This window comes from Ipomoea nil, unplaced genomic scaffold, assembly GCF_001879475.1.
Source record: "Ipomoea nil cultivar Tokyo-kokei standard unplaced genomic scaffold, Asagao_1.1 scaffold3169, whole genome shotgun sequence".
Classification (NCBI taxonomy): domain Eukaryota; kingdom Viridiplantae; phylum Streptophyta; class Magnoliopsida; order Solanales; family Convolvulaceae; genus Ipomoea; species Ipomoea nil.
The window spans coordinates 2,290,728-2,359,379 of record NW_017619597.1 but is presented as its reverse complement, the minus strand read 5'-3'; the positions used below and the strand labels follow the sequence as shown (position 1 = coordinate 2,359,379).

At 36.0% G+C, this 68,652-nt stretch overlaps 9 protein-coding genes and 2 non-coding genes across 18 annotated transcripts; 7 read left to right on the top strand and 4 right to left on the bottom strand.

Moving 5' to 3' along the window:
* Window positions 1-788: 788 nt before the first annotated feature.
* On the top strand, window positions 789-4,438 carry LOC109167717 (26S proteasome non-ATPase regulatory subunit 4 homolog). The gene is made up of 11 exons (XM_019316811.1): window positions 789-912; window positions 1,012-1,125; window positions 1,257-1,362; window positions 1,900-2,014; window positions 2,118-2,327; window positions 2,455-2,764; window positions 2,885-3,002; window positions 3,390-3,493; window positions 3,582-3,650; window positions 4,160-4,224; window positions 4,321-4,438. Exons 1-10 carry the CDS (start codon window positions 901-903, stop codon window positions 4,208-4,210), a joined length of 1,209 nt encoding a protein of 402 aa, XP_019172356.1. The 5' UTR covers window positions 789-900; the 3' UTR covers window positions 4,211-4,224; window positions 4,321-4,438.
* A 13,654-nt stretch (window positions 4,439-18,092) lies between these two features.
* Window positions 18,093-23,936, top strand: LOC109167732 (histidine kinase 1-like). Of its 3 annotated transcripts, XM_019316847.1 has the most exons (14): window positions 18,093-18,514; window positions 18,732-18,974; window positions 19,076-19,870; window positions 19,945-20,192; window positions 20,689-20,848; window positions 20,923-21,049; window positions 21,148-21,237; window positions 21,333-21,530; window positions 21,621-21,690; window positions 21,791-21,833; window positions 22,046-22,186; window positions 22,351-23,261; window positions 23,298-23,382; window positions 23,471-23,936. In XM_019316847.1, exons 1-14 carry the CDS (start codon window positions 18,254-18,256, stop codon window positions 23,687-23,689), a joined length of 3,591 nt encoding a protein of 1,196 aa, XP_019172392.1. In that variant the 5' UTR covers window positions 18,093-18,253; the 3' UTR covers window positions 23,690-23,936. The 3 variants fall into 3 exon arrangements, with proteins under 3 accessions (XP_019172392.1, XP_019172391.1, XP_019172390.1); XM_019316846.1 differs by having other exon boundaries at window positions 19,079-19,870; window positions 22,351-23,382; XM_019316845.1 differs by having other exon boundaries at window positions 22,351-23,382.
* A 113-nt stretch (window positions 23,937-24,049) lies between these two features.
* Window positions 24,050-24,123, bottom strand: TRNAI-AAU. The gene has a single exon. It is a non-coding gene; the product is annotated as a tRNA-Ile (tRNA).
* A 600-nt stretch (window positions 24,124-24,723) lies between these two features.
* Window positions 24,724-27,580, bottom strand: LOC109167540 (zinc finger BED domain-containing protein RICESLEEPER 2-like). Its single transcript, XM_019316563.1, has 7 exons — window positions 27,364-27,580; window positions 27,190-27,255; window positions 26,253-27,104; window positions 25,671-26,172; window positions 25,421-25,569; window positions 25,284-25,348; window positions 24,724-24,741 (listed from the first exon to the last, which is right to left on the bottom strand). Exons 1-7 carry the CDS (start codon window positions 27,578-27,580, stop codon window positions 24,724-24,726), a joined length of 1,869 nt encoding a protein of 622 aa, XP_019172108.1.
* Window positions 27,581-36,893: 9,313 nt separating this feature from the next.
* On the top strand, window positions 36,894-38,866 carry LOC109167493 (protein POLLENLESS 3-LIKE 2). Its single transcript, XM_019316514.1, has 4 exons — window positions 36,894-37,157; window positions 37,267-37,479; window positions 37,695-37,850; window positions 37,943-38,866. Exons 1-4 carry the CDS (start codon window positions 36,987-36,989, stop codon window positions 38,714-38,716), a joined length of 1,314 nt encoding a protein of 437 aa, XP_019172059.1. The 5' UTR covers window positions 36,894-36,986; the 3' UTR covers window positions 38,717-38,866.
* A 4,090-nt stretch (window positions 38,867-42,956) lies between these two features.
* LOC109167680 lies at window positions 42,957-46,743 on the top strand. Its single transcript, XM_019316767.1, has 4 exons — window positions 42,957-44,075; window positions 44,685-44,875; window positions 45,171-45,394; window positions 45,663-46,743. The coding sequence occupies exons 1-4, from the start codon at window positions 43,373-43,375 to the stop codon at window positions 46,444-46,446; spliced, it is 1,902 nt and encodes a 633-aa protein (XP_019172312.1). The 5' UTR covers window positions 42,957-43,372; the 3' UTR covers window positions 46,447-46,743.
* Window positions 46,744-46,785: 42 nt separating this feature from the next.
* LOC109167682 (L10-interacting MYB domain-containing protein-like) lies at window positions 46,786-49,068 on the bottom strand. 5 transcript variants are annotated; one of them, XM_019316769.1, is made up of 3 exons: window positions 48,973-49,068; window positions 48,120-48,497; window positions 46,786-47,686 (listed from the first exon to the last, which is right to left on the bottom strand). In XM_019316769.1, exons 1-3 carry the CDS (start codon window positions 49,051-49,053, stop codon window positions 47,153-47,155), a joined length of 993 nt encoding a protein of 330 aa, XP_019172314.1. In that variant the 5' UTR covers window positions 49,054-49,068; the 3' UTR covers window positions 46,786-47,152. The 5 variants fall into 5 exon arrangements, with proteins under 5 accessions (XP_019172314.1, XP_019172315.1, XP_019172316.1 ...); XM_019316770.1 differs by having other exon boundaries at window positions 48,120-48,479; XM_019316771.1 differs by having other exon boundaries at window positions 48,120-48,502; window positions 48,973-49,058.
* Window positions 49,069-53,302: 4,234 nt separating this feature from the next.
* Window positions 53,303-53,383, top strand: TRNAL-AAG. Its single transcript has one exon. It is a non-coding gene; the product is annotated as a tRNA-Leu (tRNA).
* Window positions 53,384-54,465: 1,082 nt separating this feature from the next.
* On the bottom strand, window positions 54,466-59,964 carry LOC109167681 (cell cycle checkpoint protein RAD17). Its single transcript, XM_019316768.1, has 12 exons — window positions 59,582-59,964; window positions 59,139-59,196; window positions 58,777-58,856; window positions 58,632-58,679; window positions 58,221-58,277; window positions 58,018-58,120; window positions 57,358-57,668; window positions 56,922-57,276; window positions 56,081-56,206; window positions 55,291-55,483; window positions 55,154-55,214; window positions 54,466-55,013 (listed from the first exon to the last, which is right to left on the bottom strand). The coding sequence occupies exons 1-12, from the start codon at window positions 59,801-59,803 to the stop codon at window positions 54,786-54,788; spliced, it is 1,842 nt and encodes a 613-aa protein (XP_019172313.1). The 5' UTR covers window positions 59,804-59,964; the 3' UTR covers window positions 54,466-54,785.
* Window positions 59,965-61,438: 1,474 nt separating this feature from the next.
* LOC109167479 (3-dehydroquinate synthase, chloroplastic) lies at window positions 61,439-65,305 on the top strand. Its single transcript, XM_019316488.1, has 9 exons — window positions 61,439-61,473; window positions 62,100-62,445; window positions 62,711-62,861; window positions 62,956-63,123; window positions 63,236-63,462; window positions 63,858-63,981; window positions 64,298-64,360; window positions 64,621-64,764; window positions 64,931-65,305. The coding sequence occupies exons 2-9, from the start codon at window positions 62,150-62,152 to the stop codon at window positions 65,060-65,062; spliced, it is 1,305 nt and encodes a 434-aa protein (XP_019172033.1). The 5' UTR covers window positions 61,439-61,473; window positions 62,100-62,149; the 3' UTR covers window positions 65,063-65,305.
* Window positions 65,306-65,902: 597 nt separating this feature from the next.
* LOC109167673 (rac-like GTP-binding protein ARAC1) lies at window positions 65,903-68,363 on the top strand. 2 transcript variants are annotated; one of them, XM_019316760.1, is made up of 7 exons: window positions 65,925-66,486; window positions 66,827-66,914; window positions 67,050-67,159; window positions 67,256-67,319; window positions 67,578-67,642; window positions 67,724-67,789; window positions 67,867-68,363. In XM_019316760.1, the coding sequence occupies exons 1-7, from the start codon at window positions 66,388-66,390 to the stop codon at window positions 67,966-67,968; spliced, it is 594 nt and encodes a 197-aa protein (XP_019172305.1). In that variant the 5' UTR covers window positions 65,925-66,387; the 3' UTR covers window positions 67,969-68,363. The 2 variants fall into 2 exon arrangements, with proteins under 2 accessions (XP_019172306.1, XP_019172305.1); XM_019316761.1 differs by lacking the exons at window positions 67,578-67,642; window positions 67,724-67,789; window positions 67,867-68,363 and adding an exon at window positions 67,441-67,519 and having other exon boundaries at window positions 65,903-66,486; window positions 67,256-67,380.
* Window positions 68,364-68,652: the final 289 nt, after the last annotated feature.

Sequence of the window (68,652 nt, the reverse complement as noted above, 5' to 3'; positions counted from 1 at the left end):
GGAGTAATTGGTTAAATGACTGAAAATAAAAAAGAATAATTGGCTAAAAATGAATCCGATATCACTAATTGATTGAAAATATAAAAGGATAACTAATTGAGTTGAATAGGATTGTGTTGTCACTACCAATGTCGTCTACAAAGAGGTTTCAATAATGTGTAAATATAATCGGTGATATTAAGTTTTTTTTAATGAATAAATTGTTATATATCTAGACAAAAAAATATATCTTCCATACAAATGAATAAGCATACCAATTCATTTCTATAACTGAGTTGTTAGAGAACGGGCACATTTTCCTAATTTATGAAAATTCTAAACAATGATAAATAAAATCTTCAAAGTTATAGCACTGTATGCGTACATCTAGATATTAACTATTAATTTGAGCAATTATTTGCACAAATTCAAGCAATGATAACATCAAAATATATAAACGATCCAAACCATATATTTAATTGCACTATATAATATTTGATGTTCTAATTTAAATAATTATATATCGATTCATATATTCTTAATATATTACAACAAATCCATTCCGTGCATCGCACGGGTGCAAATACTAGTATGTAAAGTAAAATTATTTTGTAAAATTTATTTACAAAAGTAGACTTACATATAATCCTATAAACAGATAAACTTTCTATATATATATTTATCGGACTAATTGATTGGGCTGATAGTGACGTCCCTAATTGCAGCTGGACATATTGAGTTTGCATTAACAGGCCCAATCCAACAACCAATTCGGGCTTTTATATGTATTGATTGAGGTATTCCCTTCAGCAAGTAAACCGAATTCCATATCGCGTACGGACGAGAAACATATATACACTCATAGACCCTCTTTGCAATTCAATCTTACGTCTTCAGAGCTATTCTTCGTCTTCAATAACCATGGTGCTCGAGGTATGCTTCGTTGGTTTTACATACATTGTTCTTATTTTCACTATTCCAATGTAATCACAAGTTGGGGGTTTTTCTTTAAATTTCTATTATTTGTTACAGGCAACTATTATCTGCATCGACAATTCGGAGTGGATGCGGAACGGCGATTACTCGCCCAATAGGTTTCAAGCTCAATCTGATGCCGTTAATCTCATCTGTGGTGCAAAAACCCAGGTTTTTCTTACTTGACTGTGTAATTGTAGTGAAAGGAGTTTGTGATTTGGTGAACAGTTGAAATTTTTTGTGTAATTTTTAATTTTTTTTGGCTGATTATCCTATTTTGGATTTTATTTACTGTTGTGTAGTCTAATCCGGAGAATACAGTGGGGGTACTGACGATGGCTGGTAAAGGGGTTCGTGTTTTAGTGACTCCTACCAGTGATCTCGGAAAAATCTTAGCTTGCACGCACGGTGAGATTACAACCCAAAGCTTGTTGTTTTCAATGTTCATTAGCTTGCAGGGCAAATTTTGGCATTGATTAGGTATATAAGACCTGATAACTTGGGATGAGTGATGAATCTTAAGTGTCCTGCAATATTTAGAAATAGTCTAATTACATATAGAATGAATAACTAAGGGAGTCAAGTTATCATTTGTGCCCAAGCAATTCGTGGAGTGAAATTACTGTTTGTTTGGAGTTTGTGCTCACTTGTGAGTGACTATGCAATTTATGATTCTTGAGAGATTTAGCGTTCGTGTTAGTAGTTCTTTGAGCTGGCAGCTAAGAGGAAAACCAGAAGAAGCTACCTCTTTATGCTGAATCGTTCAAATTTATTGTTCTGTAATTGGTTATTAACTTTTATGTTTCTTATAGTACCAGTATATAGGAGTACATTTCCTTGATCCACTAATATACTTCCCTTATGGTACATCATTGTGTTTTCTAGTGAGTTTGTCCCTTAGGTATCATGTTTGGTCATGTAACAAAGCTTTTGTACCCAATTCAGGGTTAGAAATAGGTGGTGAAATGAATTTGGCAGCTGGAATTCAGGTGGCCCAACTGGCTCTCAAGCATCGCCAAAACAAAAATCAGCAACAGAGGATTATTGTTTTTGCTGGAAGGTGAGTATTGCTGGATTCTTCTGCATATTTTTGGATTTTTTGCTGCTATAACTTCTGATTTTTTATTTTTTTTTTTAAATCATTTTTTATATTGTCTCCTCAGCCCTGTTAACTATGACAAGAAGGTGTTGGAGATGATAGGGAGAAAGTTAAAAAAGAACAGTGTATCTCTGGATGTTGTTAATTTTGGTGAAGATGATGAAGGGAAAACTGAGAAGCTTGAGGCACTGGTTGCTGCAGTCAACAACAACAATAGCAGTCACATTGTTCATGTTCCTCCTGGTCCTAATGCTCTTTCAGATGTGCTAATAAGGTTTTGTAGCTGCTTCACACATTTTTATTTTTATTTTTTGAAAATAGCTGCTTCACACATTTAAATTGTCTAATTTCATGAAACTATAATGGCATGGCCAATTTTATATCTGGTCTGTACTCGGCAGTACTCCTATCTTTACCGGTGATGAGGAAGGAGGAAGTGGTTTTGCTGCAGCAGCTGCGGCAGCTTCAGCTGGTGGATTATCTGGCTTTGAATTTGGTGTCGATCCCAACTTGGATCCTGAACTTGCCCTGGCACTTCGAGTTTCAATGGAAGAAGAAAGAGCAAGACAAGAAGCAGCTGCAAAGAGGGCTGCTGAAGAAACTACAGAACCAGAGAAAGGAGAAAACCAGCCTGCTATCCAAGATGTTGGCATGACAGAAAATGTTGCTGCTGGAAGATCTGAATCTGAAAGCAAGGCTTCTGATCTAATGGTTGGGATCCTTCAATAACTATATATATTATAAGAAAAAGTGGACAAAAACCAAAAGGACTAGTTTCAATTTTCAGAAGTGAGTTTCATTAACACCCAATCTTTCTTGGATACATTTCAGGATGATGAAAATGCCTTGTTGGAGCAGGCACTAGCTATGTCTATGGATGTTACTTCTAGCGATACCACACGAGACATTAACATGCCAGAAGCAGCTTCAGATGAAGAATTGGCAATTGGTGAGTAATTTCAGTGGATAAGTCAAGTTCTCTTTGTAATTTTTAAAAGATTTTGATGGATTTATCCACTTGAAAACTGAAACATTTGGCCCACACTGTGGGCTTTTGGATTTGGTAAACATGTTTTTCTGCTCGTCTCTTATTCCAAAGTAACATTTGTGTGTAAGATGGTATTGCTCAAGTTAGTAATAGGTCAAGGCTGACCTGACACCAAATAGTCTCAAGTCTCAACTGATAGCCTCAGTGAGCCTTGCTCAACTTCCTGAACTATTTGAAAGTGTTCGAAATCTGTTCGGAATCTTCTGAAATCTGAACCGAGCCATTGTTCTAAAGAGTTTTCTTGTAGTAGTAATTTTCTGAATTGTCTTCCTCATGCTGTGCTTGTAGCCCTTAAATTGTCTTTGCAAGACGATGAAAGTGACCAGTCAAATCCTACTGATATGAGCAAGTTGTTGACCGATCAGTCCTACATGTCTTCTGTTCTTGCTTCCGTAAGTTTATGATATATTAAAGCATTCATTTTACTTCTAATCATATCATACTGGTTTTAACAATCCAAGTACCTATCTTTTTACACAGCTTCCAGGTGTTGATCCTAATGATCCAGCAGTTAGAGATTTGCTAGCTTCCATGCAAAGCCAGTCTGAGGTGAGCTCACTCATCCAACTAGTCAAATTAAAAGAGCACACAAATCCTATTACTGTGTGTCTCATGGTTATATATAGATTTATTCTTTGTGCCTTACCTATTGTTTCCTTTTATATTGGGATGAAAATTATAAATGATAGTAATATATGATTCACTGGAATTAGGAGAATAAATCATGAAAATAGTTGGGAATAACACCCAAATCTCAAAACCTTCATATGGGGTTTAGATATTCAATCATCTTAAAGAACCAAGATTAAGGTGTTTGCACATAAATTTTGGGTTTCTCCGCATTTCCTACACATAATGATAACTGGAGTTTGGCACTTCACATATTAAATACTCGTAACATTTACTTGTCGTCAAATTTACCTTGTTCCTGGTGAATCAGTTCTGATTCATTAGCACATTGGCATAAAAAATCGACGCCCTTTCTACATATGCTTGAAACTAGCCAGCCGCCTCCTTCCAACGCTTTCTAAAACTTGAATTTTATTTTACTTGGCTAGCCCCAGGAGAAGAAGGATGAGGATAACGCATCTAAAGAGGACAAAAACTGATTGCGTCCATCATGGTATGGTTTTAGATCTCAAAAGTCTTCCTGTATCCTTAACCTCTTCTTCATTATTTGTATCCATAATATTGGGCTTCCATGTTCTCAACTTCCCAGGTTATATCAGGATCAAGTATATTGCAGCATGCTGATCATATTATATTTGCTTCTGGGAATGCAAACCAATTCTGTGGTGTGTTGAACTCGGTTTCAGAATGCTGATGAAAATTTATTTGTCATTCTTCCCAAACAAAAAAATTTTATTTATCATGACACTGCCTGGGATTTTCTGTTATGTTAACTCTCTTTTATTCCGTAGCAAATGAACTACATGAATCGTGATCGGGCCACACTGATAATGTTAGTTGCCAAAATTGGCCCCGTTCCATTCGGGGCATTTCAAAACACGAAATCCATATTGCATGTCACTTACATTCATAATCGTTCAGTCTACGCATTCATAATCATAATGGTCCAAGCTTAAGGGGTGATGTCTAAAGTTAGACATCATGCCCCTTATATAGTGCAAAGTACTTTCCATACGCTTGACAAATGTATGACTTTCTTTGGCCTCTCATTTTATCCCATATGGTGTGTGTTTGAATCATATTGGTTGTACCTTAGCTTAGCATACACAATATATCAACTGGATGTACATATGTTGGACAAGGTCTACCATACCATGATGCGTAAATTGAGAAAACAAACAAGCGTAAATTGAGAAAACAAACAAATGTGATCAAACTAATAGTTAATAATTCAAAGTAAAAATATCACTATGATTATTATATGAGACCTTGTCTACCATACCATGATGCGTAAATTGAGAAAACAAACAAGCGTAAATTGAGAAAACAAACAAATGTGATCAAACTAATAGTTAATAATTCAAAGTAAAAATATCACTATGATTATTATATAAAAAAAAGGTCTCGTAATTAATAATTAAAAATAAAAATAGCACTATAATAAAAAAAATAAAAAATGAGTCTTGTGTGAAATCACCTCACAGGCTCACGTAAAACGTTTAATAATTTTAGAAAAATATAATATTTTTCTATACATTCATAAAAGATATATTTTAACTAAAATATATTACATATCTCACGATTCAAAAATCAAAATTGATACCAACTCCTTTTTGTTTAATCTTATAGTTACAGTCACCCTTTTTAAGTGTACAAATGGCATAGTCATTACTCCTTTTTTGTTTTCAAATAATAAATAAAATAAAAAGCACTAAAGACTCAAAAATAAACTATCCTCTTTGCTAGTACACTGCGTACCGCGTACGTAATAAAAGAATCTAAAAATAATTCTCCATCATGCTTCTTTATACTTTGGATTGATATCACAATTAATAAATTATATTAGGATAATTAGTTTTGGTAAACATCATTTTCATTTCTCCATACATCACTAAGATCTTCTTTATTGTTTTTTTGTTTTTTTAATTTAAAAAAATCAAACATACGTACCATCAAACTTTTAACGAAAAAGTAATTAGACATTTGGACTTTAAAAAGTTACAATTAAACATATAACTCGTCGCTTTGATGCAATTGAATCGATAACTTGTTAAATTATTATAATTAAGTCAACTAACCGGTAAACCTAGTTGGGCGACGAGAGAAATCCGCAGTCACTATTCAAAAGTGTGCACTGGATGGTGGGTAAGTCTTACTTTATGATCATAACCGACAAAAAATCATAAGGAGGTAAATCAACTTAAGTTGCCTATAACTGACCAACTCAAATCAAGAGGATTGAAAATCAAATTTGTGATTTTATGATAATAAATTTGTATCTTTAACCATTTTAGCTATGATAAGCACTAATTAGGGGAATTTTGTGATGGTATAGATGCAGCTACAAAGACTTTCACATCTCAGTTAATGGTGGACCCATGGCAGCTCTTGGCAGCAACCACCGGCCACAATCCAAAAATAATGCTCTATACGACGTGCCTTTGTCCTTTTATTATTATTATTTTTAAAAATTTGTATATTAATCTGATATTTATATTGTTATATCGGTTTCTAAGATGCATGATATGATGTTATGATAAAAATAAAATAAAATTATGATTTAGTGTATTACAATATCGTGAGCGTACTTTATATTTTACAAAGTACTAGAATTTTTGCGAAATTAAAGCGGAAACACCTAATAAACATTTTTCAATTGATTTTAGATGTAAGAGAATGAATACATTAATTACTCTTGAAGAGTGCATAGACCATTGGAGTAGAATTTGAGCAACCATGTAAAATTGATCAAAGTATTGAGACCTTTTTATTTCTTGTATAATTCTTTCATTCTTCGTGAATTTTAGGAGTTACTTATAGCCCTTTAGGGTTTAAAAGATTATATATATATATATATATATATATATATATATATATATATATATATAAAACCTCAACATACCTTTAGGAATTAATTTTATTAATCTCATTAACAATATTAATCCAACGTTGAATAACAATTTGTAACACATCTCCAAGACTCCAACTCTCTCTATGTGTGAGCATATAACCATTAATGTGTATCCAACTATGAGCTTAGGCTTTTAGTTGAGATAGAGCACATGCTTCACTTTGGTATCAGAGCTAGACCAAAGGTCATGAGTTCGAATCTCAGCGCCACCCACAAGCGACTACGGCATTATGCGAGACCATTTGGTGTGACTATCTAAATTTAGGTCAAATTCGCAATGAGAAATATTGAAACATTTGTCAATATTAGTTAAAAATATAATTTGTTGGTACCGTTGGTAGAAAACACAAATAATAATCAAATTAAAATTGACTATTATTTTCTAGAAAGAAGGGAAGAAAGGATGAAGAAATTTGGCTAGTGTTTGGTGTTGGGTTTTTGCAAGAGTCGAGTGAGCACTCTTTCTTTAAAACCTTATTTGCCACCTCCCAAAAGATGCTAGGAGCGTTGTGGCATAGGCTTCCCAGGATAAAACTTGCTATGATTCAGTGTTTGAGCATTCAAACAAAGAATCCGGCGAGCAAGACAATGGCTATGAACATAGTAGGCCAAGAAAGAGTAGAAGCAGAGAGGTTTTGAAGCTGAAAAAACGAACTTTCGTGTTCTATGTTTCTGTGTGTAAAACTCTACTGCCTCTACCCTCTCTTATATAGGGTTGAAGGAGCCAATAACCTTTATTATGGCAATTAAAAATGACATTAAAGCTGCCTTCCAACAGCTATAACAGCAGGCCACTACCTGAGAATTGAATTCAGAATTCAAAATTGGAATTAATAGACAATTAATTCCGTAACAGATGAATTCAATCCCCTCAACAGTCAGAACTTTCGGGTTCCTGACCGTTAGCGTACAGGGTTCGGTATCAACTTTCGACCTCATCCAGTTTCGGCCCTTGCACCTCTCGTGGACTCTGTTGCACGAGAGTTGTGCTCTCGGTGCACCACTACACGAGAGTAGGTGGCTGTTGCACGAGAGTTGTGCTCTCGGTGCACCACAACCTCTCGTGCTCTCTTGTAGCACGAGAGTAGGTGCTCTCGGTTCGGTTCTGGCCGAACCAAGTGGCTATACCAGTTGGAAAATGATACCGAAGTTTGGCATAACTTAGCCCGCAAGGCCAGCCAATTTTCGAACGACATTCGTGCCCCTAGGTGCCGGTGCACACGAGCTCTTTGCTAGTTGGAATTTAATTTGCACCCAACCCCCCCCCCCCCCCCCGCGCGAGAGAGCTTCTATGCTATACAATTCTACAAGCTTCAAAAGAGCTCTTGTATATAAGGGGGGAAAATCTTCATTCCAAAGCAATGTGGGACAAAAACCTCACTTTTTCCCTTCATTTTCCAACTCAAATGGGTCTACTTTGAGAATCAATATCTCATTCATCCATTATCCGTTTTGAGCGTACAATATATCGATCTCTTCGTCTCACTACGAAGAATCCGAATCCACTTTTACCCGACCCAAATCGGAAGTGGACCCCACTGATACTTGTACCACAAAATAGCCACTTAACATGCCATTTTATGCCATTTTAAGCTATTTTTTCCAACATAATTCATAACTATCTATAAATTATGATTGATTTTTAGCAATATGTTATAATTATCCAGTTGACAATGAAATAGAACATGGTCATTACAAACATTGTTATTACAATTACCATGCAATAAAATCCTTCTGTACATTTGTTCTAAATTTGATAAAAAGTCATAGTCAAACAACGCAAACTTATTAGTAGCTTAAAATAAGGTATAAGCTCCTAAATAAGTTTTGTCAAACAGACTCTTTGCAATAATCCTAAAATGAAGTCTAACTTCACATCATTTATGGAATACACACATCTCCCTGCAAAACTAGCTAGATTAGTCAAATATACACTTAACCAACCTTGCATGATAATGAGGATAAGTAAAAAAAGGCCACATCATAAACTAACTAATCCAATTTGTTGATGAGTAAGTATGTTTCATATAAGGAATAATAATGGAACGAATTGGGCCAGACTCATAGTACAGAGGTATTTTTGTAATGAGAAAATTTTAATTTTGATCACATGACTATAGGGGCATTATTAATTTCAGCACCTGACTTACAAAAGTGTCAATTTAGTACCTTGACTATGTAATTTTTGTCAATTTTGATCACTCCGGTCAAATTGACGGTCAAATTTGGCCGGAAACATTTAATCAAACATTTAGTCTATAATCTGAGGGGCAAAATTGTCTTTTGATCCTTTCTAGACTAAATGTTGGATTAAATTTTTCCGACCAAATTTGACCGCTAATTTAACCGGAGTGATCAAAATTGATAAAAATTACATAGTCAAGGTACTAAATTGACACTTTTAAAAGTCAGGTGTTGAAATTAACAATGCCCCTATAGTCATGTGACCAAAATTGAAATTTTCTCTTTTTGTAATTATACATATTTGGGGTTGCATATAATGCTAGCTTATGATTATGCTAGTGATATGATAATAAATGTTTTACAACAGGGTATGTCTTTACTTTTGTTGGTGGTAGTCCTATTTGTTGGAGGTCATCAGTTTAGTATGCTGTAGTTTTGTCTATAATTGATGAGACAGAATACATGGTTGTGACTGAGGCAGCTAAAGAGGTTTTGTGGCTTACAAGTTTGACTAAGGAATTGAGTATTGAGCAAGGTGGAGTTAAGTTACATTATGATAGTCAGAATGTCATCTTTTTAGCTAAAAATCAAGTATATCATGTCAGAACCAAGCATATTGATGTAAGGTTTTATAAGGTTAGAGAGTTGGTTGCTTCTTGTGAGGTTTTGTTGCAAAAAAATCATACTAGTGACAATGCAACATAGATGTTGACAAAGACAGTTACCACTAATGGACTTGTTGGGTATTTCCAGTTGCTAAATGAGCATAATTACCCCAACCCATGGATATATGTGAGATACGTTTCTTTTCAAGAGAACATTCGCCAAGATGGAGATTTGTATGTCTCATATAAGGAATATGAGTAGAGTGGACTGGATAGTATGTACATGGATATTTTAATGTTGTAATTGTACATGTTTATGGTTACATATAAATATGATGCTTGTAACCTTGGATTTTTATTATCAACATCATAATTAATAAAGAATAACTTCACTCCCATGAACGTAGGCATGTTACCGAATTAAACCACATATATCTTGCTTTCTTTACTTTATGTCATTGTTGTTATTTTTGTTCTTGTTAATCTCAACACAATTATCGGATGATTACTTGAAGTTGTGTTGTTTAAAGATAGATAAAGTAATGTTTGCAAAAATTGGGAATGAGCACCCAAAAGTGAACTAGGAAGAAATTAATAATTATTTAATGAGGAGATTAAAATTAAGTTTAGTTATTATTAAGTTTAGTTATTATTATGTGAAAAACGATTAAAGTTAATAATTGACAAATTAAGTGACAAGTGAACTAGGAAGAAATAATTATTTAGTGACAAGATATCAAAATTAAGTTTAGTTATTATGTGAAAAACGATTAGAGTTAATAATTGACAAATTAAATGACATGACTAATCAGTTAATCCCATATATGATTTTAAGTAAGAGGCCGTTAGGTCACATGTTCAATCTCTAACCCTTCAAATAATACACACTCTTAGTCTATATATACTTTTTAAAAAATATATGAAGACAAGATCTACTACAAAATTGTCAATAGATTATCTATTATATATGTTTCAACTACTTAATTAGCAACTTGGCTTAGTTATATTAATTGAAAGGAAAAAAGGAGAGCCACAAATAGCACAAACATATATGGAAGATTTAAATTAGTGTATATATAAAACAAAATATTGTAGTGGAAATATATGTATACGAAGAAAGTTGATTATGGTGCATTGATAGATCATTCATGTAGGTATGTGTGAGCCACAAATGAGACCATTAAAGTAGGTGATGGAGCTAGTGGGTGTATATAGTATCCTAAGGATAGAAGCAATTAAGAGAGTATATAATATATATGTTGATGATGAAGTGGAGTCACAAATGTTGTGTTCTAGAGGACTAGCTTCTGCAACTGGTCAATATTTAACCAAAGTACACTACATGCTGCTCTTGCACGCTTGGCTTCTACATGGACTTATCAGTAAATACTTGATTTGATGTGTTTTGACTTTTGATCATATATAGCTATTGATAGTTAATGTCAGCATCCTCACCAGTTTGGGTTTTGCACAAGTTTTTAGGAGTCAAGTAAGAAAGAGGAGGGAGGAAAAAAATAATAATAAATGAAGGCGGTCATCAACGCGCTTACTGAGTGTTACTGGTGTGCTTAACGTGCACTAAGGGTGTGTTTGGAAACCCGGAAAATGATTTCTGGAAATCATTTTCCGAGTTTTCACTGTTTGGAAAGAAGGAAAATATAAAGTCAACGGAAAATGAGACATTGGTCAATGGAAAATGGGCTTGTTTTTCGGAAAACAACTTTCCTTTTTTTAAAGGGAAAGTCATTTTCCGGATGTTGACTTCTTCACTTTCTCCACTTTCGCGCTAGTTTCTTCTTCATCTGCTAGCTTCGGAAACCAGTACTCACTGGTTTCCGGCGTCCTTCCGGAAACCAGTGAGCACTGGTTTCCGGCGGAAATCTGATTTTCGCCGGAAACCAAAGGTTTTTTTTTTTTTTTAAATAAAAAATAAAATACCCATCTGGTTTCCGATACGGAAACCATGACATGGTGTCCGGCGTGAAAACCAGACATGGTTTCCAGCGGAAACCATGAACGAAGATCTTTTTTTTTTTTTTTTTTTTTTTTTTTTTTTAATTTACTTATTTTTTTAATATTATAGGATTATATTGAAAATTATTTTAGTATTATTATTATAAATATTTTTATATTCTAAATAAAATAATTAAAATATTTATTTATACAATTCTACTCAATTTCCAGAAAATGAACCAAACACACCAATGCAGTTTTTCATAATGCAACCAAATACCGGAAAAGAAAATGTTTTTCAGAAAATGACTTATTTTCCAAAAGTCATTTTCCTACTTTCCAAACGGACCCTAATTGTTTTTTTTTTCTTTTTAATCATTTGGTAGGGCCCACGTTAGAATACAAAAACTTTTCCCTCGAGCAAGAACCAATCTTCTCTCTCGTTCTCTCACTTCCACATAGGACTCCAAGCTTCAAAAACCTCCCCAAAAATCATCCAAAAAATTCTATTGGGAATGCTCTAATGGAAGTAACATAAATATTTTATAACCTCCGTACTATCATAATTAAGAGACAAAAATATTTTTATATGTTGCTTTGCACAATTCTTGATTTTATTTCACGAGAGAATTTTACAAATTAAAAATATTTTAAAATTACTCTGTATATCATCGGTGAATAATATAAAAAAAAAAAAGCATCTGATATTATTCTACATCTTGTATCTAAAAAATTCTGATTTGAACACTCTTATTGCTTAGTAAGAAAAATTAGAAATCTATATATATATATAAAAGTAAAAAATTTATATTTTACTGAAAATATAACACAGCTTTTTAAATTTTTAAATATAAATCTATTAATACAAATTATAATGAATGAAATTATATTATAGAATTTTTATATATACATATTAATAAATATTATGTGTATATACAATGTATTATTCAATCATATAAGGATATGCGTCCGATTAGAGTTTATATTTATTCATACAAAATTTAGAATTTACATTTTTATTGATTTCTAAGTACAATTTTCTTAGTTATTATTATTAATATTTTTGAAATTATAATATATATGAAATACAATTTGTAATAAATCAATTTAATTTTATAAATTTTTTCTATAAACTTATCTAAATATGTACATGATTAGATATTATACTAACCATACAATATTTTAATTTTAATTTTGTATGTTATGAAAATACATACTTGACCAAATATATAAAAGTCCAACTATATTATTATATTGTACATTTTAAAATCTTTTTATTTTTCTAATTTAATTTTAAATTCATACTAACAAAAAAAAATTCTCGAGTAAAAAACTATATTTTAAAAAATACAATTTGATAAATATCATAAATTAATTAATACAATATCATTTATGTTTATAATAATTAAAGAAAAAAATAAATAATTCAAATATGTGAACCAATAATTTCAAAATGAAATTAATATATAGTTACAAATAAATATAGTATGATTACATTTACTTTAATTAGTTTTAATTCCCTTAATGATATGACTTTTCTTTATCAGTTGTTTATGGGAGGCTAAGGGAGTGTTGAGTTGGTGGAATTTTTATTTTTTTAAATAATTACTAATAAAAAATAATTTTAAAATATTTTGTAACCCCTCATACAATTTGTAAATCTTATATTTTTTAAACAATACAATTTGATAAATATCATAAATTAATTAGTACAATATTATTTCTGTTTATAAATTATAATAATTAAAAACAAATTTAAATATGTGAACCAATCATTTCAAAATGAAATTAATATACAGTTACAAATAAATATAGTATGATTAGATTTACTTTAATTAATTTTAATTTCCTTAATGAAATGATATTTCTTTGTCAGTTTTTTTTTATGGGAGGCTAAGAGAGTGTTTGGATTGTTGAAAAATATTTTAAAATAAAAATACATACAAATAAAAAATAATTTAAAATATTTTTTAACCCCTCATAACATGTGTAAATGTTATATATTTTTAAAAATACAATTTGGTAAATATCAAATTTTGTGTTTATAATAGTTAAAGAAAAAAATAAATAATTCAAAAATGTGAACCAATGATTTCAAAATGAAATTAATATACAATTGCAAATAAATATAGCATGATTAGATTTACTTTAATTAGTTTTAATTTTCTTAATGAAATGACTTTTCTTTATCAGTTTTTTTTTTTTATGGGAGCCTAAGGGAGTGTTTACCTGCTGGAAAATATTTTAAAATAAAAATACATGCTAATAAAAAATAATTTGAAATATTTTTTAACACCTCATAACATGTGTAAATATTATATAAATACAACTTGATAAATATCATAAATTTTGTTTATAATAGTTAAAGAAAAAAATAAATAATTCAAAGATGTGAACCAATGATTTCAAAATGAAATTAATATACAGTTACAAATAAATATAGCATGATTATATTTACTTTAATTAGTTTTAATTTTCTTAATGAAATAACTTTTATTTTTCAGTTTTTTATTAGAGACTAAGGGAGTGTTTGGGTTGTTGAAAAATATTTTAGAAATAAAAATACTTACTAATAAAAAATAATTTTAAAATATTTTTAATCCCTAAACATGAGAAAATTTTACATTTAAAAAAAATACAATTTGATAAATATTATAAATTAATTATTGCAATATCATTTATGTTTACAACGAGAATAATTAAAGAAAAAATAAATAAATCAAATATGTGAACCAATGATTTCAAAATGAAATTAATATAACATGATTAGATAAAGTGACTAATGCCCCTCTTTTGGGTGAAAGGGCTGGCCTGGAGATTTAAAGTTGCTCAATTCCCAAAGGCAATGATCAAATCCTTGCCTTTGGTTAATAAGGATGGATGCGTCCCTTCCACTCAACCACACCCTCCAAGTTCTTAGTGAAATGACTTTAATAAAAGTAAAATCCTCATTTACAACATCCCAACCCAAATTAATATGAATATTAATTAATTAGTAAAAAATAATAAAGCTTAATTGGTAACAAAATTTTATATGAAAATTAACTAATATCTAATGAATTGTTACCACAAATTAAAGTCAATATGTATATAAAAATGAAAAATGGTTACCAAATTATGAGAATAATTAAATTATTATAATTATAAAAATAATGGATACAAATTCTACGTAACAAATGAGAAAATTTGTTTGAAATTCTGCGTAATTTTATAAACAAATAATAATTTATTAATTATTATTTACACCAATTTATACTATTAATAAAAGTAAAATTATCATCTTCAACATTCCCGCCCAAATGAATATGAATATTAATTAATTGGTAAAAAAAATTTAATAAAGCTTAATTGGTAACAAAATTTTATATGAAAATTAACTAATATCTAATGAATTTTTATCACACATTGAAGTCAATGTGTACTTAAAAATGGATGATGGTTATCAAATGCTGAGAATAATTAAACCATTATAATTGTGAGAATAATGGAAACAAATTCTGCGTAATAAATGAGAAAATTCATTTGAAATTATATGTAATTTTATAAGAAAATAATAATTTATTAATTATTATTTACACCAATCTATATTTATACTATTAATAAAAGTAAAATCTTCAATTAAAATGTCTTTCGCCCTTCTGATACGAGATTGCCATTCAAGTTCTAACGAAAACAATTCACGTTGATGCTCGCATATGCCATGACTATCAACAAAAGTCAGGGTCAAACACTAACTCACGTTGAGTTATTACTAAAACAACTCGTCTTTAATCACAGTTTATTATATGTGAATTTTTCCCGAGTCATCCATCCTGATGGTCTGATGGTTTTAACTCTAGACGAGGATGGATAAAATTCCGTTACTACTACCAATGTTGTCTATAAAGAGATTTTCAATAATGTATAATTCAAGTTATTGATATTATGGTTTTTTATATACAAAGATGACAAAATTGCTATATATCTACATAGAAAATATATCTTCCGTATAAATAATTTCTATAACTGAGTTGCTAGACAACGAGCTAATTAGTCCAATTAATACAAATTATAAACACTGATATATAAAATCTCTAAAGTTGCAGCACCGAATGCGTATATCTACACGTTAACTATTAATTGGGCAATTATTTACTCGAATTCAAGTATTGATAACATCAGAAAACATAATCGGTGCAACTCAATTCTTCAATTATATTTTATAATATTCGATGTTATAATTTATACAATTGTATATCGATCTAAATATTTTTAAAATATTATAACAAATTCATTCCGTGCAACGCACGGGCGCAAATACTAGTTTTTAAAACAATGTTTTTTTTTTTTTTTTTTTTATCTACCTTAATTATAATCAAGTGTTTCCTTGTCAATTTCACAAAACCTAATTTCTAGCATGAGCTATTTCAATCTCATTCAATAAATGTTCAACTTTGATTCAATTGAGTAGAACTCTAACTCGATTAACTAGTTTGAATATTGACATGGACAGATATTAGTGAATTTACTTGAACTAATATATCTTAAAATATATGTTATATGCTCCATATATTATATAAACAAGTAAGGTTCCCACCAAATATATATATATATATATATATATATATATATATATATATATATATATATATATATATATAAAACAAGTAAGGGCCTATTTGGTAACATAGTTGATAAGTCAATTTTGACTGGTCAATAGGCTCTTTAAGTGTTTGGCAAAATGACTTATTATAGGGCAATAAGTCAAAATCTAAAAAGTTAAGAAGAGTTGAGTTTTTGAGATTGAGCCTTAGTGGAGACGTTATTGACTTTTTGTGCTTCATTAGGTTGAGAAAGTATGTTTGAACAGATACTAGAATGTAATAGAGTCAGTAGCATTCAAAAACATTAACCTTAATTATAAAATGACCATTTTACCCTTGCAATCCTTAACATTTATATATATTTTGTTGTTGTTCTTTGCCTTTATCAACTGGTCTAATCCGCTATCAACCATTTGTCAACACCCCATGATATATTTAGAGAGCAACTATTCCAGATAAGTTATTCTGATAATTAACTTAATAATTGCAAAATTTCTAGTCTACCTCTTTATCTATTAACATAATTCACTCAAAACACATTCGTGTAACCAACTGAAAAACTTAAATCAACTTGATCAAATGAAGTCCAGAGGTCAGTGAATAATAAGTTAATACGTCTAGAAGCTCATATGATCACTGTCAGAATTCTGAGATAATTCTGACTTTCTCCTATATTTGACTAATAATAATAATAATAATTTATAAAGAATTGAGAGGCATATATAAAAGGTATAATAGCTTTTTGATAGAGAAGTAGAATGGTGGTGACACGTGAGAAGTTATCCAAAATCAGAATCTGCCTTGTCTGCTCCGCATCTTCTTCTACTGCCACTCGCCGCCGTATCTTTCATTTTATTTGTTGAGCTCTCACTATTTTATTCACAATCCTCTATCACTCTAGTGCTATTTTTTTAAAAAAATAATTACAACTTAACATATTTATAGAATTATAGTATCAGCTCAACAAGATTATTGTTGGGCAGGACCAGTAAAAGAGTCATGTCTAGTACCGGTGGCAAGTCCAACATCTAACCTGAATAATGTGATAACAGTCTATAAATAAGAAAATAAGTTACGCTTTCACTACTAGCTATAACTTTTGGTGTGAGTGATAAGCGTTTGATCCTAATTGGTGAGCCAAGTATTTGAAAGGGTAACACTGATGTTACCTGTGACCTTTATTGATTAGGATGTTACTGAGACTTGTGACCTTTCATTTGAAATGGTAACAGTGATGTTACCTGTAATCTTTCATTTGAAATAGTAACAGTGATGTTATTATACCACGAGGTACTTGGCGCATTCCATGACTTCTTACTTTAGCACCACTTTTATTTTATATCACAAACGCACAACCTCGAACCAATTTTGCCAATATCATTCAATTTTTTTTTGTAAAACTGTGCAATCTCTAACTAAATTGGTCGAGATCATTCAAGTTTTTGATAAGACGATTTAGTTACGACGCTCTCTTTAATTTAGAATGTCTAGTCATAACGCTCCAAGTGGTGTATCAAAGTTAGGTCAATTTGGATTTTTTGTTGACATGTGTGCAAGTACACAATAATGCTCGAGTTTGGAACGTTACAGCAAGCCAGCACGGCAGTAGAGAGTCAAATAATGGAGCTTTCAGGAAACGATGTTCCCTTTCTGGGAAATAGGAAGTGTCCCCAGATTTTGCAATCACAAGAAACTCATTGCCCCAATAGCAATAGTACCATGTTATTGAATAATGACTACTCTTAGGCCATAGCTTTTCTCATACTATGTCTCATTCCTAAATCACACCATTTTTAGATATCCAACTAAGTTGGTCAGATGATTAACTTAGTAACTGCGAGGTTACAAAGTTCAATTTCTAACAGCAGCACCTATTGATCATCTTCTTGGTTTGAACGGATCAGCTATGAACAACTTAAACTGATTTATCTTTTTATGGACATTTACTTACTAAGATGATAAGACGAGATTTATCCAGTACATACTTTCCAATAATGAACATCGATTTCCCATTAGAGAAGGTGTTGTAGAGGAGGTGTATTAGTAGTGAGTAACACCACACAAACCACTAAAGTATACCACAAAAACATTTATGATTTATGGCATCCCACAAAGTGGAAATTTGAGAGTGATATTCAATAAATCACATTATAAAAACACCAACCTTATAAATCCTGTGCCTTTCTCTACATACTGCAACTTCACGCTCAAGTTTCTGACTCCAAAGTCCAAACCCAATATCTATATATGTTTATGTGCTGTGTTACTTTTTGAGGAAGAATAACAATGGCGTACAGAGCCAATAGGACTCCCTCTATCAGCTCTGAATCATCATCAACCCCCACCACACCCGTGGGATCACTCCCGGAAAGAATTTTGCATAAAATGTTTGGTTTTGGAAATCTTTACAGACGAAACAAGTCTCCCACTAGAAGAAGAATTTTCCGCCGAGATGTTGAAGAAGAAGAAGAAGAAGAGTTTCAATATGCAAGTACCCTTTGCTTGTCTTCATATTATAGCGTGTTTGTGGTTCGTCTTGCCATCATGGTATGTGTATACTATGTTTCCTTTCAGGTTTCTCATGTCTGTAGTACTAACTGTCTGATGAAATGTCTGTATGAACTGGTTGATTTTCTTGTGCAGTCAACAGTAAAGCATATATATATTCTCTCTTTATTATTGACAAGTCTTTATGTTGCTTTCAGTGTGACAATGGATGGAATTTAGTCTGATTGAACTTTTTGGAAATTTGGTTTTTATGCAGGTCATGCTGGCAATTTTGATTGGATTGTTAACCTTACTAACATGGCATTTTACCAGAGTTTACACAAAAAGATCACTCAACACGCTAGCATTCGGTCTTCGCCATGAACTGCTGCAAAGGCCTATACTAAGAATGTGGAACATCCTTAATTCTACTGTCGAAATAGCAACCGCTCAGGTTAAACTGTCAGAGTTTGTAATGAGGCGTTATAGCAAGGCTATAAATCAAGAACAGCAAGTTGAGGTTGTTGCCACTTCTTTAACTTTGCTTGTTTGATCTTTAAGTTACTTATGATGAATGTATTTCAAGCTTTTGAGTTTTGACCCAATGCTTTGTAATCTTAGCAGTTGTATGAAGCCATGAAGGATGTGACGTGGGCGCTGTTTGCCAGCAGGAAAGCTCTCAATTCGTTAACCATCAACTACAGGAATGGCTTTGTCCAGGCTTTCCATAGAGATCACAGGAGTAACAACACGTTCTACATATACTCTGATCTTTCCAATTATTCGATAAGTGGAACATATGATGTTAGTATGTTGTCGTCTCGTGAAGGATGGAACGATCAATCTATACATGGCAACACATCTGCTATCTGGTACAGGGAGCCCCTGGATCCTCTGTCTGGTGTCAGGATTGGGAAACAAAGCCAAATCCAACCAGATGAGTTGATCAATATTGCGGGCATTTCTCAAGTGCCTGATGGTGCAGCCTCGTGGCACGTGGCTGTCAGCAAGTACTCCGATTCGCCACTGCTTTCTGCAGCACTTCCAGTTTGGGATCCATCTAATAAAAGTATAGTTGCTGTTGTGGGAGTTACCACAGCTCTTTATAGTGTTGGCCAATTGATGAAAGAAATCGTCGAGTTCCATAGTGGGCATATATATTTAACCTCGCAAGAGGGCTGGTTACTTGCTACTTCCACGAATACTCCTCTCTTGGTGAACTCCACAACAAGGCCAAAGTTGATCATGGCTATTGAGTCCGAGGACCCTGTGATACAAGCTGGAGCCCAATGCTTGCAGGAAGAGTACGGGAACAAGATTCCTCCCGGTCAAGAAGTCCATATAGAAAACGCAAAGCTTGGCAATCAGCTCTACTATATTGATTCATTTTTCCTGAACTTAAGGAGACTTCCTATGGTGATAATCCTCACTTTTTTGCACTTATAATTTCTAATAATCAGTGTGAAAAAATTACAATAATCGGTTTGCAGGTGGGAGTTATAATCATTCCAAGGAAATATATAATGGGGAAGGTTGATGAGAGGGCATTCAAAACATTGGTGATATTGATATCTGCATCTGTGTGCATCCTGATCATTGGATGTGTCTGCATATTCATATTGACAAATGGCGTTTCAAAGGAAATGAAACTAAGGGCAGAATTGATAAGTCAATTAGACGCAAGAAGGAAAGCAGAGGCATCAAGCAACTACAAAAGTCAGTTTTTAGCAAACATGAGGTAATCTTCATGATAAAAAGTTATTTAGTAAGCAAATGGCATAAAGCATAGGTGGTTTGTAGTGGAGTTTGACATGATTTCTACTTATTCCATCTGCCCAGCTTGTGTTTTCTGATTTGCCACGCATATAACAAAATTTATTTATTTTGAAATAAAAAATAAAAAAGAAGAGAAAAAGTGTGCTGCTTCTCTGAAGTTTAGGTAAATTTCATTGTTGGTGATTTGTTTTTGATATTCCTGAAGCATGATAAGCATCTATTATTAACTATTACAGTACTAATCAGAATAAACAATTTCGATTTTAGTTTTTCTTCATCTGTTTGTATATGGACCTTTTTGTATGTCAGAAAGATTATAGTCTACTGATAATAAGTGGCTTTTAACATGGTCTTCTAGCTTTTCCTGAAGTCATGAATTCTGTAACTTTATGGATTTTCTTTGATTTTTGAAGTTGTGTACTTCTGCAGTTACCTGATGTTTTGCTTTCTTTTGACAGTCATGAATTACGAACACCAATGGCTGCAGTGATTGGCTTGCTGGACATTCTTATATGTGACGATTGTCTCACAAATGAGCAATTTGCAACAATCACTCAGATACGCAAATGTTCAACTGCTTTACTCAGGCTTCTAAACAACATTTTGGATCTCAGTAAGGTGAGCGTCAGAAGCATATTGCCATGCTTTGCTATACAAAATTGATATATATTGTTCACTGGTTCCTGGTGCAGGTAGAATCTGGAAAGTTAGTTCTAGAAGAGACAGAATTCGACTTGAGTCGAGAACTGGAAGGTCTTGTTGACATGTTCTCTGTCCAATGCATTAACCACAATGTGGAAACTGTTTTAGATCTCTCTGGTATGGCCAGTCCTGCAGAATCTATATTCTATAGTAACCACAAAAGAAATGTGCTTAACAGTTGAGTCGAGAAATTTTACTTTGTTATCGATTTTCAGATGACATGCCAAAACTAGTTAAAGGCGACTCGGGAAGAGTTGTTCAAATATTTGCGAATCTATTAAGCAATTCTCTGAAGTTCACGAGTTGTAAGTCTGCTTTTGTCACTGATAACCATTAGTTTTCTGGTGTTTTGCTTACTCCAATGTTACATTAAGGTTTGACAGTCTCAAATGCCTTGCAGCTGGCTATATCATTCTCCGGGGATGGTGTGAGAGCCCAAACACTCTCGCAAACAGCAGGAAGTTTTCTGTCAACCAGAAGGACTCTTGGTCTGCGCCTAAAGTGAAGTTGAAGCCACACGGAAACCATGCCAGAAGACCTTCCAAGAAAGATAACAACAAAACTGTCCTTTGGTTTGAAGTTGATGACACCGGTTGTGGTATGCATCCTAAACTGTATAGAAACTGCAAGCGGGACTTCTTAGGACATGTGCATATTCAGTACTTCAATTTTCCATTCTATTATCCAGGAATCGATCCAAGCAAATGGGAATCTGTGTTTGAAAGCTTTGAGCAAGCTGATCCCTCCACTACAAGATTGTAAGCAGTTTATGCATGTCCTATCTTCATGTGGAAAAATGCATATTGAAATTAATGTCTTTGTGCTGATCTGAATGGATCTGATCTCAATGTTATGCAGGCATGGCGGCACTGGTCTTGGCCTATGCATAGTACGTACCCTGGTAAGTTGTAACTGCTAATCATTCGGTAGATATGTTGTTCCTAGATCCAAAAACACCCTACAAAAGAAGATGTGAATACACCATAACGCATATTTGAACCATATTTAAGCAGTTTACCTTAAGAAAACCAAAATTACTGGCACATAAACAGATGTCTGCCTCGCTGGATCTCTGTGTACTATCTTAGTCTTATGATTACGAGCTTTTTACAGGTGAACAAAATGGGCGGTGAGATCAGGGTTGTGAAGAAAAATGGATCGGGCACTCTGATGCAACTTTGCCTCCTACTCAACACTCCTATAGATGTCACAGGACAGCACGGACATCTGAATTTTAGAGAGCAGACAATGACTGTACGTAAAATGATTCTGCATTTTCGCCCGACCACATAACTAATGCTGTCTATACTGAACTTAGTAGATTGGGTTTAGCCTATATGGATTCTATATCTCCATTTGACTCTCTTTAATACTCTGGATGGCTGGAGAAACTCTTATCGTTTGACACCTGAATGCAGGTTCTGCTTGCACTCAATGGCAGAATGGGAAGGCTAATTATGTCCCAGTGGTTAGAGAAAAATGGAGTTGATACTTGTGAAGCGTCGGAGTGGAATGAACTGACACAAATGCTTCAGAGGCTTTCTAAAACCAAAACCAACTCGCAAGGTGCAGGCAATGCTAACACCTCGCTTTTTGTCATAGTTATTGACATTGGCCTGCTTGACTTAAGCACAAACATATGGGAAGAACAGCTAAATTTTCTTGATAAATACTGTGGGAAAGCAAAGTTTGCGTGGATTCTTTACCACGACACTGCGAATACCATCAAATCTGAGCTGCGGAGAAGAGGGCATCTGTTGATGGTAAATAGACCGCTTTACAAGGGGAAAATGATTCAGATTCTGGAAGCTATAGTAAAAGAGAACAGCCTTGAGCTGCAATCTGCAGTAAACACAACAGAAGAAAATTTGCATGAATGCCATGAAATTGATGCCAACCACTCTTGTATTGCCAGCCCAGATGATTCTGACAATTCAGAAAATGGGAAGGATAAAGCTGTGAACACATTCCGTGTTGAAGAAAGGGGGAATGAACATTTCGCCAAAGCCTCTTCCACGTCACAATATGGAACACTCAACAACTACTTTGTTGACTTCACTCAAACAAATTTGGAAGACAATGCATCACCTGAGGATCAACCAATGCAGGCAAAGAATAGTTCGTTAGAATGCTTGGGTAGCCCTCATCCCAGAGAAAGTACTGTCAGCTCTAGAAATGAAACAACCCAACAAAAATCTCTGGCGGGGCTGACAATACTACTTGCTGAAGATACACCCGTGCTTCAGAGAGTTGCAACGATAATGCTGGAAAAACTGGGAGCAAAGGTTGTAGTTGTAGGTGACGGGCAGCAGGCTGTGGATGCTCTCAAGTTCATGCTTAACTCAAAAGACTGCAGAAACGAGTGGTCAAGAGAAGAAGGCAGCTCAACAACTACCCAAACCGAAGGATCTTGTTCCCTGGCTTTCGACTTGATCTTGATGGATTGCCAAGTAAGCGAAATTATTCAGAATCCGTACATCTACTTAACTGTTATTTATAGTGAACCTATCTAACGAACTAATGATATTCCACGTATAGATGCCAAAGATGGATGGCTATGAAGCAACGAAAGCGATCAGAAGATCTGAAGTAGCAACTGGTTCACACATACCAATTGTGGCATTGACAGCTCATGCAATGTCTTCAGATCAAGCAAAATGCCTGGAGGTGGGAATGGATGCTTATTTAACAAAGCCCATCGACAGCAAGCTGATGATCTCCACAATCCTCTCATTAACGAAGAGCCTACAAGCTTGACTCGTCTGTCTAGTGACCAAGAGATGCTTGGTTTTTGTAAAGAAGAAGAAGAAGAAGAAGAAGAAGAACTACAGGTGCAAGAGAAATTAAAGAGCTGTATGGAAAGGAAATAAAGGGGCAAGAATTAGACTTATGAATCCTGATCTGAGTAAAATTTTGTGCTGTACAAATGAGTGTAACGTTAAGGACACTAACCTTGTACATTATTATCTACAAAACTCATTTCATGAAGCCAGATTTGATAGTACATAACTTGCAGAACTAGAAAGCCGACAAATCAAAAAATGGCCTATACAGGTCTTGAACCTGTGACCTTCCTAAAAAATGAAATAGACTGGAAATCAAATAAAAAAAATAAACTGGCCCATACAGGTCTCGAACCTGTGACCTTCGCGTTATTAGCACGACGCTCTAACCAACTGAGCTAATAGGCCATGTTGTTGTTTGGTTTACTTTTACTAATCTTAATAGGAGGAATCACTTTCTACCCTCTTTGGTAGCTAGGAAATCATGTGAGATGAATAGGCCTGTGCGTCGGACGGTTCGGTTCGGTTCGGATACTCGGAGGGCCAAACCGCACGGATTTCGGATTATTATTTTTAAACCCAATCTCATTGTATCAATTTGTAAAATCTTTTCGGTTTTATAGGATTTCGGTTGAGGACGGGTCGGTCGGATATCCGAATGCATCTCGGATATTTAAAATATAAAAATAAAATTAAATAATTGACTAAAACGTGTAAAAATTAAGTAAAACTGAAAAAATTTACAAAAACATGTAGTGCACTGTGCACAAACTACATGTAAAGCTACTAAACTAGACAACTAGTACTTAGACAGTTAGACTCCAAAAAGTCAAATGGGCAAGGGCAATTATGAATTTGCTTATACAAAATGTAAAACTGTAAAAGTAGCCAATTTCTAAAAAACACTGCAGCAACCACCATTGCACCAAATTACCAAAATTACAGTAATTCAAAAAATATCCAAGTTCCTAGCTCAGATTGCTCAGTAGTTCCTACTTTAGCTCTAGCCTACTGTTCTTCTTCTTCCTGTCAATACTCAAAACTTAAGATGAATTAGCAAAAACAAAATAAGTTATAACTTATAAAACTATAAAAGGTAGAAAATAAGATATTAAACATTGGCTCAGTAAGCTTTTTGTCCATATCAAAGTTAGGATTAAAGGCAAATTGCTACAACATCCCCATGAGGATAGAGCAACATACCAGCTTAATCCCTTATTTCAGATCATTGGTGGAAGCTTTCATCATCGCCATAACAAATAGTTAAATTATTTAAAGTCATAAATACATAATACAATGATACATTACCAGCAGTACAGCACCCTTGAGTCCAACAACAAACTTACCAACTAACAGTTATACCACTGTGGCACTGTCCAGTGCACCAAGGTCCAAGGGCAGCAACCAACAAGTTAGTAAGTTACCAAGCCTCATTAGGACAACTGGACAACTAGGCAGCAACTAATTACTAATTAGTTACCAAGCCTCATGAGTCACGAGTAATACAGTATACAGATTACATTAATGCAAGAATATAAAGTAGTATAAAGTATAAAGCATAACATTACAGGAATCGTAGGAAGTGTAGAACCACCAATCCTCCCAGCTCCACTCTCACCATCAGCACCCAATTCTGCAAATACAAGGACAAGTTTAAAATAAAAGTAAATAGAAAATGCAGGAAAGTTAAGTGTTAGTATGTTACCTTGTTCAAATCTCTCCAATTCCTCCAGATTTTCCTCAATTGATATAGGGGTATTAGGCAGTCTAAGCCAATCCTGAGTACAAACCAGAGCTTCCACAATTTTAGGAGTTAAAGAACTCCTAAAAGGATCTAAAACCCTCCCTGATGTACTGAAGGCAGATTCTGAGGCAACAGTGGATATTGGTATAGCTAAGACATCCCTAGCTACTTTTGAAAGGATAGGAAATCTTTCAGCATTCAGCTTCCAAACAATTTCTCCCGCTCCTCAAAAGCCCACAGGAACGGAGTTGATGCTCTAAGTATGTCAAAAGAAGATTCTTCTTCAACTAATGCCTCAGCAAGGTAAATTTCCAACTCAGTTTTTTTCTTTCCCCCACTCTCCATTCTTTGTTTCTTAATCTGGGACTTTAACAAACCCTGGGGCTTCCCAACATTAGACTGTGAAGAATCAGTAGAAGAGATGACAGAAACAGTAGGGACAACAGTAGAAGGAATCACAGGAGCAATAGGGACAACAGAGGCAGCATAATCATCAAACAACTCTGTAAAAGCTGCAACCACTTTCTCATAGTAGGTTTTACCTTTTAACTCACCATACATGTGTAAGATCTGTGCTGGCATGTACTCTAATTTGTCCCTGGGGTCAAGAATGTTTGCAAAGAATATCATCAAGTTCATCTTAGCTATATCCCCCCAATACTTTTCAAATTTAACCTTCATAGTTTCCCCCATCAATTTCACAGAACCACCAGCTTCCACCATTCCATTCAATAGGCAATATAAATCAGAAATTTCAGAAAAAAAAAAGTGTTAGATGTGACATATAAAGAACCTGAAATTCTTATTGTCATATCATAAAAACACTTCAACAGATTCACCAAACTCTTCACAGACTCCCAATCAAGAAAGTTAGGAATAGAATCACCTAAATCTGATTTGAAGGAAGAATCACTTTCTTCAAGTGAATAAAACACTTTCTCATAAAATACTGCAGATTGTAACATAAGATATGTAGAGTTCCATCTGGTTGGAACATCTAGACACAGAGAAGATTTCTTTTCAATCCCAAGCCATTCAGACAAGTCCTTAAATTTCTTAAGTCTAGCAGGTGAACTTCTCACATACCTTACAGCATCCCTAACCTTCTTCACAGAATCATCACACTGTTTTAGCCCATCTTGCACAACTAAATTCAAAATATGGGCAATGCATCTCATGTGAATGTACTTGCCCTTCACAGTAGATGTTCCCCAAGACATCAATTTCTTTTTTAAAAAACCTAGGGCAGTGTCATTTGATGATGCATTGTCCACTGTAATAGTGTAGACATTTCTAATACCCCAATCCAGCAAACAGTTTTCAAGGGATTTTGCAACAGACTCACCTTTGTGTGATGTGACAGGGACAAATGAAATAATTTTTTTATTTAGCCTCCACTCTTCATCTATAAAGTGAGCAGTAACTACCATGTAGTTAATTCTCTGAATAGAAGTCCAAGTGTCAGTAGTAATACTGACTCTTTGAGTGTTTCCCCTAAACATGCACTTCAACTTGAGCCTTTCCTCTTCATAAATCAAATTGATATCCCTACTAATTGTCCATCTTGATGGAATCTTAAACCTAGGACAACATACCAGAATGAACTGTATGAATGAACTTCCTAAATCCAGGACCTTCAACAAATCTAAAAGGGAGTTCATCTATTATAATCATTTCAACTAAGGCCTTCCTAATAGCTTCTTGATTAAAGACCCAAGTTCCTAACTCACCAACAGTAGCAGGAGATGCATCAGAATTGGTAACAGCTTGAAAGGTCAGAAGTGATTGCCTTGTGTCTTTTGAGTGAGGGTTTTTAAGACAGTTAAACATGTGGGTTCTCAATGATGAAGTACCATGTTTTTTGGTCTCACATTTATATATTTTGGCACAATATATACACTTGCCCTCAACAGTAACATTATTCTCATCAACAATCTTTTCAAAATGATCCCACACAGGAGATCTGGATTCAACTACCTTCCTTTTCTTCGGAAGAACCGCAACAGTAGGTTGCACATTCTGTTGATCATTATTTATCTCAACAGTCTGAGCTTCCACCACTGTAGATCCATGAAGTGAAGAGTTGGAAGGTTGACTACCAGACTCTATGATATTTTCCATCTAAAGAAATGGAATACTATCAGTACAGTGGGAACCATTTCAAAGAATGTCAGAATTAGAGAAATCCAGAATCAGAAGACAGGCAGTTCCTAACTTCATCATTTTTCTAAATTTCATAATTGGGACTTTAAGGAATTAACTATTAAGGGTCATACATCCATAAACTTATAACTTATAAGTTATAAACATAGTAACATACAGGCATACATGGATACAATCACAGTATCACATTAATCACACAAAGTGACAAAGAAATCCAGAAATCAGGATGGTGAAAGCCTGAAGTTTACATTCATCATTTTACTGGATTTCACAATTCGTAGTTACAATTGGGGCTTCCACCATTTTCACCAACACAGGCAACATCCAACAGCCAACAGGGGTTAGGGACTTAGGGGCTTCCACAAACAATACAGACAAAGTATAATCAACAAGTGTAAGGGACTTATGGGCTTCCACAAACAATCACAACTAAGTGATTCTAAAATGTCACAGTCCATATAATCATAGAAACCCTATTCAAAGGATCAAAAATTCACAAATAAGGGACAAGTGACATGCAATCCGGAACTTCTCAACAGATTCACATTGTCACAGTCATCAGAATCATAGAAGCCCTAATCAAAGGATCAAAAATTCACAAATAAGGGATAAGTGACATGCAATCCGGAACTTCTCAACAGATTCACTTTGTCACAGTCATCAGAATCATAGAATCACAAATAACAACAACGTATCACAATATATAAGAGTATAATCTAAGTATGTCTAAGATTAGGGTTTAGAGATTACTTCGTTTCTCCAAATCAAACCCCCGAGAACAAAGGGCTTCAAATCCGTGAGACCGTGACAGCAATCTACAATCCACCGCACCGGCCACAGGTCGTCCAGACTCTAGAATAGGGCTTCTACCGAACAATATTAGCTAGCTTCCACCGGAGACTCAAACTCAGAGAGAATGAGAGAACTCAGAGACTCAGAGTCTCACAGAGTCAGAGATCTGGAGAAGAAAGAAGTAAGAACTAACTAGGGTTTCAGATTTCAGAGAAGAAAGACGAGACTCACGAGAGAAGTTCAGAGAACGACTCTAGAGAGTTCTCAGAAGTCAGAAGAAAGACGAGGAAGCTGCGGAAATGAGTAGGGTTTCCTCCAAAGGCAACATATATACACCACTTACACGACGTCGTATACCTTAGGGTATACGCAGTCTTACCCTAATTCGGGTTGTCGGACGGGTTCGGGGGAATTTTATAACCCCCAACCCGCCTCGTTCTAACCGGCTACGTGGCGTGTGAACGGTTCGGGTATGCTAATTCGGGCTCGGATTCCACCCAAGTGCATATATTCGGGTTCGGGTCGGTCGGGTTTTTCGGGTGGGTCGGTTTATGCACAGCCCTAGAGATGAACATGGACGGAGCCAAAGGGGGGCAGGGGGGTCAGCTGCCTCCCTTCACCCCACCCTCACCCCATATATAATTTTTGTGTGTATATGTGTATATATAGTACTTGTTTGAATATTAGTATATAAAAACTGTTGATTATTAATAGGAAATGAGTTAGATTAGTTGGTAAAACATGTGTTTAGTTATAATAAAGGTCAAGGGTTCAAACCCTTTGGTTGTTAATATAATTTTACAGTTTTTTTGGCTCCTTCCCTATCTATGGCTTTAACAGAGTCACGTTTTAATAGCTTTTTAAATATTTAATACACACACATACATACATATATATTCAAATTCGATGTGTTTTATGTTTTGCCCGTATCCAATAATATTTACACCTATATTTCTTAGGTACTTTATTTATTTATTTTTCAAATATCTCTTTTATTTTAATGTTTCGCCTTTACTGAAATTTTTTTTTAATCCGTCTCTATTTCGCCCCCCTCAACAAAATTCCTGGCTCCGTCCCTGGAGATGAAGAAACTTCGCCTTCTCTTGGATACAATAGTGAGTTGAGTGAGTGCTTCTTCCTCTAAAGGAGCCACCATTGACGATGAATTCCTGAGTTCATGAGTTATGGGTGTAAACAAATTAAATATTTTAAATTCGATTCATGATTCGAATTCATATATTTCAATTCGAATACAAATCATAGTATGTTTGATTCGACTAGTATTCCAACAAAACATTCGCTGTCGCGTAGTCGCACTGCTGCATATCATACCACCACTTTCTTGAATCTTTTGGACGGCCATTCACTAATTTTTGTATATGGAATCCTCAAATCCAAATGAGCAAACACAAAGACACGATATTAAAGAAGATGGAGATGGATGAGGTAACCCGTCTAAATAATTTTATGATTTTTCTAAATAAGAGAAATTAGTTATAATTTACTACTATATTATTGCTAAGTAAGAAAAAAATCTGTAATTTTATGATTTTTATCTGCTAGCTTTGTTCACTAGTAACTAATGCAGGAAGGAGTACTTTCATATTTTTTTAATTGCACATGATCAGTAAAGCACCCTACAATTAGTCAATTAGTCATGAATTATAAAAGTATTTAACAATGTTAGCAAGAATATATGAAGTGAAAAACTTTGAACTGATTATTATGATGCAAAAATATATATAGTCAAAGACTCATTTTAATGAAGTTAATGATGGAGGTGATAATGTAGACAACTTGAATATTAATGATGATGGTGTACAAAATGAAATTTTGGATGTTGGAGATGAAAAAGGTGACGGTGAGAAAGATTGTGAAAAGAATGATGATCAATGTCAATTTCAACGGAAGAAAAGAAAGAAGGCATGAAAAGCTCATGCTAATTTTAATGAATTAAGTTACTATAAAGGATGGAAGTATAAAGTTACAATGTATACATTGTAAAACACTACTTTCTAAGTCGACTTCTTCTACAATAACACATCTTTGGAATCATTTGAATATGTGTACACAAAAGAAATTTCATAAAAAAAAAAATCAAAAACCTTGCAATTTCATAATACAAAGTTCAAGTTTGAGACACCTCCTTTAATTTGTCAGATGGTAAATATGATCATACGAAGCAAATAAAAGCTATTGCCCATTGGATTCTAATGCACAAGCAACCATTAAATGATGTGGAAAATTATGGCTTTACTTTTATGTTCAAAGTGAATCTTCTACAATTTGAGAATGTTTCTCGTGTCATGGAAAAGAATAATGTCATTACTGTTTATGGCACAGAGAAGAAAATGTTACAATTGATGTTAAGAAATATCGATAAAATATCATTGACCACTGATATTTGGAAGTCTAAGGTACAAAACGTTTCATATATGTGTCTCACTACTCACTAGACATTTGTTGATTCAAATTGGCAACTTCAAAAGTGTGTTCTTAGTTTTATGTCTTTTCCTCCTCTACAGTTATGTTTTTCACTTGTTTGTAAATATATCTCTATATTAAATTAATTAATAATAACTTTTTCTTGAATTGAATTATATTATTTTTATATATCATGTATTGATATCAATGATAGGGTTATGAAGTCCACAAAAAGATTGGGAGGTAGAGCATAAACTCTTCACAATTTCAGTGGATAATGCTTCATGTAATAATGTCGCAGTTAGAATCGCCAAAGAAACATTCTCCAAGAGTCATAAGTTACATTTGGGTGGTAAGCTATTTCATGCGAGATGCACTACTCATATGTTGAATCTTGTTGTTCAAGATGGTTTTTCTCAAATTAAAACCAATATTGATGATGTTAGGAATAGTGTGTGATTAATAATCAATCTGAGTCTAGGTTGTTGAAGTTATCTGAAATTGTGCATCATTTGGGAAAAAGTTAAAACCTTGATTGTGCTACTCATTGGAATTCTACAAATGAAATGTTAGTTGTAGCCATGAAAGTTAAGGATGCATTTCCAATATTTGCGCAAAGAGAACCTTCGTATAAATGTTGTCCTAGCTTGGAAGATTGGAGTAAAATAGAGGATGATTTCTTAGCATCTTAGAGGTGGTTACGTTGTTTATGAAGCTACTCAAGTGATATATGAAACTAACTATCCCACTTTTAATGTTTTTCTTGGTGTTGTTTGGAATGTCAAGCATGTATTAAATGAAAATTGTGTCATCATGAAAAGCTAATTATAGAAATGATTCAAAAGATGAAGACAGAATTTGATAAATATTAGGGTGATTGCAATCTTTTTATGTCTTTTGGAGCATGCAACACGTGAAGAAATCAGCAAGAAAGGGGCAGTAGAGTAATTCAGCATGATTCTGATGTAACCGACTTTCCTACCTAGCTCTTTTATATATAAGCATGTTATCTTCTCTGTAATGTCAAGAACTCAGATTACTATCAATACTCCATCACCTTTCTTCTCTCTTCTTTACTCGTTAACTTGCTCGTCATGGTATCAGAGCCACGACGGAACTCCTATGCCACTGATGTCTCCGGCGCCCGAGAATCAAATCAAGGAGTGCAAGCTGCGTCGCTAATGAGCCGATCACCCATTCGCACCAATTCCATGACTGTTCCGCAAAAGAACTTACTTGCGCAGATGTAGAGAAACTACAACACTGAAGAACTGGAGAAGCCTCTGTTCCTCCACACCAATGACAATTTGTGCGTGGTTTTGGTTACTCCACCCACTGACAGGGAGTTTGAACTACGGTTCGTGGTCCATTTCCACGCGTATAGCCCTTGGAGGTGAAGAATAAATGGAGTTTTGTTGATGGCAGCACTCTAGCACAGAGCCGAGATCATCTTCACTATGCTGCTTAGAGGAGATGCAATTTGATGATTTATTCGTGGATCTTCAAGTCAGTACAACCGTCCATCGCACAGAGCATCATTGCATCTGGACAAAGCCAAGGAGGTGTGGGATGATTTGAAGAGGAGATTCTCACAACATGATGCTCAGCGCATCTCAATTTTACAGAATGAAATCTACAATCTCAAGCAAGCGAACATGTCCGTGAATGAATATTGCACAAAGTCTTGAATAATGTGGGAGGAGATGAACGTGTTGAGGCCTCTTCTGGTCTGCAGATGTCGTCCACGCTGCTCGTGTAATCTAATAGATCAAAGCAGGAAGGAACGTGACATGGATAAGGTAATCTGATTCATTCAAGGGTTAAATGAAGATTATAACAATTTAAAATCTAATGTTCTTGTACTTGATCCATTGCCGGAAGTCTATAAAGTCTTTGTGATGGCTGAAAAATTAGAAAAACAAATTAACTTGACAAATCTAAGTTTTGGCAATCTGGACTTTAACCATGCCAATGCAATTCCGAACATACGGAGTAAACAAGGCTTTAGTTCTGATGAAAATATAGCTACTGCAGACGAAATAATAATGGAAAAGGGGACAATGTGTCTTGCATGTTGCCTTCATCATAAACAGGCTGCCTTTGCCGGTTATTGACTGCTCAAGCCCTTATTAGAAGTTGTATGGTAAGGACCCTAACATAAACAGTCTACGAGTATTTGGATGTCTATGTTATGCAACCACCTTACCACATGCTAGGCATAAAATGGCTCCTAGAGGCAGAAAATGGGCATTCATTAGTATACCGGCAAACATTAAGGGATATCTATTATATGATATGGATGCCAAAACCATTTTTGTCTCGAGAGATGTCACTTTCTATGAAACACAATTCTCATTTTCACAGACAGAGGTATTAGAATTGCCATAACCGATGCTACCTAATCCTCCTCTACCTAATATACCTATCACAACTTCTATGCCATATGCAGAGTTTGGGCAACATACCTCTAGTACTGGGCAGTCGCATTCTACCTCTGAGTCATCGGCATCTTCAAATATTCGACATGGTCTTGATGACAATATTAGTAGCCACAATACTGATGACATAATGGAAGCTACTGGTTCTGTCAGTAACTCCCCTCCTCCTCGACAGTCTAGCAGAAACTGTCGTGTACCTAGCAGACTTCAGTATTACTATTGTGACACCATCACAAAGAAGGTATCATCTCTGCATCCTTTGGCTAGTGTTATATCATGCAATCATCTTACCATGCCACACAAGATTTTCTCTATGGATGTAACATCCATTGAAGAGCCAAGAACCTATAATGAATCCATACGACACGAGTGTTGGAAAAATACAATGGATGCCAAAATAGAAGCACTCCAATAAAATGCTACATGGGAATTAACCGACTAACCTCCCGGGAAAACACCCATAGGATGTAAAAGGGTGTACAAAATCAAGCTCAAGGCGGATGGCTCCGTTGAAAGGTACAAGGCGAGGCTTGTAGCCAAAGGCTACACACAACAATTAGGAATTGACTATACTGAAACGTTCTCACCCGTAACCAGGATTACCACCATCCGAACGTTCTTGGTAGTGGCTACTTCTCAAGCTTTGCATATCCATCAATTGGATATCAACAACGCCTTTCTTCATGGCGATTTAGATGAAGATGTGTATATGGTGTTGCCTCCCGGTTTCAAAAGAGAAAAGCTCAATCAAGTGTGCAAGCTTATAAGTTCTTTTTATGGTCTAAAGCAAGCAAGCCAGCAGTGGAATGCCAAGCTATGCACTGCCATTCTACGTATGGGATTCAACCAGTCCAAGGCCGATCCTTCGTTATTCACAAAAGGGTATGGTTCGGATTTTCTAGCTCTCCTTGTTTACGTGGATGATATTCTTGTTGCTAGTCCAACTATGAGTCTTATTCGAGAACTTAAAACATACCTTGATAATGCATTCAAAATCAAGGATTTGGGTACTCTAGGTTATTTCCTAGGCATTGAAGCACATATAGACAACTTGGGTTTAAATTTGTGCCAGTACAAGTTTGCTTTGAACATTCTAAATAAGTCTGGATTTCTTGACTCAAAGCCGGTAAGTACTCCTATGGTTCCAGGCCACCGGCTAGACAGAGGTGATAGTGAAGTGATAAGCGATGTTGGATGCTACAAGAGACTGGTAGGCTGGCTGTTGTACCTTACAGCAACTCGATTAGAAATTTCTTATGCAGTGCAACAGTTGAGCCAATTCGTTGGTTCCCCTACCAGTGAACATATGTCTTGTGCGCACCGAGTGTTGCGCTATATCAAAAATGCACCCGGACAGGGCATTCATCTACAGTGGCAATCGCTGAAAATTACGTCTTCCACGAGAGGACCAAGCATATCGAAATTGATTGTCACGTTATTCGAAAGAAGGTAACACAAGGCTTGATCAAACTCCTGTCCGTCCCTTCCTCAAGCCAAGTTGCCAATGGATTCACCAAAGCTCTTTCCACGGCACAGTTTCATTTGTTTACCTCTAAGCTGGGCGTACAAGACTTGGACGCTACAGCTTACTGGGGGGAGGGGGGGGGGTAATTGGAGCATGCATCACGTGAAGCAATCAACAAGAAAGGGGCAGTAGAGTAATTCAGCATGATTCTGTTGTAACCACCTTTCCCGCCTAGCTCTTTTGTATATAAGCATGTTATCTTCTCTGTAATGTCAAGAACTCATATTACTATCAATACACCATCGTCTTTCTTCTCTCTTCCTTACTCGTTAACTCGCTCGTCAACTTAATTCTAGGTACAAAATGAGGTTGGTTGATTTTGCTTATAATGTGAATGATGCACATATAAATGTGATGAAGGTTAAAGATGCATTATATGAATTGTTCTATGAACCCCCCCCCCCCCTTAAGCATTAAATGCGATTTATATAGGTGGGGTGAGGGGACACATGTCGATTTTTCGACATGTATTCCACGTGTCCCATGTGGATTCAACAACGACAACAATTGTGCCATGTGTCCTAATGGTTTCGATAATTTGATGGGACGTGATGTGACCTTGAGTTTCACTTCGTAAACAGTTATAAGGTTGTTTGGTGACGGTCAGAATGAGGGTTAAGTTGGTGTCGGCATCCTTACAGTTGAAAATGGCTAGGAACCAACTGGGGACCCTAGGTTAACCAATCTAGTGTGTTATAAAGCATAAATGGGACGACCAAACTGGTCAGATCTGCTAAGATCCGGACGAATATAATTGGAAATTACACTTCGTTTGGTTGTGGGGGTTAGATAATTGTTCCCCGGTGTATATTCCCTATTAATAATATTTAAGTAAAAAATTTAAATATTAAATTTTTAACCTTAAAATACTTTTTTTTTTATCTATTATACTTTCTCAACCTACTAATTATCTATTACAATGTAGTATCTGTCTGTTCATATACTTTCTCAACTACTAAAACACAAAGAACCAATAACGCTTCCACTGAGGCTCAAACTCACAATCTTCCAAATGAAAGTCCAACCCGGATACCATTAAATCACATAGTCTTTGTAACTTTAAAATACTTAATTTTTATTATTTCTCAATAACAACTGAAATGTCAAATATAATATTCAAATAGCTTTCATACAAATAAGAACATAAGTACACAAATACAAAATGTAACCACATGTAATATCAAAATACAATACAAACTATCTAAACCTTATGAACAACAACAACAACAACAACAACAACAACAACAACAACAACAACAACAACAATAATAATAATTATTATTATTATTATTATTATTATTATTATTATTATTATTATTATTTTAAAAAATTGAGGACGAGGGCATGGAGGTGTATCTCTGTCCCCATCCTCATCCCCTGGCGGGGATTTGAAAGCATTCTCCATCTCCGTCCGTCCCATTATTAGAAGTTTTTCTCAGTTCCTATTATCGTCGGGAAGGGAATTAGAGACTTTTTTTTTTGAAAGCAGGATCAGGGACTTTAGTTGAGAACATACAAAATTGTTATCCTTAGTGTTAACGTTGCTCTAAGCTGAGCTCACATTCTAATATGCCTAGTTAGGCTAGGTTGGACTAGATTAGCGATTTAACGTCATTTACTCTACCAATCTTAAATATCAATAATATATTACAATGCCACAATTGATCATACTCATATTTCCTAATTACAAGAGCATCAATTGCATCAAACAACCACAATTGCTACAAATGGTTGAAACTCATAAACAATGTGAGAAATTTAACTCGATTTCAAAATATTACGATTTAAGCATGTTTGGATAATTAATTAATGTTATTTTGTATTTGCATATTGAAAGAAGAAAACGTTTAATTAGCTGGCATGTTACATTTTTTGGTAAAATGCTTAAAATATTTTCTAAGATTATGAACATTCATGCAATATTGCAATACAATGGACTTGATATATACAGTATTACAGTATAGCAATAAAAACGCCTCAAGGGAAAAGACCCAACGGGTGGTCATATGACTCCCAACGGCTATATTTCAACGGTCAAATATCCACACTCTCCATGCCTAAATTGCACCCTCTCCCCTTCACTCCCTCTCACTCTCTCCCTTCCTTCTGCAAATTTCCATCTGAATTTTCTGCAACAAAAAAATTCGAATCCGTTTAGAGGAAATCGAAATCGAAATCGGAGAGGATGTTGAAGGAAACGTGGAATGGGCCGCCGGGCTTCAGACCCACCAAATCTGCTCCGGCGTCCCCCGCCAAGCCTCTGGGTGTCGCCAGAACCCGCTCCGATTCCTTCCATGTCGCCGCCCCCAAAGTCCCCGTCGGCGACAGCCCTTACGTTCGAGCCAAGAATGTCCAAGTATGTTTCTTGAACCGATCGATGTCTCGATTAAAAGTTTAAACTGATAATGAGTTATAGACTTGTAGTTGTGTTTTTGACATGTTGGGGTTTGAATTTGAATTTGCAGCTGGTTGATAAGGATCCGGAGAAGGCCATCCCTCTGTTCTGGGCAGCCATTAACGCCGGAGACAGAGTGGATAGTGCTCTGAAAGACATGGCGATCGTGATGAAGCAGCAAAACAGGGCGGAGGAAGCCATTGAAGCGATCAAATCGTTAAGACACCGGTGTTCCGATCAAGCCCAAGAAGCTCTTGACAACATTTTGTTAGACCTCTACAAGGTTCCCCTTCACTCCCTTGCATTCATTCCAAATGATGCCTTCTGTTTTAACTAAAAGACTAAACTGATGTCTCATCACGTGTGTGGACCGATTACTTTCTTATGCCCTCTAAGAATCCATGATCTCATAAGATTGATTCTGATACCAAATTGAATGATGGGCTCCATTTAAATTTGCAAAGATTGAATTTTTAGACTTAATTGTGGTGTTGACAGAGATGTGGGAGATTGGATGATCAAATTGGACTGTTGAGGCACAAATTGTTCATGATCCAACAAGGATTAGCCTTTAATGGAAAGAGAACGAAGACTGCAAGATCTCAAGGGAAAAAGTTCCAGGTTTCAGTTGATCAAGAAGCCACTAGACTCCTGGTAATAATCATATAAAGATATATAACTCAACAATGATGATCAGTAAATTGAGAGAAAGAAACCCAAAAATTAAAAATCATTTTTTTCTACAGGGGAATTTGGGGTGGGCGTTGATGCAGCAAAGCAACTACATAGAAGCAGAAGATGCATACAGAAGGGCATTAGCGATAGCGCCAGACAACAACAAGATGTGCAATCTGGGGATTTGCTTGATGCAGCAAGGAAGAGTGGGGGAGGCTAAAGAGACGCTCCGCCGCGTAAAACCGGCGGTGGCGGACGGCCCCAGAGGCGTAGATTCTCACCTCAAAGCCTACGAGAGAGCCCAGCAGATGCTTCAGGATCTCGAATCCGTCGCCATGGTTAAGGTCGTCGGCTCCTCCGACCAACACCGCAAGGCTTTCGAATCTTTCTTGGTCTCTTCCGCAATCTGGCAACCTCAGCCTTGCTCCACAACAATAACAACCGCAAATCCGCTCCAAGAAGACCAATTCCCAGACGAAAACATCGTATCTTCCAACCGGGTGGCGCAAAAGCCTCCTCTCAACTCGCTCAACATAGACGCGCCGCCGTTCTACTCCTCCAAATTCGCCTCCAAGGAGCCGGTGCTGAAGCGAACAAGGTCCGGCAACGGCGGCGCCGGCGCCACCCCGGAAAACAAGATGAGACGGCAGTCGATTTCGCCGGAGAAGAAATGGGCGGACTTGATGCTGCCCGACAGCAAGGACTTCGAGGACGCGATAATTGCAGCAGTTTTGGATTCTGAAACAACATCAACATCGTCGAAGCTGGAACATTGTCCCAGAAAGATTGAGAAGAGGCTTAAGGTTTTTCAAGACATCACGCTGTCATTGAGTCCTAAAGCCTGAGGAATCCATTCTTATGGGATTGGATTATTTATTTATTTGTTTAAATCTAATTATCATCCATTCTTATTGTTTTAGATTATTATGCATAAATTATTTAATTTAGGAGTAGGGAGATGAGCTTGTTCTCCTTTACTTTTCTTATATTCCTTAACACCCATTTCAGTGTATTAGAGAAGAAGAAGAAGCTTCCTAAATTTCCTTTTAAATTCTTTCAGTGCCATTTCAAGAATTACCTCTCAAAACTAGTACTTAGATTTATTAAAGTACTCCGTTATTGCAAAATGACTTAACAAGACACTTGATTTAAAGAATTTCTAAAAATAATCACTCATCTTAATAATGTTTACATAACGACTTGGCTTAACAAAACACGTGACGCTGAAGAATTAATTCTTTAAATTTTAGCAATTTAACAAGGCATGTGACAAGAAAGAATTTCTTAAAGTACTCATTCATCTTAATAATTCTTACAAAACAATTTAACAAGACACGTTAAATTGAAGAATTTCTTAAAATAAGAACTTTAAATGCAACTAGATTTTCATCTTTAAATGAACTTTAAATTTTTATTTTTCCTTTTTGAAAAGAGAAACACTTAATTTAATAATATTTTACTAAAAATCAATTAATGGCATTGTACCCTCCATATTCACAAAGAAGTTAATTATTGAGTGAATTAACTAGTGGGCCAATAACAACAAGTACACCATTGATCTTCATGTGTTGAATCAAGTCTCTTCCGTTTTTTTTTGTTAGGTTCATGATTACATAATCTCATATTTAATGCTACAATTTAGGTAGTATTATTAAATAATAATAAAATTTTCATAAACAGTGTAATTTCTTTTCCCAAAAAGTTTAAATCTCCAATTTCAGGAGCGTTATGTTGTGCATCCGTATGCTATGTACCATGCATGGTGCATACAGATGCATGTCGTTTTTGCGTCTAACTTAAAAAAAAAAAAATTCAAAATTGCATAACTACATATCCATAATTTCACTACACTTTCAGAATTGCATAACTACACTTCCAGAATTGCATAACTACACTTCCAGAATTGCATAACTACACTTCCAAAATTGCATAACTACACTTCCAGAATTGCATAACTATAATTCCATAATTGCATAACTACACATCCATAACTTCATAACTACACATCCAGAATTGCATAACTATACTTCCAGAATTGCATAACTACACTTCCAGAATTTCATAACTAAAAAATCCAAAATGAATGAAATAAAAATGAATAACATAATGTTGTTGCTAGGAATCGAAACTGATTTTTTTTTTTTAAGTAGGGCGCACGTTTTATGCAAAACGACGTCGTTTTTGCATCTGTATGCACCATGTATGCACCATGCATGGTGCATACGGATGCACAACATAATTTGCCCCAATTCCAAGGGTCTCCACATTCGGTCCAACAAAGCATTTGGAGGATATAAATTACGGTGACTCAATGACTCAGCAGAGAGGGCCAAATGCCGGCAAATCACATTATTTGTGTACTAAATGTACATTATATATAAAATAATGTATATTTAGTAATGAAATAATGTATTTTTCCTGAAAACAAAGTACATTTTTAATATACTAAGAATACATCATTTGTGTACTAAATGCACATTATTTTATAATATACAAAATATGGTCCACGCAACTTGTGTGGATCACGGTCCACACAATAATGATTGTCAAATGTCGGTGCACACAAAGAATATATGCACTTTAGGCATAATTCTCACATTGTTATCGCTGAAATTTAAACATTGATCTATTCTTTCAAATACTGGCTACTGAATTATTGAGGTAAGTGCGGACATAAACAGTATAATTTTTTGAGAAGGTAGGTGTTGTGTCAGATTATTATATAGGAGCAGTGGATCTGCAATGGTCTGTCAGATTGATTCCATGGTCACAGTCCTCTATGGAAAAAGAATTAAAAGTGAATAAAAAGAGAAAAAGATGAATCATTTTAGTATATAGTTGCAATTCCTCCTCAATACTCCCAAGATTTGCCACCGCATTGTCCACTGTAAAGTCAGCATATGTTACAATTTGCAAACCTCCTCTTTCTATTTCGCATAAATAAATAAATTACTCCACTATCAATCATTAGTTGTGGTTGAGTTAATTTCACTTTTAATTTATGTATTACATTCATAAGTTTTAGAAGGGGAATTCTATTTGCAGTTTTGTATCACCCTTGTTACTATTTACACTATCTTTTAATAGGTGTGTTAATTTTATAGGTGGTGTAAATAGAACAACTTACTATTTGCACCACCTTCATTAAAATTAGTCTAATATTAGAATTTAGATGAATACATTGATTTTTGTTTAGATTACTTTTTTGATTATCTTTTAATTAATTTTATGAAATGTGTTTAACTTTAATTACATGTTTCACCTTTTTATTTAAAATATTTAGTATTTATTTTTATTTCAAAGTGTGATATTATAATAATTTTGTCTATAATATTGTTTTTTTTGAAAGGGTCTATAATATTGTTTAATTATTTTGGGTAGTATCCAACGCTTAATATATTTTAATGATAAAACTAATTTTAATAATATATAGAGTCATATGAGTCCAGTTAGTCTTCTTTGCCGCCCAAATTACCAATAGTTTCATCTCACAAATATAAGGTTGACTAAGAAATTTAATCACACAAAAAATTAGATGGACTCGTATTGGAATTAGAAATATTATTGTTGACTAACAAATTTAATCAGCAACAAATTATATTGACTCACATCAAAATTGGAATGATTATTCAATACTCAAGTAGAATTTGATTGAATTATACTAAAATATATCATAATAATTAGTAAACTATTACATTTAGCTAAAAATAACTTAGTAATAAAATTTAATTAAAAAATTATTAATGATACATTTTAATCTTTTAAAATTATTATGGAAACTCGTAAATTACATTTGACCATTTTAGTATAAATATCCATATAATTCCAATGTTATTTACACCCATTTTTCACTAGGGGTGGTGCAAATAGCGACACAAGTGTCAAATAGGCTCATCTACTACTGCAAAGTGCTCAATCCCCACCACATAGGCCCATCTAATATCATAAGTGTTTCCTCATAGGAACACCCACGAATTTGGTCAATGACTCTTCGTGCTTTGTAAGCCGACATAGATATATATTGACCTAAAGAGTATTTTTTTTTTTTTAAAGGAGCCTGTACGGTATTTATTCAAAATATGCAGAAATAGAGGCTGGTGGATCAAAGTCCGAGTACATACTAGTCAACTGATTAAAGGCACTAAGAGAGGTAAAGAGTATACTTCTGGTTTTTTCTTCTTTAGCACCTGGTAAACATTGTTTTTATGTAATAGTCTACAAATCACACATAAGAGGTAAATCATACTAAGAATACATTATGCAACGGGCTCACCAAGAGAGTGTTGGCTCCTTTTTTAACCCTACACCATATAGTTGCTAACAAAGCAAAGATAAAGCAAATATACTAACTTATTTTGAATTAGTTGATCATTTGAGTATGATCAAATACATCAATTTTGTACTTGACGACAAAGGTTTTTTAAAAAGAATGATGACCTAATTTGGAATTAATTTGTTGTGCTCAATAAATCTGTTGTGAATAATTGAAAGACTAAATTATACCCCAACGATTGAAAATGTCGTTTCTTTTTAAAATAAATTTTAAATGAGAGAACTTTATTTGTACACAGAACATTATGCACAAATTTTCACACATTAACATAATTTTACAATTCCCAATATTTATTTGTCACCATAATTTATAAACAGATTCACTTCATAAAATTTAATCAAATAATACCACATTACCACACATTTTTTTAGTCAAAGAGAAGAGTACCCAAACTGTCATAAAATTTATGCACAGCAAATATTACATTTTCAAAAAAAAAAAAAAAAAAAAAAAAAAAAAAGTGTTGCAAGCAAAACAGCAAGACTTCAAATTTTGAATTTGAAGTTAAAAAAAAAAAAAAAAAAAAAAAAAAAAAAAAAAAAAAAAAAGAGGAGCAAGAACACAAGCTTTGTACTGTGATGGGTACTGACAGTTATGGTTGTAAAAGTTGGTTAAGGGATGAACCCATTCATCTCTTAATATCTGTACAGTACTTCTTCTTCTTCTCCCAACCATTTGACCTTTGACCTTGACCATTCTAAATTCCCAACACGCAGCCATTCATCTTATGTTGTCTTTCTTGATTTTTGTAACTGAAATAACATAAACATATTCCCCTCCTCCTGTGATTAGTAAATATTAGGCGTAATGGGGGCATTTTAGTCACCATGTAAATCAAATTACACCAATTTGGCACTCTGTCCAACGTCGACTCTCTCACTGGTGTGTTCTTGTCGTCTCCCTCTCCCCCTCCCCCCACCCCACCATTTTACAGACGCTTTATGTTCAGAAAACAAAGAAAAGAAGTTTTATAAGCCAGAGAAAAAGGAAACATTTTTATTTTTTTTCCTGCTTTCTTTTGTGTTTAATGTGGTTTCTTGATGAGATTATTTCCTGGGAAACTGAAACTTTTCTTGGGTATTTTTTGGTTTGAATTTTAGGGGAAAATGCAGTTTTTTGAGAAGACGAAAGAAAGGGTTTGAGTGATTGAGAGAGAGAGATCGGAGAAATGGGGTGTTGTTATTCTCGAGTGGAGAGAGAGGAGTTGGTTTCACGGTGTAAAGCTCGGAAGAGTTATATGAAACAGTTTGTGAAGGCCAGACATGCTTTTTCTGCGGCGCATACTATGTATATAAGGTCTCTCCGGAACACCGGCTCCGCTCTTCTTCAGTTCGCCACCGCCGAGACGAATCTCCGCCGCATTCCGCCGCAGAATCCATTACGCCCGCCGCTGCTCTCCACGCCACCTCCACCTCCCCCGCCGCCGCTCAGCCCGACTCCCACGACCGTGACATGGACCACCTCCACCACCACGTCCTCCGCCATCCGGCCGCCGCCGCCGCCGCCGCCACCGCCTCCTCCGCCGCACGGATCCAGCTGGGATTTCTGGGACCCGTTCGTCCCGGCGTCGTCGAGGTCCGTGACTGAGGAGGAGTGGGAGGAGACAACCGTTGCGTCCGAGGTTGCTGTGACCACCACCACCACCGCCGGGGAGGCCAGCGTGGCGCCGCCGCCGTCCGTGGTCAGTCAGTACTCGAAAGACACCGCCACCACCAGCGATCTTGCGGTGGTGGTCTCCACCAAGAGTAAAGACTTGGTGGAGATCATCAAAGAACTGGATGAGTACTTCCTCAAGGCGGCTAACGCCGGCGGCCAACTCTCATTGCTCTTAGAAGTCCCCACCGGTACTCTCTCCGACCAAAGATCCTCAGGTATATCTCATACATACACCCTTTCCCTACGTACAACCACAACTGCACAAGGTACAACATGCTCAAGTAGTACATTATGCTTATATTCACATACATATCTGCATATTATTGGTATCTAATTTGTTCTTATCTGCAATTTAGCTGTATATGTAATTGAAGTACTAATGTTAGACTTTATCGTATCTCTGGAGCTTAAAATGTTTTAAATTATGCCAAAAATCGGTGGTGTTACAATTGGTATCAGAGCCATAAGGGAGTTGGATAAAAAACCTTAGAAATAACCGCAAAGTTACAAACCTAGTTGCCTAGTTGTTGACTTGGTAACCGCAAAAGTTACAAACCTAGTTGCCTAGGTTGTCCAGCTATTGACTTGGTAACTTCAAAGTTACAAACCTAGTTGCCTAGGTTGCCCAGCCGTTGACTTGGTAACCGCAAAGTTATAAGCCTATTGGCCAGTCAGCTATGGACAACCTAGGATGGTTTACGTCCTTGTGGTCTAGGCGCGGGGTTTACTCAGTGCACATTCTTAGAGAGTGGCTGCGGGTTTCAATGGTCATTCAAGTCGAGTTATAATGGCATTTTTCAATTATATGTTATGTATATTTGCAGGAAAAACTTTAGGGCCATTGTTATGGTCATTCCGGTCGAGTCCAAAATGGAATGGATTTGGGAGATGTTGCGATGAATCGATTGGGAATGGAATGTGTGTTGGCGGTGGTGGTGGTGATGCCGCCTCTAGCCATTGTTCCACGGTGGAGAGATTGTATGCTTGGGAGAAGAAGCTCTACCTAGAAGTTAGGGTAAGAAGTAGTGAAAGTAAATATCAAATTTTACTCTTTTGATGCCAAAGTTTATAGATTCTTGGCTGTTCACATGTTTCTGCATTTCTTGGGTACCATGAATTTATCTCGTCCCCCGAGAAAGCAGCGAGAACAAATCCAATGACATTGTCTCGTTTTCCAACTGATTTGTCATTTAGAATCTTAAGCAGATTCTGCGGACCGGGGTTTGAATTCCCTTTTGATTTTCATGAGCACTTTGGTTTTGATAGGTTAATAATTCTTGTATTTCTATCTCTGAATGGGGTTGTTGTAGAATGCCGAGACACTGAAATTAGAGCACGAGAAAAAAGTGGCACACCTTCGGAAGCTAGAAATGAAAAGAGCGGATTATGTAAAGACTGAGAAGGCGAAAAAAGAGGTCGAGAAATTGGAATCGCAGATGATGGTGGCCTCACAAGCTATAGAAACGATCTCTTCTGAAATCGTCAAATTAAGAGAATCTGAGCTTTACCCGCAACTCGTTAATCTTGTCAAAGGGTTTGTACTCTACTCTTCTCCCAATTTTATTTTCACGGTTTTATCTCTCAACATTCTTTCTATGATTTTATCAATATGCTTTTTACTGCTTAGAAAAAAAGTGTTGAAATAGGTCTTAGCAAAAGCTAGCTTTTGACTGTTTTTACTGGCACGCTCTCTCTTTCTTTACCTTTGTTAAGAATCCCACATTGTTAAAATAAGAGATAATATATGGGTTTATAAGGTCATGGGTTAGATTAGCTAATTGGTTGGATTCAATCTTTTACAGATTAATGTACATGTGGAGGAGCATGTATGAGAGCCATCAGGTCCAGACACACATAGTCCAGCAGCTCAAGTATCTTAGCGCGATACTGGCTACCGATCCTACGTCTGAAATTCATCGACAATCGACTCTCCAACTCGAGCTTGAAGTTCAACAATGGCACCTCTCGTTTTGCAACCTCGTGAAAGCTCAACGGGATTACATTCAGTCCCTGACCGGATGGCTCAGGCTTAGCATGTTCCAGCTTAGTAACAAGCTGGTGCAGAAAACCGGTCAAGACTCTTCGGTTTACTCGTTTTGTGAAGAGTGGCATCTTGCGGTCAATAATGTCCCCGACAAGGTCGCGTCTGAAGGAATCAAGAGCTTTTTAAGCGTGATAAATGCTATTGTCGTCCAGCAGACAGACGAGCTAAAGCAAAAGAAGAGGTTGGATTTGTCGGTGAAAGAACTCGAGAAGAAGGCTAATGAACTTAGGTCGATGGAGTCCAAGTACGGTCCGTACTCGATGTCTGACGCCTCTCGGAGTACAAGTGGCAAGAATCCGGTGGGTCTGAGGCGGGTTAAGGTTGACACACTGAGAGCGAGGGCAGAGGACGAGAAGGCCAAATACGACAAGTTGGTGGGCGTAACGAGGGCCATGACATTGAGCAACCTACAGATGGGACTGCCACATGTCTTTCAGGCAGTCACGGGATTCGCCAACGTCTGCACTCATGCATTCGAGTCGGTATACAATCAGGCTAAAAGCAGCAGCGGGTTGAACGATTTGAAGAGGATTTCGCTCTAGATAAGACTCCATTGCCGCTTTCCCAGGAAGTCGAGCTACATTCTTAATTTTGTCTCAATGTATAGGCGTGTGCTTTCTCGCTTTCTGGAAAACTGGTCTCTTTCTGAAGAGGATAGAATGTATAATTTATGTTATGTTTTTGTACATTAGTTAATCATTGTCAGGACTATCTGAGGAGTCTTTCTGTCTTGTTTTAGTGTTTCAGAAGTCCATTCTGTATTCATCTGACAAAATTCTGCTAGAATATGTGTTTTCTTGCAAGTATTTAATGAATCACAATCCTGAGTTTGCAGAACACGACAAGAAATCAGAACAGAAGAATAAATCTAACATTAATTATGTATGAAATCAAACTTGCAGTTCATTGAAGTCAAATGATTATGATTTATGAATCTCTTTCAACATGGAAAAGACAATGGGTACTATGAATCATTTCACTTTGATTTCTTGTTTTTGTCTTTACAGCTTTCACAAGAAACTAGACCCATAAGCAAAACAATGTATCTATAATATATCTCCTTTAACCTATAGGTTGTAAGAAGTAAAAAAATCGATATCGAAATCTATCATTCCTCTAAATATACTATGTAACAGAGAAATCTAAGACTACAAAATTCGTTTTCTTGGAGAATGCAATAAATGACTACTGAGAGTATCTAACAAAGCACTGATAGGATGGCGCGATCTCCTCGGCCTATCCTATGAATTACTGAATGCGAGAAACTTTGCAATGCAACCAGGTCAACCGCTTCTCACCTTGAAGGGACAAGAATATCTCTCTCGCACTTCTGTTGTTGAACAGATCCAAGGCAGCGAAATAAACTTGGTCATTGACACCTTGTAATTCGTCCAAAGCTCTAATGCAATCGGTTATAGTGTACCTTTCGTTTAACTTCTTGATAGCATCAGCCCTGAGTCTTGAAGCAGCAGCCATCTCCAATATAGCTTTCGCAATGAAATCATCGACCCCCTTACGCCCTTTCTTCCGACTCGAATTTGCAGACGGGTTAGTTGACTGAAGTTTATCTTCTTCCTCAACTCCCATGTCAGCCTCTTCCTCAGATTCTGATGAGGACAGCTTGTCCTCAAACGCAGATGAAGGTTGTGAACCAGAGGGTCGCTCCTTGCTCATAGTAGATCCATTTGACTTCCCTTTTGTCCCGGTTTCAGCAAAGATTGTGTGTAATTGTTTGTAAATAGAGCAGCCCGCACTCCTCAGAGTCTCTGCATCTGGATGTTCCTGATTATTATATTTCATACAACTAGTGATCGATAATTTTCAAGGGAACAAAAAAAGCCTTATTTCTTCCTCAAGTTCTTAGTCATTTGAACCAGCAAGAACTCTAATGTAGTATATACAACAAACGAACTATTATGCATTTATGTGATTTGTGAACCATTGACAAAAACAAAGTAGTTTTCCTGTTTACAACACATGAGAAATTGGGAAAGAGACCTAGTCACCAGAAATACACTAGAACATGTCAAGAAACAGTGAAGGGTTCATCAAGCAGAAAATCAGTTTAATAAATATTGGTCCACATGAATAAAAAGAAAGTAGTTTTCCTATTGACAACACAAGAATGGCCATAACCGTGTCACGAAACAGCAAAGGGTTCATCCAGCAAAAAAATTGTTTGATAGTGTTACACTAGAAAATGGGGGTAACGAACCTTGATGTATGAATCCCATGCCTCATCTGTAGCAACAATGGCACCTGTCGGCTCATCCCACTTGAAATCACTCTGATCAAGTATTGACTTTACAATAGCATAATGCTTCCTAAGGGCAGTATACCGGCTCCTCAATTGCTCCTGGTCCCACGGAAGACCCGTTTCTTTATGAAAATCCTCACAGATGCACTTCCATGCTTCCTTGTTAAAGGATTTATTCTGTTTATTTCCCAAACGCACTTGCTCCGCCATCAGTTCCACCAATATATTAGTGAGGTGTGCATTCCACTTGGCCCTTGATTGAGACTCCGGCTGCTGGGCAGCTACCTGTCTCCTCGAACGAGTAGGCCGGGTAGCCATCTGGTAATGGAGCACAAACTAAGCTAAACGCAACACAGAAGGTAAACACAGTTAATAGTTGAATACATTAGCTTTCGGATTCAAGATTGTTTCATTCAAAAGCTCCGGGTTTTGCATAATCGCACATTCCTTTTACCTTTTTCGTGGTTTCAAACAGCTTGAAATCATAATTCAACAACTTTTTCCTCTCATGCAAGTGAGATAACAAATCAACAAGTTTGCTTCTTTTTTCTCTTTATTTTCAACAAACTGATTGAGCATTGGAGCTTAATAGAACTGCCAAAGCTATTGATACACTTGGGGTAAGTTAAGAACATGCAACTTCTAGCCCTAGCATATCAAATAAAACCCTAGAATTCCAATTAACGCTCAAATTACTACAACTAGGAATCGAAATCCGTGCCCTCTTAGGTTTTCGATCAGATAATTACGCAGGAAAAATGGCATATTGGACAAGAATACGAGGAAAAAGTGAAAAATTAAAGAAATTTACCTCTGAGAAGCCCAAGCAGTAAAATTTGCAGGTCGCCTGTAAAAGAAAAAGATTCTGAATTTCGAGAACCAAACAGGGCATACGGTTTTTCAATGCGGGAGACTGGAGTTAGATGGGTAACGGAAAAAAGGAGAAGAATGTTAAGCGTTTTTGCTTAGCGATCCTTGAATTACTGCGTATTTACCTTTTCTTTAACTCATTTTCACATTTTTCTTCCAAAGGATTTAAATCCTCAATCTCAAGGGTCCCACACCCTGACTCGACAGAACATTTAAGAGGGTGTAAATCTGACTCAATAACTCAACAGACAAAATCAAATGCTAAGACATACAAAGAATCTGATCACTTTGAACATACAAGTCCCACACCCTAACTCGGCAGAACATTTAAGAGGGTGTAAGTCTAACTCAATGACTCAATAGACAAAACTAAATGTCACGATATACAAAGAATCTGATCACTTTGGACATACAAGGGTCCCACACCCTGACTCGACAGAACATTTAAGAGGGTGTAAGTCTGACTCAATGACTTAAGAGACGGAACCAAGTTCCAATACATACAAGGGTCCCACACCTTGACTTGACAGAACATTTAAAAGAATGTAAGTCTGACTCAATGATACAATAAACAGAACCAAACGTCAATACATACAAAGAATTTGATCACTTTGGACATAATATTCACACGATTACCGCCGAGATTCAAACATTTACCTAAGACGGTGTTTGGCAGACTTGAAGAAATGTCCTTTTGTGTTGGTTTTCTTGAAGATCAATTACTTTTGACTCAAATTTGACCCATGCTTCCAAGTTCCACGTAATAATCACAAACTGCAATGCCAACAAAGAATGTGGTCCCAGTGACAGCAAGTTTGTGATGTTTAAGAAAATTATATTTGAATTTTTTATTTATATACAATGAAATACTACGTGAATCTTAAATATATTAGTCAAATCATAATACAATTATCATATATTGAGAATGCTAATGAAATTTTTAGCATCAAAGTAAAAGTGGGATAAAGATTATAAGGCTCTCAATTAATCAAGATGGCCTAAAATCTTAAATTTATTTGTCGTAATGAATTTGAATAAAAACACATATTTATACATGATAAAAAGAATTCAATAATTATGAGTGTATCAATATCATTTATACAAGTGAAATGTCTCAACTATTCTCTAATGTGTCTTCCAATGCGCACCCACCGGCGTTCAAATTCACTTTGAATACATTGAGAATTGTATAGAGAAATTCCTTTGTTGATGATTATACTCGTTTTTGTTAGTTTTAATCGTTGCGTTTGAAATCTGATATTTATAAAGCTTTTGATCTTTTTCGTGTCATGGTAGAACGGTTGTTTTTCTGTTCTATTAAATCTATATAGTCTGATTTAGGGGTGAGTAAATCGTACTCACCTTATTTATGCATAATAGTTGGTAAATCATGCAAGAAAGATAAATCGCATTATGATAGCATTTAGTTTGTGATTTTGGTATCGTATTATTGAATTTGATACTCATTACTATATTCGTTTGTCTATTTCTGTTATCATACTATTCGATTCAAATCATTTAGTAATCATAAAATCAATTACTTGCATCTTTCTTCCCGTACTTTTGAACAATGAGATCAAAAGAGAAAATGGAAAAAAAATATGGAAAACCATTATCCAATGGCTTATGGTCATGACTTCTAACAGGAACACTACGACATTATTATTTATATGCATCTCGTGTAATAAAATCACTACTTTACTAATTATTACCCCTCATTCTTTTGAGTCTAGCACCCCGTGTAATAAAATCACTACTTTACTACCCCATTCTTTTGGACCTAGCGTCCCGGATAATAAATTAAATTAGTATTTTACTACCCCTCATTCTTTTAGACCTAGCACCTCAGATAATAAAATTACTATTTTACTACCCTCATTCTATATATTTATACTCCAACTTGCCGTCCAGACATTCGATCTCGATCACTTCTTTCGTGGTTTGCTTGTCCGCATTCTCCGTCATGGCGGCGGAAAACGTCGACAGTTCAAATCACCATTAAGCATAAAAGAGTAATTTGCGACACAATAACAATTGTCACATGATAATTAGTACACTTACCATACAATGTATGGAGTAGGTCGGAAAACTTAACTCCAAGGTCGGTAATGCTCGTGAATTATTCCTCTCGACGGCTCGCCTGGATACCGAGCAGGTACGCGATACGTATGAATAGAGATATTTATAGACTCTTTTGAATTTATCCGTCGGAGTGAGATAAAATTCAAATGGGTAGTCTTTGTCATTTGTGTAATGACCAGTGGTTTTGACGTGTTAGGTTGCCCATATTAGATTTTCCAATTATATTGTTGCTTCACTTTTAGCTCCTGAATTCTTGATTGTTTGGCTTACTTTTTGTTTTGCCCTCGATTAATATACCTAGGCATACCTCATGAAGCCAGTAGATGTGCCCCTCATGACGACGATGAATCAGTGTGGATGAAGAAGATACATCTTTTGTTGCCATCTCTGCAGTGGAAAACGGGATTTGTGGCTGGAATGAATCGGCCTGGGACTGGCCTCGAGGGCCCTTGGTCTTTTCCTAGGCCCCTCGTGACCTCTTCAGAACATCTCTCTCTGCTAACCCCCATGTCACTGGCTTCTTGGGCCCTTGGTTATGGGCTCTTAGACCCAGGTCTCTATTCTTGAGTCATTTCCAATATCTCCATCATCAACATATTTTATATTCTCGTTAGAACCTTAACAACATTTACTCTTATATAATTTAATAGATAGTAGATTGGCACTCATTTGGGCTCATAACTCCCCCTAATACCGTGAAATGATCTTCATGATGTATGCAGTTAGCGTATTTATTGATCCTTTATTATGGGCTTTGACGCGACTTCATTAACCTTAATTGATTAATTTTATAATTTATTTAATTATATATATATATATATATATATATATATATATATATATATATATATATATATATATATATATCAAGGTTGCAGTAGGCGCTAGGCGCTAGTCGGGCGGCCGGGCAGCGCCTAGCGCCTAGGCGGTCTAGGCGGCGCCTAGGCGGATTCTAGGCGGGGCTAGGCGGGCACCAAAAAAATTAAAAAAAATAGTGACAGACTTGTAGTTCGACAATTATAATGAGGTTGTTTTCAACGTTCACTCAAATAACACATCTAAATAAATGAAATAATGATAATTTATAAGTCATAATGTCATAATAATATTAAAATCAATAATTAATGAAAGACGACATCGGTCAAAATCGGTCAAAATCAGACAAAATCGGTCAAAATTGGTCAAAAACGGTCAAAATCGGACGAAATCGGTCGACTCGGCCGAGTTGGCCGAGTTGACCGACTCGGCCGAGTTTGACCGCCTAGGCGGCCGACCGAGTTTTGGCCGCCTATAGGCCAAAACTCCAAGGTAAGTGGCCGCCTAGCGCCTAGGCGGGCGCCTAGGCGGCTAGGCGGCCGAGTTTTACATCACTGATATATATATATATATATATATATATATATATATACACTATTCTTGGGATAAAATATAGATTTAATGATTCATTAACCGGAATTAGTTAAACACTAGATGAGTAATACTACATAAAGTAGGATTAAAGAAATGCATTTGTTAATGATTGTTCTGTAGGTGATAGGAACCCTTAATATGCTTTTTTGTCTGAAAATTGTTTGTATTCAATAAGGTGATAGGAAGCCTTAATATGAATTCCTTCGGGTCCCTTTCAAACTCGTAGGCCTTCAAATCACTAAAGATTTGAGATGTCTGAATCGCTTTGGGATCTCGGTGGTCACGCACTAACGCATGGCTATAACCTTCATTTTTCAAGATTTGAGTATCTCTCCAAAATGAAAGTCTAATCTAACTCTCCCAAAAGTCAATTCATTGGGCCCTTTAAATACTTCATGCCCATGGGTCAAGAAAGCCAATTTTGTATGTCATTTAATTCCGAAAACGTCTCAAGGGATGTAAAATGGTATTCATGAACTAGTGAAGGATAGAGAAATTGAATTAAAGAATCTTATAAATTTAGTTAACCCCTAATTTTGGAATCAAATGCGGATTCACTCCAAATCCGCTCCATGCTCACCCATCCCTTTCATTTTTGAGAGAGTAGGAGTTCATCTTCCACCACCTAAGCACATCAAATTCAACAGTTTCTTCCACTTCCATAATATTTTCACTCAAATAAATCTACAGTTCAGTCTGCATACTGCTTCCACCACCACTCTCCATATTTTAACAATGTTGTGATGTCAGTTTCCATCTACACACAATGTTTTATCAATGTTGAGATGGCCGAGTTGGTCTAAGGTGCCAAATTAAGGTTCTGGTCCGAAAGGGCGTGGGTTCAAATCCCACTCTCAACATACAATTTTTTTTATTTATTGAAGGAGCTGATTTTGTACGCGTCCGCTTCCTGCCATCTGACACTAACCAACAAGCCCTTGTATGGATCCGCAGTGCACCAGGCAACCTTGTACGCCATGACTGACAAGGCAACCTTAGCTTGTATGGATCCGCAGTGCACATATAAAAACATCCATATCCGCAGTGCATATGCAAAAATCCATCGTCGGAAAATCACCACTAATCGTAACGGTCAAATACAAGAATCATACTTCACCCACTCAACCAACACTTCAAGGGAGTAGAGTGAGGGAATTCGTAACTGTCAAATACAAAAATCATACTTCACCCAGAACACTTCAAAGGAGTAGAGTGAGGGAAGTACCTTGCCTTGAAGACTTTTGAAACCAGAGAATCAAGAAATTTGAGGAGTCTCTAGACTTGTTTTCCAATCATAGCTAAGTTAAACTCTCACATTTTGCGAAAACCAAGACCCCCTACACAATTAAGATCCGTTTAGAAAGTATGAAAATGATTTTGGAAAATATTTTTTGAAAAATAAGTCACTTTTCAAAAACATTTTCATTTTCAATGTTTGTTTGCATTATAAAAGACTGTACTGGTGTGTTTAGTTCATTTTTTAAAAATTGAGTAGAATTGTATAATTAAACATTTTAAATATTTTATTTAGAATATAAAAATAAAAATATTTATAATAATATTATTTATCAAAAAAAAATTGATTTCCGCTGAAAACCAGAACAGCCGTGGTTTTCGGCGGAAGTGTTGGCGGAAAATGACTCCTACCAAAATACCTACATTTTCCCCCATCAACAAAAAATATTTTCTGTTGACTGAATTTTTCTATTGCATTCAAACACTAAAAATTCGAAAAACAATTTTCAAAAGTCATTTTTTGAATTTTCAAACATACCCTTAGGGGAACACATTCAAGAGTCCACATTCTACTCCAAGATTGCCACCGAATACCTTTCCCTCCTTTTTGCATAGCACCCCACCAGTACACATTCATAATGGATTCAATCTCTTCACAAAGCCACTTTCTTATTGAACAATGAGAGGATTAATTTCTTCTGAAACATTTTGAAGATTGAACCAAATATTAATTCATTTACTCCAATTGCTGGTGTCAAGATGGCCAAGTTCCAAGCAAATGAGGCACTTGATGTTCTCGGAAGCTTTAATGCTTGACCAACCATGCAAACTATAGCTAGGCAAACTTCTTAGAGGCCACCGAGAAAAAGGTTTTCTCAAACTTACAAAAACCGGTGGCGCTATTCTATCAGGAAAATAAAATGAACAAAAACTAACAGAATATTTAAGCTATGTACACAATTTACAGATGACAAGATCAAATTTGGAACTACTCTGACCCCAGGAAATTTGTCAAGCATCAGTGGATTACCAATCTTCTATTTCATCATCAGATATGTCCTCGCTTCTATCATCCAAAGACAAACTATTGGAGTCATTTCCAATCGTGTCCTCAAAAGATTGTTCAGCTTCAAAATCTCCACATGCTCTATGTCCAAGCCATCTAAGAACAGGTTTAAGCTCTGTTGCAATTACCAACTGTGTAGACATGTATTCACTGTTACAATAATAACCTCTCTGGCTCAACATTTGACCCTGTGGAGGTAATCAGAGAATTCACAAAATGAACAACAAAGAAACAAATGAGAAGGGAAGAGAAAAAAGGTAACTAAAAGCCTTATTGCAGAAGTACATCAAGAAAATATATCTGATAAATTTGCCTTCTATAAACTAACCTTATTGTGCCACAAGGATTGCTCAATTTGCCACAGTTTTGGCCGTCGAATGGCATGCCACCTGCAGATTTACCATATTGTAACATATTCTAAGTGAACTTCAGATTAAAAAGCAATCAGGATAGCATACACCATACCTGGATGGTGATGGATGAGAATTACCAAATAACACTCCCCGAGTAGCAACTGAAGCAGCAGCTAACTGTAGAAGATTCTGAGTCTCAAAACTTCTGGCTTCATTGGGTGATGCAAGAAGGATATCAGCATCGCTTAAATAAGATGATACAACCCAGGCATCATCTGTAGCTTCTTCACTTAAAAAGTCTAACACTGCAAGAAGATGATAAAACACGTGCTCAAAACCAATACCCATTGTTTGTAACTTCATAGTTTTATCTCTCTTCTATATACATAAACTTGATATAAAGATATACTGACATGCTAGTATTTCATTTAAATCATAAATTTCCTATTCAACCAAGATTCTCAAGATGGGCTAAACAATTTTTTTAAGGTAAAGAAATTACTATTAAGAAAAGAGAGGAGAAAATAAAGACTATTTAAGAGAGCCAAGAGTCCAAAAAGAATAAAAGAAAAAAAAAATCAAAAGAAACTTCCTAACTTTCATCAGTGCACCATTTTTCATGAATTATGTTTAGGAAAAGCCTTTCATGTCACAATTGTAGTACATATTCAAGGAACTCATTTTACCTCCAGTAGGATGTCCTTAAATAAATTTCAACAATTAGCCAAAGGCAAACTTTTGAGCTTTTCATTACTTGATGAGATGAATTCAAATGATTACTTTGAAATGAACTTATCTAAACCAGAAAGCATTAACAGGTAGTAATGAGGCATCCTTGAGTTTTTCACTATTTCATGCAATAAAGCATAACAAGCCTAAGTATTCAAATACAAATATTTTACCATTCTCATGCAGAAAATCAGTAATAGGCCTTGCTTGGCCATGTGCTTGAGAAAGAACAACTTCTGGAGCCTCCATCTTTAGCGGCAAGCGCATGAATTTCTCCTTTAAAACAAATATACCTCTATCTGGAACCATGTAACTAAACAGAATTAGATTACCACAGCATGCAATGTTCCAAGGATTTAGAATAGATGCATGAAGTTACTTCTACAGTATCTTACATGTTTACAGCAAATTATCTAGCCATCTGACACTACAGTTATACTTCTAAATCTGAAAAACTGAAATATGACAGTTAGAAAGTGATTGTGCAGGAAACAATCTATTATTAGTGGCTAAAGTGGGGTCAAAGACTCAAAGTGAAAGGAGGATCTGTAACTGCAAGCTTTTGCAGCAATGTCTAAATTAGTTCATCACTGCAAGTAGTCAAAAAAAGTTCATCTGCAGTTTGCAAACTCCAACAACTGTAATTATGTATTGGGAATGGTTTCATCTTTATTCCTTGGTATAAATGAAGAGAATGAAAATTCCATGTCAACCAATAAAAGGCTTCTAAAGTGCATTTACAGGTCCTGACTTCAGCCATATTTAGTTACACTGTACTTCAGATAAACTTTACCATTGATTTACATTTTTCTGAAACTTACACTTTCTGAAGGCAATCAAAGCATGCATGTAGGGAGAAAAGGTTTTCTAAATATACTACTTAACAAATAAAAGATAAAAAGAAGGAAAATTTATTATTCCTTTAGACTGGGTAATGAAGTCAATATCCTCAGAAGTCAGAGCCCCATTTAAACTTGAAAAACCATTAGCCAATATAAAATTCATTTATCATACCTGATGCACCAGTATCTTCACTCTCTCTTTTGTTGTGTAGAAATTTCCCCAATGCATGAAATAAAGAAAGGGTTTCATCTCTCCCAAATGTCAAAGAAATCCGATCATCTGAAGTACTGACATCATCTGAGCTTCCTTTTGAAGGAACAGAGTAACAACTGGAGGAAGGTAGAGAAGGCATTGGATGCTGGTTCAAGCAGAAATACTGTAAAGATGTAATTGCATTCCTCATATCACCTCCGCTTGCTTTTGCTATTGCTTCAATTGAATCAGCACTAACTTCAACCTGTTCCATTCGGCATATTTTTGCAAGAACTTTTTTCATAGAATTGACTGTTATTGGATTGAAGGTGACCTGAAATTTTCTACAGTTTAGTTAAAAACCAACAGACTAGAAGGAATTAAGCTGCATCTTAAATAGTTTAAGGAATGCAACCTTACAAGCTCCAGCATATTCAAGAGACTGAAGGAGTTCCTCTGGGTAGCGCATGTTGAAGTCTGCAGAGTCAACCTTGCTATATTCTGTGAACAATATGGCTGTCGGAATACGAACTGATTGCACAAGAAGAGTTAAGCACCTATTAAGCCTTTCATAAGCAACTTTTCCATTTACAACTGGAAGATCATCAATTAAGAGTATAACTGGTGCTAGTGGTCGTCCAGTTACAGATGAGGAAATTAATCCATACTTTCTCGTCCTTTCAGCAAAACTTTCAAACTCTTCCAGCTTGGACATGTACCGTAGGCCTAGATCAAATCAATGAAATTACAATCATTACAAAAGATAGTGGCTACACACCACACATGAGGAGAAACATAATTCCATATTAAACCATGGCAATTCCCAAATGTAAACTACACACACACAAGAAGAAACAGAATTTACTGGTGCCTCCTCTTGCGGGCATTCATAAATGACAGATAATGACATGATTCAATTTCATTCTGTGAAAATAACCAAATGAATAACTATTAACTACACACTAACCAGAATAAAGACGAGAATGTACAGATGTCTCTTCTTGCAGGCATTCATAAACGAGTATTATGTGCAATGCCAATGGTTGTGTGAATATAAAGTACAGGTGCAAAATACCTGAGTTGGAATGATGCAAATGTTCTTTCCAAATCGTCGGAGTGGGAGTATTCCATTCACAAATAGTGGCTCCAAGATGTAATGCAATAGCATGAACAGTTGCCTTTGAGATGTCAAACAGCAATCCATATTCATGTGAGTGGAAAGATCAAGAGATAATTTCAAATGCAGCAAAAATGATTCATAAATATAAAAAAACTTACAGATTTTCCAACTCCAGCAGGTCCAGCAATTAGAAGAACATTATTAAAGGAACTATCCTGCACCCAGTATATAGCAATATTAGATCTCAAGAGGCACAACAGTCACAATGTCCAGAAGCAGGCAAGTACAAAAAGTTTTATAAACATTATTCAAAATCCATCAGAAAGCATCAAATATTCACATGTCTCATGGCATCAAGTTTTTCAATCAAACATAAATGTATGGCTAAAAAACAGAACTGACGATACAATATTATTTACCCTATGCTGAATGTCATCCAATGTAGGACTAATGGTCTAGTATGATGTTAACTAAAACAGATTAAGTTATATGAAACATTAAGTCCAGGAAAAGACACAAACTGAATGAAATGCAAGTCATGTTTGCCTCTTTCATAATGACATCAGTACCATTCTAGTTATCAGTCTCTCCTCAAACCATGTTTTGACCTCTTCAACCTGCAAGATCAGAAGTGTTTTAGCTAGAGAAAAATAAGTAAAGTGTGTCAGTTAAAACAATCAAAAGTAGATACTGTAGAATTCGAACAGTCCATACCTTCTTCTTGTGAACAGCAACCTCTTCCAGAGAACAAGGCTTGTATTTATCAACCCACAAGTCAGTGCTGCTATCATGACCTACTCCATTTTTATATTATTTAATCTTTAGTTGACAAACTATGGAACTTAAAGGGGTTGTAAAAGATTAAGAGAAATAGAGAATCAGAACTGGAAGTGTTAAAGAAAGTTATGCAAGAGAACTAGGCATGGGTGAAAGTATACTGAAAGTGTTAAAAGATGAGCATTATATTTGCTATTATTATTATATATTATGCTTTCTCTCTCTCTCAAAAGGTCTGCTAAATAAAAAGATCAAATGCAACAAACAGATATTAATGCTGAAGATCTAAATTAGCATACCAGTAGATACCTTGAACTCATTGAACCCCATGTCAAATTCTTCACAAAACCTTTTTATCTGCATTCAGCATTATCACAATTTATGAACAGAAGGTTAAGCAAAAACATAAACAATGATCCCAATAATTAAATCCCTCTATGACTGTCACCTCACAGAATCCCGGCACTATCAATGTAAGGCAAAAAGGTCAATACAAACACAAGAGCAGCAGAGCATGACCACCACATAATGTAGCAGAGCATTTACAGCATGCTAAACAAGTTGTCAAGGAAAGCTATCGGGGGAATGAGCTGACCAGATTGTATTTCTGCACTTCTTCACCTAACGTTTGCGCTCATTCCAGTTAAATGAAGTACTACAATGCATTGATTTCATACTAATAGCCAAAACGTATAAGCAGAAGTTAAAAGGAAATGGGAAGTGGTCGAATGCCGAAGCTCACCTCGTCGAACCCACTGTGATTTTGGGAGTGACGCGGAAGCGAACTCGAAAGCGGGGCTTTCTTCGCTCTCTTAGGGTTCCTTCTCGGAACAGACGCCGACTTCGACTTCGAATTCGATTTCAGCTTCGAGTTGCGGAGATTCGATTTCAATAAAAGGTCTCCTTCTTCGTCATTGTCGGATGATGAAATGACAATGGCGGCGCTCCTCTTGCCCTTCCCCATCTCCGCCGGAAACTGAAATCTATGCGGCAACAGGGACAGTGATTCCGCCTGAACCCTAGGCTGTGAACTGTGAAGTGATGAGAAACCAGATGTCAGAGGTGGACGACGGAGAATTGGTTTGGGGGGAAAACGCGGGTATTTTAACACGAAATTCCGGGTGATTCTATATAGCGGTATGGCGTACTACATAAGCTTCTGACTTCTGCAATTTTTTATTTTTTTTTTAATAAGAATGAAATAGGTCATCTATGAATTTTTCAAGTTACTGGTTATCCCAAATTTTAAATATTTTTTAAAAATAATTATTTAAAATATTTTTTTTTAAAGAAAAAAACTTTGTTGAAACTCCTCTCATCCATGAGACAATACCCACTAGGCCCCAAAGTTCAATCGTTATGCTGTGCATCCGTATGCACCATGCATGGTGCATGGTGTATACGGATGCCAAAATGACGTCGTTTTATTAAAAAACGCGTGTCTCCCCTTTAAAAAAATTCAGGTTCGTTTTTTTTAAGGGGAGACGCGCGTTTTATTAAAACGACGTTGTTTTTGCATTCGTATGCACCATGCATGGTGCATACGGATGCACAACATAATTTGCTCCCAAAGTTTAGCCTAAAAAGTTCGTAGTTAGCCCAATTTTGACAATGAAATTAACAACTTAGTTGCCATTATGATCTTTGATCAATCATTCCGAACTAGTCAGACCGTAATTAGCTTTCCTTGTCATGTACTCATGTCTATATTCAATTTCACCCAACCTCCCTGGGGTCCAACCCGCCCAACAAATACTACTTCCCACCACCACAACAATGTTCCTAAGAAGCCTACTTGCCTCATCCGCCAATCTAGTAGTCATCTCCACCACCTTAGTTGCCCATTTAAACTTTCCATTAAACACCCAGTCATTCCATGCTTCCAATATATTCCAAAAGCATGTAAGGGAATTTAGTGTTCCAGTTGATTCGATCCCACAACGATCTGTGCCCAAGCAGTTGATCTTAACCTATGACGCTATGCCTCTCACCGGGGTCTATTGAACATGAACAAGGTTAAGACATCTAGACCAACCATCTTTAGCAAAATAAGAATTGATAAACATATTTCGAAGGGATTCATATTCGTGGTGGCACCTCGGGCACTCGCCGCTCTCTACCAAGCTCTATCTATGTTCGATCTTGGCTAGTGAGGAGTTTCCCTTTCATAATTAGCCAAACAAAAGATTGATCCTCTCGATACACTTGAGCTTCCAAAATCCATCAAGGGTCTTGCCCATCATCCCTATCACCTATAATGGCACAATAACTCGAAGAAATCGTAAATTTATTAAACGGAGAAGATGTATAAGTCAACTTGTTTGAAGTTGTGTCACTGCGGACACACCTGAAAAGAAATTTGTTGATTTCCAATTGGACAATCTTTTTTCTTATAATATCTAACATGTTAAGTACTATTTTCATTTTTTTAAATTTAAGAGTTTAATAACTCAATAATTTTTTGTTTAAAAGCCTAATTACACTATTGCTACTCATTTAAATCCCATATAACCAATTTTCCCGGACTACTACCAACTATAAATAATAAAATAATCACTAAATTGTTTGGTTTACTCTTTTCCCACCTTCACCTACCCCATTCTGAGTTTCTCCCATCGACCTAACAATATTAACTAGGGATGACAATTCTACCCACACTCAACGGGTTCCCCGCATTCCCGTCTTTACGGGTATTAAAATACCCGTACAATTTGGGTAATGGGTGCAGATATGGGGGAAATTTATATACCCGCACGGGTATGGGGGTGGGTGTGGGGGGAGGTATCCCCGCCCCGCACCCGCACTTATATATATTGTTATTAGTATTCATTTATTATATAAGTTTATGTATATTTTATAATTGAAAATGAATAATGAATTAAACTTCTTAGTTTTTTGTTTATGAAATTTGAATAGGAACAACACAAATAACATAATGAGTAAACACTTAATACAATTTATACTATCAACACAATTTTAGTTCCAATTAAGAACTAACTTCATTGGCTCTTATTAAATTTTAGAGTTATGTTCAAACTTATAAAAAAATCAATGTGATAATTACAATTGTAGTATAAAATTTTTATTAGATTTAAGTGTAATATAAATAATTATAGTTGAGGGTTGGGTATTACTCGCAGCAAAATCCCTGCGGAGCGGATATGGAAGAAGAATTTTATTACCCGCACGAGTGCGGGTGCGAGTACGGAAAATGGGTTAGAAATGCGGGTGCGGGATACGTCCCCGCACCCACCCCGTACACTTGATTTAATTTAACAATATTTCAGCGCCAACTTCTTTCTGGGTTCTCATGGCTTCCTCTTTCTGTTCACCCAAAAATGCCCTCTTTCTTTCAAGCTCCACCAAATCCACCCTGCGTGATTGCCCCGTGCGCTTTCCTGCCTGCAATGCTTTTCATTCACGGCGGCGTTTAGAGTCTGCCACCCGACTGAAAGTCAGTGCCAGCTCCCCAGCTCCGGCGGTGGATCAGTCGCCTAGTAGAGCTGCGTCCCGGGCACCCACGGTCGTTGAGGTTGATTTGGGTAACCGGAGCTACCCGATTTACATCGGGTCTGGACTCCTTGATCAACCTGAGCTCCTTCAAAGGTCATTTCGATTCCTTCCCGCCCTCATTTTATTTCCTTACAATTTGTAGAACATCTTCAGTATTAGGGCCACTTCGTTATAACTGAATTACTTAGCTGGGAATATTTTTGCCAATTTCCTAGCTGCTATGCTTATTGCCTTAGCATAACACTGAAGTTACAGAATCGAATTAACTTTTATCATGTTGTAGTTCATCCATCATTTACTTATTTCTTTAGAGTTCTTTTATGTATTCTAAAATCATGAAAAGTTTTCTTTATTGTAGGCATATTCATGGAAAGAGAGTTCTTGTTGTGACAAACACAACCATTGCTCCATTGTATTTGGATAAAACTATTAGTGCTTTAACAGATGGGAATCCTAATGTTAGTGTTGAAAGTGTGATTTTGCCAGATGGAGAGCAGTTTAAGAACATGGTACGCATCTTGAGGCCTTAATAGAATGAAATTCAAGAGAAAAAAAAAAAAGATGGTTAATAGTTTTCGCTGATTTGTGGTTATGCCATTATAGGAAAATCTCATGAAAATCTTTGATAAATCGATTGAATCACGATTGGATAGGCGATGTACTTTTGTTGCCCTTGGTGGTGGAGTAATTGGTGATATGTGTGGGTATGCTGCTGCTTCATACCTTCGAGGAGTCAATTTCATTCAGATTCCTACAACTGTTATGGCACAGGTTGGTTGAGTTTAGAGTTTTGCAGTGTAATTTCATACGGGACTGAAGAAAAAGGATATGCACTCTCGTGACATCAAATAATTTTTATTTCTTGTTCTTTCATTGCATTTAGGTAGATTCTTCAGTTGGTGGAAAAACTGGCATTAACCACCCACTTGGTAAAAATATGATCGGTGCATTCTACCAACCCCAATGTGTGCTTGTAGACACGGATACTTTGAAAACTCTACCAGACAGAGAATTAGCTTCTGGTCTTGCTGAGGTTATAAAATATGGACTTATTAGAGATGCTGAATTTTTTGAGTGGCAAGAGAAGAATATGCCATCTTTGCTAGCAAGGTAAAAATTATAGTCATGTATTTTCCTCTCAGCTTCCTATTGCCTACATGCTTGACTTCTATGATTGCTTTGTTTATCAGCGATTATAAATGAATTGTTCTTGAAATGAATGATTTTTTTTTTTAAATAAAAGGCTAATTCATTAATCATAAACAGAAATGTTTACAATACAGATCATTAGAATGACAGTGCATTCTTTATAGTCAAGACATAAAAACAAATTTCCTAGCAATATTATAGAAAACTTGGATCGCGGACTGTTTTATAAATTTGAAGCCGAAGTTGTTGGATGAACTCGATGCTTCTTCACAGATCTGGTCAAACATAGCCAAGCCTGCTGAAAGTTGAATATTTGATGGAAATTTCAATTGTAATTGAAAGAGGTGTTCTTGCAGGGACCCAAGTGCATTTGCTTACGCTATCAAACGTTCCTGTGAAAACAAGGCTGAGGTGGTGTCCTTGGATGAAAAGGAAAGTGGATTAAGGGCAACACTGAACTTGGGTCACACCTTTGGCCATGTAAGGCTTTTGGTATTATTATTGTGATACTATATTTTTTAGAAAGGGCTTGGCTTGCCATTGTCTCCTCAACTACTTTTGTGCTACATCTTTTCCGCTTAATGTTTTTGGTTGACGCTATTCATATATCAAGCATGATCCCTGCTTGAAAATTTCTCTGTTCTTTCACTGAGGAGATAGCTTACACTCTTTTCTCAAATCATTTTAATAGTCCTCTGCTACCCAAGTATCTAACTTGCAAAGTTGAACCCATCTAGTCTTTGCAAGAACTTGTATTTTCACAGCATTGTGATACTTCCATTATTTCCATTTGTAGGCAATAGAAACTGGTTTTGGCTATGGTCAATGGCTACATGGAGAAGCTGTCGCAGCTGGAACGGTATCTTTTGTGTTTTATTCTTGCACATATCCACGAGAATATGGGCATTCACTAATTGCCTTTATTGATTCTGGCGACCTATTAAACTGTTTTGGTACCCCTTTCCTCAATCAATGACTAACTCCCAATATCTCCACATAGTGCCCAACTTGAACAAGGGGGGGACCAAAAAGAGAGAGTTCAGAAGTGGGGCTGGGTCACTCTTTAGTCCCAAATTTGTGAAATTTATGCTAACTAATATTTAATGATAATTATTTCAGGTTATGGCTGTTGATATGTCACATCGCTTAGGATGGATTGACGACTTATTAGCACAGCGTGTTGGTAATATCCTTAAAGAGGCAAAGTTGCCCAATGCACCACCAAAAACCATGACTGTCGAGATGTTCAAGTCTATCATGGCAGTAAGAAAATTCAAAATTATATTGCTTGAACAACATTTGTGAACACATAACTATTAGCGTCATATTTTGATTATCCTAGATGCTTAAAACAGCGGGTCAAATGAAGTGGATTCATGCAACCACTTCTTCTCCTAGTTCTTCAGCTTACATAAGCTTTAAATGGCAGGTCGATAAGAAAGTGGCTGATGGGAGGCTTAGACTCATCCTTTTGAAAGGTCCACTCGGCAACTGTGTATTCACTGGCGACTATGACAAAAAGGCCCTCGATGAAACTCTTCACGCATTCTGCAAATCCTAATCTATCCGCAAATCAGATACTATGAAGGTTGGATGATTTGCCTTCTGTCTCAACTCCTTTCTGAATGAGGGACAACCTCAACAGGCTGCACTGATGTAGAGTGACTCTCCAGAATGCATCTCAAATCTCTTCAAATATTTGTGTTCTGATTCTTGCATATGTTTTGGATGTAATCTTCATTAGTGGTGCTCATCAAATTCTGTATTGTTCTAGTCAACCTTGTAATTGGATTAGGTATACACATAATATCCTTTTCTTCCTATGAAATAATGTTTGAATAATAAACATTTTATATTTGGGGTGACCTGCTAGAAACTTACAGAACCTGTAAATTGGACTAATTCATAAAATTAGCTAGTTAGGGAGGGATTCAATTGTAATTTTTTTAAAGGTTCAGTGGCATAATTGCATTATTTGCCCAGTTTGATTGTCTATTTGACTCTTATTCGTAAAATATTTCTTCAAAAATTTTGCTAGATAATGATATGACATGTTACATTAATTAATTCGAAACAGACTCTTTTAAGCACGGGAGATATTAAATGAGTGAAGTGTGATTCTTAAGTTAGCCCGGAGTATAAAATTTGGTACAACTTTTAGTCTATCTAATAAGATCCTGTTTGTGGGGAAGGGGAATATGTATGTATATATATGCATATTGAATATTTGAATACATATGTGTGATAGTGACCAAATAAATGTTCAAATAAAATTCGAATTTGAATTTTTGAAAAAAAAAAAAAGAAAAGAAAAAGAAAAGTTGCATGGGTTGTTGTGTTGGAAAGGATTGAGCAACTAAAATTTAAAAAAGAGGAGGCAAATGAGGCCCACAAATTTTTACGTTGCGGGAAAAGCGCGGAGAACTATCCAATCAGAGCCATTAACAGTACGGCTTGATTGGCTGGCAGGGTAGACGTGGACGGATATTGGTTGGACGGCCGCCTCTCTCGCTCGTCCGTTAGCTCCTCCCTCTTCCAACGCTTCAACGGCATTATTTCCCGGCCAACACCCACCCCTCCTTACTTTCTCTCTCTAGATCTCGGATCCCAGCTCTACTCTTCCCCGTCATCCCCCGATTCCGCCATTTCTCTTCTTCAACATCGCGCTCTGTTGTCTCCGGAAACTAGGGTTAGGGTTGCTCTCTCGGAGGCTCGCTCGCTGGTTTGTATGTTTGTTGCGTGTTTTTTTGGTGCTTGAGCTGTTCGCCAGGGATTGGAGAGGTTTCAGAGGCGTATGTGCGTCGGAATTACGTGTGAAAAAATAGGTACATTTTGAATTCGGTTCAGGTCTTCTGAGGTGGTAGAAGAAGATCTGAGGCTTTCAGGATGAGCGCGTCCAGGTTCATCAAGTGCGTCACGGTGGGCGATGGTGCCGTTGGCAAGACCTGCCTCTTGATTTCCTACACCAGCAACACTTTCCCCACGGTTCATCCTCTTTCTTCCTCAGTTTGTTTAATTTTTCGTTTTTGTAAGCTTTCCAGAATCCTGTTTTACTTCCAATGTGAGCTTTAGTATTGCGTATCCGCCTCTCGTTTGATATGCTTTTTAATACTCCCAGTGGCTCAGATGTGCAACATTATTCTGAGTTTTTGGAAAGTTGTTGTTTATATATCCAATTACTAACATTAAATCTTTTTCTTCCGTTATAAAAGGAACTTTTGGAAGTTTTTCCTCTGATTTTAATGTATGTTGTATAAGACTTGCATGGAAAGGGTTCAGATTCTGGCCAAATTGTAATTTCTTCTCTGTTCATAATGTGCAACAGGATTATGTCCCAACTGTGTTTGACAATTTCAGTGCAAATGTGGTTGTCAATGGGGCTACCGTTAACCTTGGGTTATGGGATACTGCAGGTAACCATTTCAAATCCCATTGTATTCTATTGCTATTAAGAGATTTGGGGTACATATACTTGTGTGCATTCTTATACATTTGTGTGTTTACATGTATCTCACCACTACGAATCTGTGTTTGTTATGCATAAACAGGACAGGAGGATTACAACAGACTAAGACCTTTGAGTTACCGTGGAGCTGATGTTTTCATTTTGGCATTTTCTCTCATTAGTAAGGCCAGCTATGAAAATGTTTCTAAAAAGGTAAGGAGTTGATGGCTGTTATAGTACCATTTTTTTTTTTTCATTTTGGTGTTACTTAATCGGAAATTATTTATGGTTTGATGAATCTCTTGCCAGTGGATTCCTGAGTTGAAGCATTATGCCCCTGGTGTCCCAATTGTTCTTGTTGGAACAAAACTTGGTGAGAATGATGTCTCTACCTTGTTTATGATTTTGAAACTATTGCAGTTTAGACTGTTAGTTACCAGGATTGCACATCAACTTAAATGGGTTTAATCATGTCATTTGTGTCCTTTAGACTAGAGAGAATTGTCTTCTAGTTCTCTCTGCTTGTGCGATCTAGTATCATTGGTTCCAATATCTTGATGGTGTTCTAAGTCTCCTGTGCTCGAGAATAGACTGCTAATTGTTTCTTGTCAATCAATTATAATGGACTCAGATCTTCGGGATGATAACCAATTCTTTGTAGACCATCCTGGTGCTGTGCCAATTACCACTGCTCAGGTAACGACTACTGCTATTCTTATGTTCAGTTGCTGAAAGTGTGCCATATTTTAAATTGTTCGACTTTGTTTGAATGTCAAGGGCGAGGAGCTTAAAAAATTGATTGCTGCACCTGCCTACATAGAATGCAGTTCAAAAACACAGGAGGTTTGTTGTTTTAGCTTTATTTTACAAAATCATCTCAATTGATTTCCAGTGAAGCTTATCTAGTTAGGCCATTGCAGAATGTGAAAGGAGTGTTTGATGCTGCCATCAAAGTTGTGCTGGCACCACCCAAGGGGAAGAAAAAGAAGGCAAAGGGTCAGAGATCTTGCTCGATCTTGTGATTTTGACGTCAGGGGCGAAGGATCACTTACCACTATTGCTGTTGTTATACCCTCCTTGGTGTCCTTTTTCTGTTGTTTCCAATTGCCTCAGAGGAAGTAGGAGGTCCTCCCTTGTTAACGTCTGCAGTCAAAGTGCTTGTGATAATATGGGCTTCCCAGTCTCTAACAATTTAAGTAAGCCAAGCGCACCTCCTCGTCTTAGGCCACTCTGTCGTGCCCTCTCTCTCTCTCCATTTTGATTTGCTGTTGTTTTTATGTATTTATGACTGTGAAAACCAAACCATTCAGGGAGACATATTTTTGTGCAGTGTTGTTGCCTTTTTTTCAATTTTTTTTTTTTAATATTTGTTATACATTTCCATTTCCTCAATTCATAAACCAGTTGTTATTCTTCATCATTTCCCCACTAAATTACACTCTGCTGAAAATCTGCATTCTCTGCTATTTGCTCTGTAGCTTTGGTAGTTATGGTGATTGGTGCGATATAGGGAGTATTTGGTAAATAGCTGTTAGCTGATTGGGTTAGTGGGTTTGATTAGTTGATAGTATGTGTTGATTGTAGAAAATTGAGCTAAATAATTATATGCAAAAGGTAAAAACTTGTGAGAGACTGCCTCACGGATCTTTGTCTGTGAGACGGGTCGGGTCAAGATGAAATGTAATATTTGGCATTACATTTGTTAG

Bases quoted from the DNA above. Each gene is read 5' to 3' on its own strand.
- LOC109167717 (XM_019316811.1), top strand. The intron at 1,126-1,256 runs GTTTTTCTTACT...ACTGTTGTGTAG, and splicing joins TCTGTGGTGCAAAAACCCAG to TCTAATCCGGAGAATACAGT. The intron at 3,494-3,581 runs GTAAGTTTATGA...CTTTTTACACAG, and splicing joins TGTCTTCTGTTCTTGCTTCC to CTTCCAGGTGTTGATCCTAA.
- LOC109167732 (XM_019316845.1), top strand. From the start codon at position 18,254: ATGGCGTACAGAGCCAATAGGACTCCCTCTATCAGCTCTGAATCATCA. The intron at 18,975-19,075 runs GTTGTTGCCACT...TTGTAATCTTAG, and splicing joins ATCAAGAACAGCAAGTTGAG to CAGTTGTATGAAGCCATGAA. The intron at 19,871-19,944 runs GTGATAATCCTC...ATCGGTTTGCAG, and splicing joins ACTTAAGGAGACTTCCTATG to GTGGGAGTTATAATCATTCC.
- LOC109167540 (XM_019316563.1), bottom strand. From the start codon at position 27,580: ATGGAAAATATCATAGAGTCTGGTAGTCAACCTTCCAACTCTTCACTT. The intron at 27,256-27,363 runs GCAAGTGTATAT...CTCACTCAAAAG, and splicing joins GAATAATGTTACTGTTGAGG to ACACAAGGCAATCACTTCTG. The intron at 27,105-27,189 runs GTGAGTTAGGAA...ACTCCCTTTTAG, and splicing joins TGCATCTCCTGCTACTGTTG to ATTTGTTGAAGGTCCTGGAT.
- LOC109167493 (XM_019316514.1), top strand. From the start codon at position 36,987: ATGTTGAAGGAAACGTGGAATGGGCCGCCGGGCTTCAGACCCACCAAA. The intron at 37,158-37,266 runs GTATGTTTCTTG...TTGAATTTGCAG, and splicing joins TTCGAGCCAAGAATGTCCAA to CTGGTTGATAAGGATCCGGA. The intron at 37,851-37,942 runs GTAATAATCATA...TTTTTTCTACAG, and splicing joins AAGAAGCCACTAGACTCCTG to GGGAATTTGGGGTGGGCGTT.
- LOC109167680 (XM_019316767.1), top strand. From the start codon at position 43,373: ATGGGGTGTTGTTATTCTCGAGTGGAGAGAGAGGAGTTGGTTTCACGG. The intron at 44,076-44,684 runs GTATATCTCATA...GTATATTTGCAG, and splicing joins CTCCGACCAAAGATCCTCAG to GAAAAACTTTAGGGCCATTG. The intron at 44,876-45,170 runs GTAAGAAGTAGT...GGGTTGTTGTAG, and splicing joins AGCTCTACCTAGAAGTTAGG to AATGCCGAGACACTGAAATT.
- LOC109167682 (XM_019316769.1), bottom strand. From the start codon at position 49,053: ATGCCCTGTTTGGTTCTCGAAATTCAGAATCTTTTTCTTTTACAGGCG. The intron at 48,498-48,972 runs GTAAATTTCTTT...CGTTTAGCTTAG, and splicing joins ACTGCTTGGGCTTCTCAGAG to TTTGTGCTCCATTACCAGAT. The intron at 47,687-48,119 runs GTTCGTTACCCC...TATAATAATCAG, and splicing joins CATGGGATTCATACATCAAG to GAACATCCAGATGCAGAGAC.
- LOC109167681 (XM_019316768.1), bottom strand. From the start codon at position 59,803: ATGGGGAAGGGCAAGAGGAGCGCCGCCATTGTCATTTCATCATCCGAC. The intron at 58,121-58,220 runs GTAAGTTTTTTT...GACATCTCAAAG, and splicing joins CTGCTGGAGTTGGAAAATCT to GCAACTGTTCATGCTATTGC. The intron at 57,277-57,357 runs GTTGCATTCCTT...AGAAAATTTCAG, and splicing joins AATATGCTGGAGCTTGTAAG to GTCACCTTCAATCCAATAAC.
- LOC109167479 (XM_019316488.1), top strand. From the start codon at position 62,150: ATGGCTTCCTCTTTCTGTTCACCCAAAAATGCCCTCTTTCTTTCAAGC. The intron at 62,862-62,955 runs GTACGCATCTTG...ATGCCATTATAG, and splicing joins GAGAGCAGTTTAAGAACATG to GAAAATCTCATGAAAATCTT. The intron at 63,463-63,857 runs GTAAAAATTATA...GTGTTCTTGCAG, and splicing joins ATGCCATCTTTGCTAGCAAG to GGACCCAAGTGCATTTGCTT.
- LOC109167673 (XM_019316760.1), top strand. From the start codon at position 66,388: ATGAGCGCGTCCAGGTTCATCAAGTGCGTCACGGTGGGCGATGGTGCC. The intron at 67,643-67,723 runs GTAACGACTACT...TTGAATGTCAAG, and splicing joins TGCCAATTACCACTGCTCAG to GGCGAGGAGCTTAAAAAATT. The intron at 67,790-67,866 runs GTTTGTTGTTTT...AGGCCATTGCAG, and splicing joins GCAGTTCAAAAACACAGGAG to AATGTGAAAGGAGTGTTTGA.